Consider the following 72,089-nt stretch of genomic DNA (forward strand, 5'->3'; position numbering starts at 1 on the left):
GACTTCCTTGTCTGCCTGTAGGTCTCACGGCTACTGAAGGTGTTGCTCCAAAATCAAAGAGGGAAAGAGATGGAAATATCCTTACCCGTGCATTGCTTCCTTACTTACTTTGTTCTTGCCTCTTGCTTACCTCCTTAACATTCACACAAACCGGAGCTCTGATACCATAAAGAGAATATGGGGGAGAGGGAGATCTTGAGTTACAAGCAAACACACACACATAAGAGAGAGAAAGACACAAGAGTGAGATGGATGGCTGAATTTTCTTCAATCTTATTCTCTTCTTTAGAACTATAAAATAAAGAGATCAGAGTACATACTATAAGGGAAAGTACTCTCCTATGATAACATACAATGGTCAGTCCATAGTGTAAACTCAACTGTATGAGAGTGCACTATAACTATGGGAAAGTCCTCTCCTATTATAACATGCAATGATCAGTCCATAGTGTGAAATCGACTATATAAAGATAGCACTATAGCTATGTCATACGGTAATCCAAATCTCTTTCCTGATGTCTTTGTATTCTACTAGGGCCCTTCTAGCATCAAGTTCTTGTAACTTCCATTGTTTTTAGATCCGTATTTATTTTGGGCCTCCCTAAACTTCATTTCTACTTCTATCTCTTTACTTGTTCTTCCCATTGGGAACATTGTTATGTTGAAAATTGTATGTTTTTTGGAGCGTGACCTCCTAAAATCAACACCAGTAATATTGGGTGATCCCAATAGCTTGGAATAGATGGATGGACATAGCTATTAGGTGATCCCAATGGCTTGGAATAGATGGATAGACAGAGCTAAGCCCTAGGCTAGTCATCATTGACAACAGTGTTAAATATTTTCAAGGCAAGAGCTTACCTTAGCCTTGCTGGAAGCATATGTCATTGGGTCTTATCTTAAGGCCACAAATTACAATTTCCCAATGTAGGAGTGTTAGCTCATTCGTCATGCATCCTCACTTTGTTGTCATAGGGAATGCTCTCGATGAGGTGAAGGGATAGTTCTCTTCGCCTAGATATAGCAGAATAGAGATGGTCCTTCAAGATGGTTATCTCTCACAAAAGGCAAGGGAAGAAGAGGAATCAAGCAAAAAACCTACAAACAATCCTATCTAAAATGCATTTATCAAACAAGCAAGAAAGATTCAATAATATACGTGTAAGTAAGAAGAGGGAAGATAAGAGCTCACGAGTATTCGATTGCAAGAGAAGATTGTGTCTTACTTATTGTCAAAAATGACTTATATATAAATGATTAGTTTTCACACTAGGCCAACCAAACTTAAAAATGGTCTGATCGCTATTGCTAGTCGTAAGCAGCATGAAGTCCATAAACTTACATTAAGCACATGGTAAGGCCACTTTATATGTTTCAGCACCATCTTACAAAAGATAAGTTCTTGTTTGAGTAGATAAGATGTCAAAGTGCCCGTTCGAGTAAGTAAGATGGAAAAGTGCCTTCTTATTATAGTAGGTCGGGCGGGTGAGTAGAAAAACACGAGTTTTGGATGGAAGCTATTGCTTGTGCTTTTTTACAGATGTCCAACCAAGAGAGTGAAGACAATCATGCCTTATGACACTTAGTTTGAAAGAAAGCCCATCATATGAGGGTGGTATTTGGATTCTTGGCTTATGCTATTGTTCCTAAGCAACACTGTACTAAGATTGATGTGACAAGAATATGAAATGAATATTTGTGGGATACAAAAAGGAAAGCAAAGGCTATCATCCTGTTACACAAAAGATTTTTTTGTTTGTTGAAAATTTAGTTCAACCCATGCTTGAATGTAGAAAACACTCAAATGATGTAAGCTCACATGATGTGTTTAATGATTTTCTTCCCATCTATGTTGAGGATCTTATGCCTCGAGAAAGGGTTATAAATCATCCATTATAGCAGTTGGATTACTAATGTTAAAAATTACCCTATTGATCAGGAGGTTATTGATGTTGTCGTCAAAGATCAAAGGATGTAATCAAAGATGAAACAAAGGAATACAAGAGACAAGAACTTTGCATAGATAACTGTTGTAAACATTGCAAGATAGTCGCCTTTTAGTAGCTCCCATTTCTAGGGTTGGTTCAAAACTTTCTTCAGAGAGTTATGTATCAACGCATTATGTAATGATGAGGAGCCTGTATCTTTTGAAGATGCACAAGAAAGTCGGCATTTGATGATCTCCATGCAACGAGAATATGATTCCATACACCATAATGACACTGGGGATTCAATTGACTTGCCAATAGACAAGAAAGCTATTGGCACAAAATAGGTACACTAGAGATGAATATTCAAAGTAAAAAGGAAGTATAGTGGTACTATAACCAGAAATGAATATTCAAAGTAAAAAGGAAGTATGGTGGTACCCGAAAATGAATATTCAAAGTAAAAAGGAAGTATGATGGTGTTATTGAGATTCTACAAGGCCATACTTATAGAATCTCAATAGTGAAAAGGAAGTATGATGGTACTATTGATGAAGTATAATGGTACTATTGAGATTCTACAAGGCCAGACTTATAGCAAAGTGATATGCGCAATAGAAAGGCATTGACTATGATGAGACTTCCAAGGAGAAGTTTGAAGCTTTTGGAAAAGATTTACGCTTACTATCTTTCGGAGATTGATCTACTAGATCTCTATACGTGTTCACATCTGAAATCAGGACATGTGAACTAGGGACATCGAGGAACTTTTTACCTTCACACTGTCACTCACTTTTTTACTTACAATCTTATCTTATTATTCTGTTTATCATATTATTTCTCCTTTTACAAGTTGATTGTGCTTTGTGTGCTTCATTTTCTAACCCTAAACCTGACAGCTATCTTGCTAATACAAACTAATCAGAGCTATGCGAAGTACTAAGGGATCATGTTTTAGCCTAATATGGTCCCAGTCAGATGGTTGTGAGAGAGCTACGCAAAGAACTAAGGGATCATGTTGTAGCCTAATACGGTCCCAGTTAGATGATATGGTCGATTGGTCATTTTGGACCAAGTCATGGGTTGGCCAACGTGTGGTTGTTAGGTTGACCTATGTCTATGTCGATCTTGGTAATATGTATAGACTACTTTGGCATCCTTAGTTCATAATTGAGTTCATTATGTTTAAGCACTCCTGTAAGCAAGGTATCTTCTATACAAAGTCTGTCGAGATTGCCATCAAAACTCCTTACGAGCAGCAAACGGGTGGGCGGATGCCATCACTTTGTAATCAAGTTTGTAAGCAGTAATGTTGTTTACCATCCACTTCTTTCTACAATTAAGTGCTTTGTATTGTATTAATCATGCTTCCGCTATTGTATCAAAGTATAGGCTTTAGGCAAAGCTTGTTTTGGCATTTTTCTATTTAAAGTCTGATTTAGAGAGAAGTACCAACCTATAAATAATGCATTTGCTCATGCCCGCCCTCTCTAACTTTTGGTGATGGGAAGTTGGATGAGAAAAATTACACTCTCTAGAAGTTTAAGGTTAGGTCTATTCTTGATTCATGTGGGAAATGCAACAAGGGTTGATGCAAACCCGAGTCCTCCTCCAATTCTAGCAGATCCACTATAGACCATATGACCAAATCCCGCTCTTGATTTGCCATGGAGATGAAGAAAGTCAAGCCATGAAACCTATTCCAAAACCCTTCACGACGATGAGCCTTGCCTTGTACTTATCCCCAATGTACCATCAAACTTGTACTTGTTGTGCTAATAATCTTCCGCTTTGTATAGCGATCCACAAGATCCCAACTGTAGTTTCTCAAAATGGAGTCATGCTTTGACTCCATGGCTCCCCTCTAGTTTATATATGCTAATGCTTCCTCCAAGTTAGCTGGCTCCTATACTTTCATTATCTTAGCCATCAAATTCATATTGATAATGTGAGTAGAGGCCCTCTTCTTCTCCTCTATTTTCTTGGATCTACAAACATCTATGTTGGCTCTTCTGTTATTTATCATTAGAAGAACTTTCCCATCCAAAAGATTCTTCACCAATTTAGGATATGGCTCGTTTATGTGGCATTGCAGGCTTCACTTCTTAATCATTTGATGAGGTCTCTTTTCCTCCACCATCTTAATCATCTGATGATTTAGGATATGGCCCTCCTCCACCTGATGAGGCTACTCCTTAAACACCACATTGCAGGCTAACAATTTTTTTCTTTACCTTCGATTTGTATAGTTGATAATCATTTGACTCCATACTGTACCCTAAGAAGATACACTTTCTTCTCTTGGAATCCCACTTGGTTCTGGATAAGTCTAGAACACACACAAAACAGTCACAAACCAAATGTTTTGAAATATACAACTAATGGTTTCTTACCTAAATAAGCTTCTTGACGTGGCATGCCCTTCCCCACCTTTGTTTCACTCATGTTAAGGATATGCATTGCAATGTTAATTGCCTTGGTCAAAAAAGAATTATGTAATCCTTTTCCTTTGAGCATATTCCATGCCATGTCCACACAATTGCAAGTGTTAAATTCTTGTGCTGTGTAACATCTTTTTATTATGGAGTATAAGCAACTCTCTTGATCTCGTGCTCCTTGTAGTAGGCATTAAACTTACTCACTTAATGTGAATTCTCCTCCTTGATCTGTTTAAAACTTCTTTAGCCTATTTCCTACCTCATTCTCTACTGAGCAATGCCATATGTTGAACTCTCCAAAAGCTTCAGCCTTATCCCAAGAAATACACCCAGATCTTCCTACTAATGCCATAGTTTGAACTTTCCAAAACTTCAGCCTTATCCCAAAGAAAATACACCCACATCTTCCTACTAAAGTCACCAATCAGTAATAAGAAGTAGGAAGAACTACCCAATGCAATGGTTGGCATTTTACCACAAAGATCTACATGTATAAGCTCTAGAGGAGCCTTTGTACAATTCTTGCTCTAGAGGAGCCTTTGTACAATTCTTGCTTTCTTGTGGAAATGTATAAGATCTACATGTATAAGCTCTAGAGGAGCCTTTGTACAATTCTTGCTTTCTTGTGGAAATGTATTTCGATGCTGCTTGCCCATCATACAAGTTTCCCACACATCTAACATCTTTGAAAATGATGGTAGATGTGCCACAATCCTAGACATTTACATCTCTTTTAAGACTACATAGCTCAGGTGCCCAAATCTCTCATGCCATAGCTTGCTTGTCCTCTTGACATCACCTCGGTGTATAAAAGCCGACAACTTATACAAGGTGTTGTGCTTGATTTCTTTCCTGATGATGACATTGTCGGTTGGCATCTATGATGACTACATCAACCTTATCGAAGAGAACCTTCAAGTCACAATCATTTATGGTCACAATAGACAACATATTCCCCTTGATGCATGGAACACAAAGGGCATCGAATAATTTCTTAGTATCACCATTGTTAGAAACAAAAGAAATGGTACCTGAACCCATTTGGCATTATTACCGACCACTACTAGGATGGACTCCCCCACACGCTTGAGGTATACCATCCCTTTTGATTGGTCATATGTCAGGATGCTCCACTTTCAATGATCCATGAACCATTGGATGGTGAGAAATGTTCTGCTTTTGCACATATTTATTATATTTCCACAAATAGCTCCAATTTTGCTTTGGCACTGTTCTCAAACTCCTTCTTTTTTCCAAGGCTTCAAAGTGCCATTTTTCTCATCTATTTTCTTTAGTCTACATGATTTGACCACATGACCAGGCTTGTCACAATAGAAACATTGTGCCTTAGATTTCTTCTTCTTTTTAGAAGCATTAGGTTTACTGGAGCCCTTATCCTTGCCTTCTTTGCATTTGTGGAATGGATCTCTTGAGATTCTATTAGATCATTTAGATTCCTTTTCATAATGGAGGTATGTTCAAGGAAAAGATATTATTGATTATTTAGATTCCTTGACAATGGAGGTATGCTTAAGGAAAAGTCCATTTTATTGAGTGTTAAATGAAAGATCTAAAGGAATGTTCTAGGTGGGTACATCATCAACTAAACGCCATAGATTGTGGGTATTATGTTGTGGTGTACTTAAAGTATCTCATTAAAAGGGCACTTGTGGGAAAGACATATAAGAAATGGGTACTTTACTACGTAGTATTTGTAAGCCTTGTCAATTAGTTTACTAGTCTTCTTGGCATTTGCACTGCTTCATTATGCAAAAGTTTTGCATAAGTGTTCTTAACACTTTCCTTTTAACTTGATGCACTCAAATGTCACAAAACCAGTGATTTCAATGTGCATACAGTGTTCTTAACACTTTCCTTTTAACTTGATGCATCTAACAAAGAAGTGGTTTAGCCATGAAGACGTGCTTAAGTTATTCTTACTTTCCTTTTAACTTGATGCAGCTAACAAAGAAGTGGTTTAGCCATGAAGACATGCTCAAGTTGAATGAAGATCTACATGTGTGGTGCCTTGCTACATTGGAAAATGGATTGGTTTTCGCATAGTCACATTGCCAATGAACTCTCATGTTTAAGAATTAGATAAGGAGTAGGCCAAGATTTCTATAAAAAACATATATACTATTTATTTTAATGCTTAGTCCATTTGCGAACAATTTTGAGAAGCTTGCATTTTTGGTTTATCAAACACCATAGTCGTTGAGTTGTACATATCTTTACTTTTACTTTGTCATTTACTTGGTAGCTTGATTTGTTAGAAAAGCATTTGCTCAATGCTTTACCCTCCTATTGCGGGTGACAAATGTGCTATTTTACTTTGTCATTTACTTGGTAGCTTGATTTGTTAGAAAAGCATTTGCTCAATGCTTTACCCTCCTAGCCATTACGTGAGTACCCAACAACTCCCAATTTAGACACTAGATGGTTGGCCAAATGTGGCTAGAGCTTACGTAGACTTGGCACTCTGCCAAGTAGGATGCATGCTTGTGGCCAAATGGTTAGGAGACGACTAATAGACTTGGCATTTTAGCATGCTTGTGCGGGCTATGTAATCGCATAGCGTGCACTCTACCAACAAGTAAGATGCATGCTTGTGCGGGCTATGTGAAGGCATAACGCTCATCCTACTTGGCACTCTACCAAGAAAGATGCAGGTTTATGCGGGCTCTGTGAAGGCATTAGTGTTAGGCGGACAACAAACCGAGTACACACAGTTCTCGGGTTGCATGAATCCTACTTGGCACTCTGCCAAGTAGGATGCATGCTTGTGAAGGCATTAGCGCTGGTGGACACCAAACCGAAGTTTAATCGAAGTTGAGAAATATTAGTATTGTTTACTCCACTTTTTTTTAAAATTAAGTGCTTTGTATTGTGAAGATCCTCTTTCAGCTATTGTGTTTTCTTACATAGTATAGAGCTCAAACTCTAGGCAAACTTTTTTTTTGGGGGGCAATTTGCCATATTTCAAGGCGTATTTGGAGAGAGGAGATGGTAAGGGAAGGCCACAACTCCCATGAAACTCCCGTAGCTGTGATCCCAGCCGATACTCCTAGTGGCGAAGGCTATGCTTCTAGCTAGGATCACCAGATACCGTCTTAAGACCCGTGGGACTTAGCGCTAAGGCGTAGGATCACCCTATATCCGTCTGTCGTAAGACTTAGTGCTAAGGCTGTGCTTCCATTGCCGGCGGCCAGGACACGCCTCCGCGTTGTCTTCGACTCTGTTTCTTTCTCACACATTACAAACTCGACATCCGATTCAAACTGCATCCCTCCGTCTCCGTCTCCTCTCTCTCTCTCTCTCTCTCTCCACAGTTGGTCTATTGTGTGTAATGTCGACCATCAACGTTCCCGATGAGTTGCCCGACCCCAACGAGGATTGCATCGCCCTGCGCAAAGCCTTCGAGGGTAAGAGCTAAGCTCCATTTTCATTTTTCTTTTCTGCTTTTTGCTTTTTGCGTTTTCAGTAGGAACCTGCTCATGCGTGGAAAATAGGGGTAGGAGCTTTCAGAAGCTTTGGACCCACGCTTGAAAGTTCTAACTCTGGGCACCGGATCATGTGCAGACATTGGATGCGACAAGAAGGTGGTGTTGGATGTGGTGTGCCACCGAAACCAGCAGCAGCGATGCAAAATCCGTGACATGTATGGCGGTAAATATGAGGAAGACCTTCTTCAGAGATTCATATCAGAACTCCATGGCAAGCTTGAGGTTCGTGCTCTCCCCTTCAAGTGAATAATCAAATTTTAATTTTCTAGAAATCAGAGGCACCTATAAATAAATCAAAATGTTTTTCCCCCATATGCTTTGTACCATCAGTGGAGATGGGACACCCCATGCCAGTGTGTGCATCGATGGCTGGCTGTGATCATGCATAGCATGCATTTCAGGGGTGTGAGTGACCTCATTGGGTGGGCAGTAGCAGTTCTTTGTGCAGGTTGGATTTCCATCACATGTGCATACATTAGGTGTCGCCTCAGTTTGGGTTGTGCATCTGCATTGGATAGGGGGAGCCTTGGTGCAGCGCAAAGTCCTGTGTGCTTGTGTAGCTGTCAGGAAATGGTTGGATAGGTGGAGCCTTGGTGCGGCGCAAAGTCCTGTGTGCTTGTGTAGCTGTCAATGCATTTCCTGAAGGCAGGAGGGCGTTGCTTCTTGATGGGACGGTAAACTGCCATTTTGGCATTTGTCAACATGTGCATTTCAAACATGCACATAAGGGATTAGATTTCTGACCCATATCTATTGTCCTTTACAAGGATCTCTTAATCACCTGCCCTTGGGAGCACCGCTGAGCCTAAGGCTAGACCAAGACCATAGCTGCCAGATTGAGGCCTGATCCTGGTTTAAGGTCACTTAGCACGAGCTCAGTTTAAAAATACTTGATTAGTATTAAGTGCTCACATTTGAGCCACCAGTAAGCATTAGTCTAGCCTCATCAGTATTGCCAGTAAGCCTTTTGGGATCATCACAACATTATACCATGGGTGAGTGGCGGTTAGTGTGCGTATGAGGGCAGTTGTGGTCAGATTTGGTTATACTACTGTGAGTTGTCTCATGCGCATTGCATGCTTGCCAAGATCAAGCATGGGTAAGTACTGATCAAGTAAGAGTGAGTAGCTGTTTATAGTGCCCCATCATCTGGTCCTGATATTTTGATTTGTGTGTTTTTGTTTTGTGGCAAAGAAAGCAGTTGTACTCTGGATGTGTGATCCAGCTGGGAGAGACGCAGTGATCATCAATGATGCATTGAAAGGTTTGAATAAAGATCAAGTAGCTCTTACTGAGGTCTTATATTTTCGGGCATCATCACAACTAGTGGACATCAGACGGGCATACAGCTCTACCTTTGGCCGGTCTTTGGAAGAGGATATTGCCATCAAAACAAGCGGAGATGAGAAAAAGGTAAGGTGCCTACTTGGAAAGCTTGCCAGCTAACTAGATGGTTAGAGTCTGATGCTTCAATAAGGTGTCACATATATTCTTGTCGATGTGCAGCTTTTGTTGGCGTTTATCCGTCATGACAGACCAGAAGTTTTGGAACCTGATATGTCGATTGCAGAAGCCGATGCGAAAGACCTCCTTAGTGCTGTAGCAAATAGAAATGCTGTTGACAAAGCTGCAATCATCAGAGTTTTCAGCACAAGGAGTCCGCTGCAGCTGAAGGCTGCCATCGATTATTACAAGCTAACTTATGGGCATAGCATTGGGAAGGTGGGGATAATCTCGAACTGTTAGCGTTTTATGTGTTTTAACTTTGCACATTGTTTTTTCCTGTGGTATGATGGCTTGTTTGATTGCAGGTTATAAAGCAAGAAACACAGGGAGCTTTCCAGGGGTCGTTGAGAGTTTCTATGAAATGTGCGAAAAATCCTGTCAATTATTTTGCCAAGGTAATTAATCCTTTGACTGGTTTTAGTTCGATTAGAAAAGGAGGATAGAAAATGGAGTGTTTCACATGGTTTGGCAGCGTTAGATTTTCAATCCCCGCCCCCCCGCCCCCCGCCCCCCTTGATAGAATGTGCAGTGGAAGAAGGGAAAGTGGAAACACATGAGAGAGAGCGAGAGAGAGAGAGATGGAGAGGAAACAGAGGTGAGAACCTGCTCTCAATAACATCCCAAAAGGAATACATGTCCCGAGCAAGAGGGGAGAACCTCGTATGTGAGGGACTGCAGCTAGACAAGCTAGGCAAGCAATGAAATAGGAGGGAGGCATGCCGGCTATATATACACCTCCATGAAGGCAGCCGACTGGAGCAAAAGTACCTCCATGACTGGGAAAAATACCCAAGACCATAAATGGGGAATAAATATGGGAAAAATACATGTGAGGGGTGACCAGCCCCTCAGACTAACATGGTCAGTCCTAGAGGCTAAAATAGGACACCAAACAGGAAGCCAGTAAGTAGGGGATGATGTCTAACACCCCCTCTCAACACCGGATGCTGAGCAAACTCCAAGAAGCCAGAGATGCCATCCTCGATCAAAGATGAAAGATTGCAGAAACAGGTACCAAGAAAGCTCCACAAGCAATCTCCTCAGCAACTCAGCTACAAAAGCAACATAACAAGCTGCCAGGTACACCGCTCCTTTGGAAGAAAACAACCATATAGGCTGCGACGTGCTGCTTCAAATAATGGTTCCAAACCCAAGTGTAAGAACACTCCCTGAAGTCGAATGTCGTGTATCCAGCCTGGAGAAGGTATGAAAACCCTCAAAACCAACCAATATCAGATCTTGTATATAATCAAACCTGGGAGAAGCAAACTGCTCCTCATTGGAACCCTCAAAAGAAATAGTCAATCTGCTCCAACTCTGTACCAAGAGTAGCCAAATGCTGAATAAAAGCATCCTTTGAAAAGGTCGGCATCGCAAGATGTAAAGACTCTATAGAAAAGATGGGGTCCATTTGGGTTGACAAGAGCAAGTAGAGTGCAGAAAATAGATAGCGCAAGATTATATGCCCCATGGATGCAGTCGGCCTGCGCTAGAGGCTCTCCACGACTGCTTTATGCAGTCGGCCAGCAGTAAGCACCTCCACGACTGTAGAAAGCAGGTCGGCCAGCCACCAGCACCTCCACGACTGTGTAAAACAGGTCGGCCAGCCATGAGGTGCAGTCGGCCAGCACCATGGGCTCTTGCCAACCATCAGGCATCCATCCACACCATGGAAAAATGGGAAAAAATATGGGGAGTGAGGAAAAATGATAAAACACCTATACAGGGCGGGCACACCCACAACAGAGGCCCTGGTGTATAAAAATAGACTGGAGATGACTTCTAACACCCCCTCTTAGCTCCTGGCTGTGAAATCAACCCAAGGGAGCTGGAGTGCCGCCTGAGCATAGCCTAAGGTAGAGACTTCGTGAAGAGGTCCGTCGCATTGTCCTCCGTCGAACAATAAAGTAGCAAGATGTCACTAGCCAAGATCTTCTCACGCACAAAGTGATACTGTATCTCTATGTGCTTGGTCCGGGCATGGAAGACCGGGTTCCGAGCAATAGCTATACAACTCTGGTTATCGCACTGGATGACTGTGGGCTCCTTTTGTGGAAACCCAATCTCGCTTAGCAGTCTCCGCAGCCACACAACCTCACAAGCAGCACCACAAGCAGCCCGGTACTCTGCCTTTGTCGAAGAGAGGGCCATAGTTGGCTGCCTCATGCTGCTCCAAGAAATTGCTCCTGAGCCGAGGGTAAAACTGTATCCTGAAGTAGATCTCCTCGTGTCTGGATCTCCTCCCCAATCTGAGTCACTCCAACCTTGGAGTCTGACTCCATCCCCTCTTGTGTAAAAGAGTCCTTGATCCTTCATACTCTGTAGATACCGCAAGATCCGCTATCCTGTGTCCCAATGAGACTTCAATGGCGTCTGCATAAAAGAGCTCAACAGCTCACGGAGAAGCTCAAGTCCAATCTGGTGTTCAGCAACCAGATCAATGAACCAACCAACTTCCGGTACTGCGAAGCATCAACTGGCTCACAAGGATCAGTAACGGTTAACTTTGTGTTTGGGTCCATCGGCGAAGTAATAGGCTTGCAGTTCTCCATCCCAAAGGCCTCAAGCAACTCATGAACATACCGCTGTTGAGAGACGAAAAACCCCCTCTGGGTTTGCCAGATCTCCAAATCCCAAAAAGGAGTGGAGTAAGCCTAAGTCGATTATCTCAAACTCCTTTGACAAGGCAGCCTTCGTCACTCCAATGTGCTCCACATGACCGCCCGTGAGAATGAGATCATCCATATAAAGGATGATAATCGTGACCATGCCGCGTTCCCGAAAGAGATACAGGTTTGGATCTGCAACTGATCTCTGAAATCCAGTCCGAACAAAGAAGGAATCAATCTTCAGATTCCAAGCCTTGGGAGCCTGCTTAAGACCATACAAGGCCTTACGTAACCTGTAAACCATCCCTTCAGATCCTGGAATAATAAAGCCTGGAGGCTGCTCAACATACACCTCCTCCTACAGGTCACCATTAAGGAACACAGATTTTACATCCATTTGATACACGGGCCACCTCTGAGAAGAAGCAAGGGCAAGAACGGTCCGAATCGTGGACATCCGTGCTGTTGGTGCAAAGGTATCCTCGTAGTCGATGTGTGGCCGTTGAGCATAACCTTTAGCCACAAGTTTGGCTTTGTGTTTGTCCACCGATCCATCAGACGCATATTTGGTCTTAAAGACCCATTTGACACCAATGACTGACCGTTTCGACGGCCTCGATACCAACTCCCAAGTGTTGTTCTTCTCGATGGCATTAAGCTCCACCTGCATGGCTTTCCTCCAAGTATCTTGTGAAAGGGCTTCTTTGACAGAAGTGGGCTCTTTGTCCCGCATGATACGAGACATCAAAGCATAGTTCACCTGAAGAAGCTCCGCTGTATTGCTTTTATCTTGGACTCTGTGTGATCTTCGAGGGCCGTCCTCTGCGGTCCACTCGGAGGGTAACTCCGTGACACCTGACTCCCGAAGGGTGTCTAACAACCACCTAGGTACTCGAACAGATCGTGGAGCCTCCTGTGGTCGCGGGGGCTCCACTCCAGCTGCGGGCTCAACCTCCTGGACTGACTGAGGTTGATCAACTGGAATAATGGTCTGGGAATCATCATCAGACTCCTCTGGATCTCCAAGAAGGGGCGGCTCCTCGACAGTGGATACTGAAACATGCTCGTCAAAGACCACATCCCGGCTGACAACAATCTCGTTCTTGTCTGGATCATACAATCTGTATCCCTTGGAAAGAGAATTATACCCCACAAATACAAGCTTGCGGGACTTGGAGTCAAGCTTCCCCCTCTGCTTCTTCGGAATATGTATTTACGCGTCACTCCCAAAAACACGGAAGTGCGAGACATCAGGTTTCTTGCCAAAATATGCCTCAAATGGAGTCATATAGGGTACTGAAGTCCTCGGAGATCGGTTGAGGGTATGGACAGCCGTTGCCATAGTCTCTCCCCAAAGTGGACGAGGAAGATCACAATGCTCCAGCATGGTCCTCGCCATCTCCACCACAGTCCTGTTCTTGCGTTCGACAACTCCATTCTCCGAAGGCGATCCTGTATTGGCCAGTTCCCTTTTGATGCCATGATCTACACAAAATCTGAGAAATACAGTCGAGGAGAATTTACCTCCTTTATCAGCCCTGAGAGTCTTTACCTGAAATCCAGACTCTTTCTCCACCATCACGTGCCAATCCTTGAATCGTGCAAAAGCTTGGTCCTTCTGGGAAAGAAAGTAGAGAGATCCTCCCAAAGATGGTATCTGCTGAGGTCCACACAAGTCAGTGTGAATCAACTCCAATGGTTTTGAAGCCCGCATGGAAGCCTGCTTCGGAAAGGATTCCCTGTGCTACTTACCACGTATGCAAGAACTGCAACGCCCTTGCCTACTGCCAACATCTGGCAAGCCAACCACCATCTGGTCTCGGAAAGCTCGCCTCAATGCATCCACATTTAAGTGGCCAAAACGAAAGTGCCACAAATCTCCGACCTGAGAACCTGTCAACGAGAAGAGTGCAGAGAACTTGTAGATACCATTCTCCACACCACCTTCCCAAACAACTTGGCCAGTCTCACGGTCCCGTAGAGCAACTGAATGCTCCTCAAATTCCACCCGAAAGCCAGTCTTGCATACTTCATGCACTGACAGAAGATGAAAACCCAGAGCAGGGACATAAAGAACACGGGAAGCATGCTTGTCCCCCTTGCTGTCGGGAATAATCTCCATCCGGCCCTCACTATGTATCGGAATAGTGGAGTTGTCGCCAATAAAGATGCGACTTGACTGCCGTTTCAGATCCAAAAAGAAGTCACGGGATGGAGTCATGTGCCTGGAAGCACCACTTTCAAGAATCCATTCCCGAGTATCCTTCGCGGTGAGGCCAACTGCCTCTTCGCTCGAAGACGATGAAGCGTCGGAGTCCATCATCTCTAAGTGCAGAAATGCAGGAGTCTTCGCAGCTGAGGCTGAGGAAGCTTCCCTGTCCGCTTAGGACACTTCCTCCAATAGTGGCCTTTCTCGCCACAATCATTGCAGGATCTTTCGGCCTTCAGCTTCTCTCGTTCTGAGTCAGGCTTCTTCTCAGAAGACTTCTCCGGTGAAGCCTTCCCTTTGCCCTTGTTGTTATTCCGGCCTTTCGACCGTTGGCCAGTTAAGGCCTCCGAACCGCCGTTGTGAGGAGGGTTCGTGAAACATTCCTCTTGGTCCAAGACCATTGGCACAAGCTCCTCCCAGGTAATGGTGCTGAGCCTGCCACTCGTAATCAACGAGGAGTAGAAAGCAGAATAGTGAGTAGGCAAGTGGGACAGCAAAGTGATGGCCATGTCTCCAGATGATATCTCTTTCCCAGCTTGGAGAACTTCTTGCTGAAGGGCCTGCAGCTTGTTAATGTGTTCCTGCATCGTCGAGGACTTTGCAGGGTTCATAACCCGCATCTGCACTTCCAAGGAGATCCTTTTCATGGTTGATACCCTGTTATAAAGAGAAGCCAAGTGCTCCCATATGCCTCTCGCCATCGTCATGTGCTTTACATGATTGATCACTGGTGGTGTGCAGTTGAGGAAAATAAATGACCGGACCCTGGCATCGACACGATCCCACATGTGTGCCTGTGCCTCTCGGTCCTTCTTCATCGACAGTAACTCCCCTTCCTCTGCTTCCGGCCGTGGAACCCCGATGATGATGAAATCAGCAAGGTCATATGACTCCAGCACAGACTCCATTATAACCTTCCAGGTGCCGTAATTGTTCCCGTCCAACTGATGGTCCACTGGGAACGTGGGGAGAGTCGGGATCTTCACGTGCTTCTCAGCCATCTCCAGTAAATCTGCCATCGCGGGGATTAAACTGAAAAAGGGTGCGTGGGTGGGGAAAAAAACTCTAAAACCTGCAAGTGGCTGTCTAGCACCTTAGCCCGCCTTCCTCTTGCACCTTCTCTTCCTGAACAGTCCACCAATCAGCAACCTAACTATCCCCCCCTTGCTCAGAAAACTCCCAAGATCTATCACGAGCCTAGGGCTCTGATACCATGTCAGAGTATGCAGCGGAAATGATAACCAAACTTGGGTTGACAAGAGCAAGTAGAGTGCAGAAAATAGACAGCACAAGACACAGAGAGAAATAGGCGTGTAAACTCTTCTCTATACACAAGACCCCGCAGAAAACTGAATGATACAATGGTGAGGAGCATGGGGCATATTTATATGCCCCATGGATGCAGTCGGCCTGCGCTAGAGGCTCTCCACGACTGCACAAAGCAGTCGGCCAGCAGTAAGTATCTCCACGACTGTAGGAAGCAGGTTGGCCAGCCACCAGCACCTCCACGACTGTGTAAAACAGGTCGGCCAGCCATGAGGTGCAATCGGCCAGCACCATGGGCTCTTGCCAACCATCTGGCATCCATCCACACCATGGAAAAATGGGAAAAAATAGGAAAAAAATACGGGGAGTGAGGAAAAATGACAAAACACCTATACAGGGTGGGCACACACCCACAACAGAGGCCCCGGTGTATAAAAATAGACAGGAGATGACTTCTAACATCCACATCCCCCTCTGAAAAAAAGTATCGTCGGATTGATATAAGCCCAACTTGATTTTGATCCAAATCCAAAAAACTCTGGAAGTACCACTGTGCCCTAGGCACGGTTAGCAACCACAGATCCAAAGCATCCCACTAGGTCCAAAAAAGCATCCTCCAAAACAAGAAGCCTGCAGAACTAGCAAGGGGAGGGGCATCCTCATAAGCATCACAAAGAGATGCAGAGATAGACTCCTCACAATGAGGAAGGGAAGCAGGAATATAAATTGCAGTGGTAACAAAGTCCTCAAAAGCATCATAGATAGCAAAAGACTGTTCTAGAAGTAGAACCAGATCACAAGAATCATCAACAAATAAAGGATCCATGTGAAAGGATCACACCGCAAGGACAAAAACACCCTCCTTGTTTTGCAAATACTGCAAAGAACACACGCTCGGACAAAATAAACTCTGCTCAATATCTCTGAAAAGATCACTGCTCTCCTCCAGAAAACTGTAAACTCTTGTCACAGAAGAAAGTCTCCACAGATACAAAACAGCTCCCGAAACTGATCCTCAAGTGAAGTAGTTGGAGATAGGCCCCCTTTGAGTATAGAAAACTCCTATGGGAAGCAAAATGCAGCCAAAACGCTGTTATCCAGCAAAAAATAGCACTCCACTGCCAACAAAAGGCAAGGAACATGTAGAAACCGGGAAACCGTGTAGGCCAGGAACAAAACACAGGTATAGATGCTCCAAAATCAGCAAAATGCTGACTGAAATCTGAAATTCAGAATCCTCCTCAAGTACCAAACTGTCTCCAAAGCCACAATCCAAACAAGAAACCCCCTCTGCAAGTGATCTGTGTCCACTGGAGAAGAAAACGCAGCCAAACAAGGGCTACAAACCTGAAAATTTAGGCCAACTAGTGTCCACACCTCCTATGAGGAAAAACACTGAAGAGAAGGTACCTTCGGGTCCAACAGATGAAGCCCAAGTGAAGGTAGAGCTACTAGCAAGATCGATTCAGAAAAACGCAGCAACCATGGTTGCAAATCTGAAAATGCAGAGGTATAAGGGGCTGTAGAATAGGCTGAATATGGAAACGCTGAAGCCTCATATCAAGAACTGCTGCAGAGAACAATCCGGGGGGCGGGGGGGGGGGGGTATAACCAGAAGGGATAGGCAAAAGGGAGCCCAGAGAGCTCCAAGAACAGGGCTAGGGAAAGCAGGCCCAAACAGGCCAAAAACGCAGCCTGTTTGGGACAACTATGTTGCTATCTAGACTTGAAAAAAAACGCCTGAGAACCTTGGAAGGTGCCGCCAAGAAAGGGCAGGTATGCTGTCCAGAAACACACGCCCGTCAGGCTGCCTAGAGGCTGCCATTTGATGCCCTGATGAGGAGGAATTGCAGCCCACTGAAAGAGGGATGAATCAGCCCTTGAAAAGCTTCAATGCAAGCTTCAAAGCAAAAAACGCAGATCTGTCCATAGGTAGAAAAACGCAGATCTGAAGAGGTATATGAGGGAGCATCCAATGCTGGCAATCACCGGCGCTCTGACACCATGATAGAATCTGCAGCGGAAGAAGGGAAAGTGGAAACAAAGGAGAGAGAGTGAGAGAGAGAGAAGGAGAGGAAACACAAGTGAGAACCTGCTCTGGATAACATCACCAAAAGGAATACATGTCCCCAGCAAGAGGGGAGAACCTCGTATGTGAGGGACTGCAGCTAGACAAGCTAGGCAAGCAATGAAATAGGAGGGAGGCATGCCGGCTATATATACACCTCCATGAAGGCAGCCGACTGGAGCAAAAGTACCTCCATGACTGGGAAAATACCCAGGACCATAAATGGGGAATAAATATGGGAAAAATACATGTGAGGGGTGACCAGCCCCTCAGACTAACATGGTCAGCCCTAGAGGCTAAAATAGGAAGCCAACAAGTAGGGGATGATGTCTAACAACACCCCCCCCCCCCCCCCCCCCTCTCGCGGCGGGTTTTCCCTTGGGTCCTTGCAGAGAATTGACTTTATGCATGAGAGAAGCATAAGAATGGCTGAAACGATAGTGCAAGTTGCGGCATTCTTTTCCTCTACAGGATACGGTAAGATGAGTAATGCATGTTTGAAGATGAGTAAGGTCTGCAGTACCATCCGTTCACATCACCTTAGAGGACTCACCTATGCAAACAGTTTTAAGTATCTGCTGAAAGCCACCTTCGTAGGCAAAAATGGTCAGTGCCATCACTAATCCTCAAAATGTCACTAGAACTTTGCACTTGACTGTATAAAGATGTCCATGTGGCACCGAAGTGGGGGGTGCATGTGATAGGTGTTTTAAATAGGCTGCCAATCTCAGCTCAGTTGGTGGTTGGCCAGTGTCTTGGGGGCATGCCCATTCACTCTGAGAATGGTATAGTATCCAACTTTAACACAGATAGAGGTGCTTACCCATGAGCGTGTCTTTGTTCTTTAGTGCATGCATGCTCCCCCCCCCCCCTCCTCTCTCTCTCTCTCTCTCTCTCTCTCTCTCTCTTTCTCTCTCTCGCGTGCGCGCAAGTTGTCGTTAGGCGTCTGTGTTCTCTGTTGGCTTTTCATTTAATCCTAAGCGTTCTCTCTCTTGCTGTTGCTTTGTCACAAAAGTTTGGTTTGGATGGACAGGCTTTATACACATCAATGAAGCGCCTTGGAACAGATGACTCAACACTGATTCGAATAGTAGTGACACGTGCTGAAATCGACATGAAAGATATCAAAGCACATTTTGCTCGTAAATACGGAAAGTCTTTGCAGCAAATGATCACTTCTGATACTAGTGGACACTACAGGACTTTTCTTCTCCTACTCATTGGTGCACAACGTCATGAAATCCAGTCAGGAAGCCTTACTCATCTATTCAGCTCACGAAGATGACAATATCCTTCAGCCAAGGAAGCTTCACATAGTTGCAAGGAAAGTATGGTGAAAACTCATAAATTGAGGCACAAAGCAACACTGTAGTTAGTTTGTGTGTAACTATGTATTTTTTCATGTAGTTTTGATCGTATATTTCGCTTGTGTATGTTCAAAAAATTGCTGTGTCATTCTATGGGGCCTCACACATGGGAGGGATCATGGCTGTTGTCATGTACATGGACGGAGTATCTCCCTCGTTCAAGCCCTGTCCATCCGATGGTGTGTGAAGTCCCTACGTAGAATACACTTGTTCAATGTATATACACTTGACAGACTGGTAATCTATAAATCTCATTTAGGCTTCAGCCTTGCAATCGAGTAAAACGCCCACCTATTTAAACCATGGCCTAGTGAGGATATAACATTGAATGTTTATTCTAATATATATATATATATATATATATTTGTTGTGCCCTACTTAATGTGATACAAGGTACTTAAACATAGGATTGCATCAATGTGTTTCTTAAGTTGAGGAGGTGATGACTATTCCAAATACTTGGTCGTCTCGACACATCTTCATGGATGAGTTTATAACTAGACTTTGATCATTACCTTGGAGTTTAAAGGTAAATTTAGTCAAACAAGGAACATGGGCAATTTGAGCAAGGTGTATCAATTTAAGTATCACCAGTCAATTGGAAGAGTTAAAACATGCTACAGCCATTGTAGAGATGCGAAGTAATGCTGGGTGATTACGGGCAAGCTATGGGGTACAGAACAGGTTCTAAACAGTACGCTCTAAAGACATGGACAAATAATATGACTAAGGTAGTTTCTTTAAGCAGCAGTATCAACTTAGAGGGGGAAATTTCCAGTGGGCTTTTAGATTGAGTGGTTTTGACTTTGATCATCAATGTACAAGTCTTGAGCTAGACCCTTGGCACCAATGATACATTAAAGTTCTGATTAAAAAAGGAATTAGAAGTGAAAACAGCATCCACCTTTGGACGAGTGGTTGTGTCTGGTGTTGCAAAGAGGGATTTGAGATTGCCAAGGTGATGATGCAAAAGTAGAAGTGATCATGATGCCAACGTGGAGCACCTGAGCACTTATGCAATCACATGAAATTAACAAGTATGATTTACTGGACCATGTGATTGCTAATCAAAGAGCAAGAAGTAAGATACATATATTAGCCACAAGACTTATAACATAAAGTAAATCAAATTAAAGTTCAAGCATGCTAGCATAGATAGAGGCAGCGTGGTCCTCGCTTTGCATATGTTGTTTTGTTTCACCAAATTGATTTCGCAGCTTTGTAAAGTGCAGATTCGATTAATTTTAAAGCTCGGTGAAGAGCAGATTACATTAATGGGTATCAAAAATGTATACAACTCGCTTTATAATTTAACTCAAAGCCATCTTATTGGGCACTTTGTACAATCTTTTGCAAATGGATTTCCTGAAAACATATGAGTAATATATTTAAGTATATTTATATGTAAATTAATATATAGGTATTAAAACCACCATTTGATGTGGGTTCATAGTCGGCACACCTCTCTCGAAAAATTACTTGACTCGAAGAATATATGATTTTAGAAATGAAAAATTGATTTGAACACTTTGAAATTGAGCACATAAGATTTGCTTTTGGAACTTTGAATTGAGCACTTTACTACTTAGCATATGAGATTAATTTTTGAAACTTTGATATATGTTTTCGGGACTTTGATGCATGAAAATTTTTGCAACGATGCAACGTTATCATCATCTTTTGAATATGTATGAAGAGACATACAACAAAATGGTAGCATAGAAATATCACAAACTTTTTGTCAAAATGGTAGCATAGAAATATTCAAAAAATTTGTGTACTTCTCCAAACCTTGAAATAGACGTCAATGAAATCATGGCATCCATAAGTGTAGCTTGGAAGAAGTGCAAATTGCTTGCTAGCTAGAAGCATTCTCAAATTTCCCCAAAGGCCATTGTGTTCGTGATTGTATCTTCCTCCTAAAAGAAACTCCATGCAATGGTCTTCTTGTGTTATTGCATCTCCTTCTGCACAGCTCGACCGCCACTTGTAGTAATCATCCAAGAAAAAAACATTTCCGTAGAGAATCAAAGACATGCAAGCAATATGTTAATGCATAATGTATTTATTTATCTATAATTGATATCTTCTTGTTGTCCATATGTTAACTACATTGGTTAGCATTACTTTTGATGCATGGATTGTCACTTTTATATTATTGTTTATAACCGCGCCATGTGCTTCATGATAATTAATTATGGGATCTAGCTGAGCTTATGATATGTATATTTTTGACTAAGATAGAATTAATACATACATGGCCTAAATATTAGATTTACTAGATTTTGGCCCTCTTGGATATGTTGGAGTGGAGAAAAAGGCAGCAACACACACACAAATGCAACAAGTAAGGAGAGATAAAGAGGAGCACAATACTCAAAGTAGATTAGATTGATGAGAATGGGTGAAGTACAAGTGAAGTGACATGATAAGGTCACTTACACACACTCATAAGAGTATGTACATACTCTGGAGGAAAAGGAGGGAAAAAGTGGCCTAGTCCATTATTAGCTTACGTCCACACATCACTACTACATAAATAGCTACAAATCCCTCCTATAGTGGAAATGTGAACGTGTACATAGATCATGTGGTTGATCAATCCCCAAATGGAAATAAGCCGACAGCTTTGTGAAAAGCTTCGAACTTCTCTTGTGAGAGAGCCTTCGTAAATATATATGCCTTATTGTCATGTGTAGAGACATAAGCCAGGCTAATGTCTCCTACATTGAGCCTCTTCCTGACATAATGATAATGTGCCTCAATGTGCTTTGTGTCGAGCATGAAACACTGGGTTTCTCTTAAACGACTAATTGTTAGTGAAGATGGAGGTAGGGTGGTTGTCCAACACCAAGATGTGCCAATAGGCATTTGAGCCATATACACTCCACAATCTCTATAAAAGTTGACATGCACTTAGCTTCACAGCTTGAAGTGGCCACACTGGTTGGCTGCTTCTTGTTGAGCCATGATATACATGATTCACCAAGATGAAAGCAAAAGCCACTAGTGGCATGTCATAAAATTTAGTCGAATCAGAATCGCTGAAAGCATGCAATTGAATACCACCCCCCTTAGCATCGAATAGGCCAAGGGACTGAGTATCAAAATACTGTGCCAATACTTACTTTCATGACTATGCATAAAGATACTCAACTAGGAGACCCCAAACTTAATATCTGGCCTACTATTACATAGATAGATTTGGCACCCAACAACCTACTGATAAAGTGATGCGTCAAATGGTTCACCTACATCCTGGAGACTTAGCCTAGCAATTATCCCTACTAGTGTAGCAGCAGACTTATAGTCTTCAAGAACAAACCGTCTAAGTAGTCTCTATATGTACTTTGATTGCAACATCATAATACCATCGTCAAGTTGATAGTCTTCAAGAACAAACCGTATAAGTAGTCTCTGTATGTACTTTGACTGTAACATCACAATACCATCATCAAGTTGATAGTCTTCAAGAACAAACCGTATAAGTAGTCTCTGTATGTACTTTGACTGTAACATCACAATACCATCATCACGTTGCATAAACTGTATGTTCAAATAATAATGCAATGAGCCCAAATATGTCATCTCAAATGACATGTAATTCATCCTTGAAGGTTGAGATCTTCTTCTCATTAGGGCTTGTGCCCAGCATGTCATCGCTATATAAAACGATAGCCAAAAAAAAAAATACTCCTCTTTACATAGAGGGTACTCTTAGCTAGATTGTAGCAAGAATTTGCAACCAAGTATGCATTTATCTTCTCAGACCATGCTCTAGGAGCCTACTTAAGGCCATACAAAGCTTTTGTTAACCTACATACTTTAGACTCCTATCCCTTCTCAACAAAACTACAAGGCTGAGATACATAAACCTCCTCATGGAAATAACCATTCAAGAAGGCAATCTTGATATCCAACTGATGTACATTCCAATAATGATGCACTGCCAATGCAATTATAGTCATAAGAGACGTGGGTGCAAAGGTCTCATCATAATCTATGCCCTTCTCCTCAGTATAACTCTTCAACAAGCCTTGCTATATGTTGCAATCAATGCTACCATCAACTTTACGAGTAAGCTTATAAACCCACTTTATACCAATGGCCTTTTTACCATAAGGTAAATCTGCTAAATACCAAGTGTTATTTTTGAGGATTGAGTCATACTCATCCTGTATGGCTTGCATCCAATGATCTTTTTCTTATGGTTCCTCAAAGGAAACATGTTCCTCTTCATTTTATATACTGGCAATGAGAGCATGATCCACAAAAGAATAAGATGCATGATGAGAACTTACACGTGACCTGCTAGGCAAAGAAGTAGCTAATTTTATGTCCCAAATGTTTGCACCAACCATTTTGGCATACTCTTGGATGCATGTATGGTTGCTCTTTCCTCACTCACAATTTCCTTACCAATAAGCCGATATGTGGGTTAAAATTTGAGCCAATTTTCAGCCGATATGGGCTGATTTGTAGCACCTTGTTGAGCATTCATTTTCTCCACATATGGCCCTATACATTGTGCAAAGGTAGGAGTGTATCAAAGATATCCTGTGAGCATACATTTTAATGTTTTTTGCATAAAAGGATGGACTGAATTGAGTTCTCAACAAAGGCAACATCTCTATTCACCAGAATCTGCCTTGTGGCCGGATGGTAGAGTCTATATTCTTTTCTTTTTGAGCTATATCTCATTTTACTACTTTATCATCTAGCTTACTATGTTGTTGCTTCTGTTGAGGCACATGAACATAAAGCAAGATAACCAAAAATACGCAAATGAACCATAGAGGGCTTCTTACCATTCCAAGCTTCATAAGGGGTAATTGTCTGCAAGGCCTTGGTGGGGCATCTATTTAGCACATAAGTGGCACACATAACTTCCTCCAACCAAAAAACATGGGACAAATCTTGGCCTTTAGCCATGCAACATGCCATCTCCATTGGAGATATGTTTTTTCTCTCAGCTAACTGTACCATTTTGTTGAGGTGTGTAAGGCCATGTGCATTGATGTTTTATGCCTCTTTCATCCATATATACATGAAACTCCTTTGACATATACTCCCCCCCGATCTATATGAAGGGTTCCAACTTTACATGTAGACACATTTTCAGCCACAGAAACAAAGTGTTTGAATCATGTAGAAACCTCTGACTTTCTTTGAACAAATACACCCAAGCGTGCATGGAGTAGTCATCAATAAAAGTCATAAACTAGAGATATCCCCCCGATCGATGATGTCCTCATAGGACCACATACATCACTATGTATAAGTTGTAATTTCATCCGTTACTAATCCATCTTTCAAGAATGATGCCCATTGCATCTTGCCCAAAGTGCACCCCTCACATATATTTTTAACTGGAGCCTCAAGCTTGGCAACTCTGACACCATCTCTTGCCTTTTAAGGTGCAAAAAAAACTACCAAAATTAAAGTGACCAAAGTGGGCATGCCATAGCACTCATAGCACGTGTGGTAGTAAACTGAACAACATTATATGCCAATCTCTCATACATGTCCAACCCGTAAAGCCCATGCCTAAAGAGTACCGGATACCACTGTGATGTCTCCATGACTCTAGTCATGGAGACATCACAAGAAATATGTGCCAATCTCTCTCATACCTATCCAACCTGTAAAGCCCATTCTTTAGGAGTACTGGATACCACTGTGATGTCTACCACTCCCATGCCTCTAGTCATGGAGACATCACAAGCATTATGTGTGCCAGTCTCTCATACAAGTCCAACTTGTAAAGCCCATGCCTTAGAGTACTAAATACCACACTGTGATGTCTCCATGAATCTGGTCATGAATTGTGCACTTATCATCAACAAATCAAACCACTAGACCTCCCCTAACCAATGACTAGAGTGACCCTAGTCATGAACTCTATAGACACTTGTCAATCACCAAATCTGGCCACTGGGCCTACCCTAGTAATGACTGGAGTGACCGCAGTCATGAACTCTACACTTGTTATTCAACAAATCTAACCACTAGGCCTACCCTAGTAATGACTAGAGTGACCCTAGTCATGAACTCTACACTTGTCATTCAAACAAATCTAACCACTAGGCCTACCTAACTATGCACTTATCATCAACAAATCTAACCACTAGGCCTACCCTAGGAATGGTAGAGATTGACAACAAATTATTTTTAATGCTTGGCACAAACAAAACTTATGAGAGAATGATTATTGTACCATTTGTAGCAATGAGAACAACCTTACCAACTCCTTTCACTAAATATGAGGAGTTGTTTGCACATGTGACTATGCCTCCTTTTAGAGCAGACTCAAGGGAGGAAAATAAATCACATTCAGAAGTAATGTGCTTGTTTGCTGGCACCAATATCAAAATACCAGACATGTTGATCTGTCACACTAACATGCATACATCATGGTCATACTGTAGTGCACAATGAATGCCTAATCATCCTATGCATATAGTTTGTTGACTTAGGAATTGGTGCTAATGCATTATCGCCATGCCTGATTCCTATTTCTTCTCCTTCTCTACCCTTTTTCTACATTCATTGATGTAATGGCATGTCTTCCAATAATAGCTATATTTTTCTGTCTTCTTAGGCTTATCACTCCCTTCTCGGCATCCATGCCTAACTCCTATTTCTTGTCCTTCTCTAGCCTTTTTCTACATTCACTGATGTAATGGCTTGTATTCCAATAATAGTTATATTTTCCTTTCTTCTTAGGCTTATCACCCCCTTTTCGGCATCCTTGCCCAGAAGACTGTGCTGATTTTGACTTTGGCTTATAACTGCCTTGAGAAAAGGTTTATCTTTACCTTTTTGATTGGCAACGAATGCCTGATCTCCCACATGCATAGTAGTTTTATTTCGATGAGATTGTTCTTCTTGTAAGAGCACTATAACTAACTCATTAACATAAGGGCATTAGGATTACCCTTCATTTTGAGCTAAAGTGTGGATACGAAACCCTTATATATCTTTGATAAAGTTGTGAGAACAATAGACACCAATGAACTATCCTGATAAGCAACATTAATATATGCAAACTGTTCCCTAAGATCTTTGATCCTTGTGAAGAACTCATCAATGAAATCTCCCTCATCCATATGCTTGGCACAAGTAAGCCACTTCTCGTGCCTTTTTATGCATCTAGTAAAGTGACACACGTGCATCCCAAGCCTGCTTGGGAGTTTACATGAGAAAATATGAGAAATAATGTTTCTTTTCATGGAAAGTGCCACCCAATGCATGTGCCTATGCATACCTGCCATCCCGCTTGGCTTGTTTCGTTCTGTGAGGTGTGGAGGTAGATGCCTTGGTTGAATCTGAACTAGTGTCACCATTCAAAGTACTTGTATTATCTTGAGACAGGGCATGCCTCAATGCCAATAACAACATTCCAAAGCTGTTTGGGACAACCAATACATGATGCATTATATAGGACCCCAATGGGTAATTGGTCTCGTTTTCTCAGAGCGAAAAGCATCCCAAATACATTGCCGCTTACCATTTCAGAGCTTGCAAATAACAAATCTTTGACACAAAATGCAAATATCCCAAATACCTATAGGTAGAGTGTAGAAATGTTACTAGCAAGAATGTGGAAATTGATAAAAAAAATGCCAGTGTATTGTTACGTTGTTGATGATGAGCTGCAAGATGTGATGTCGAAGATGATGATGGCCTTGTTTACACACTAAATACCGATGCAATGTAGAAAACCCAAAATTATACTAAGACAGTTCAAACTGACACTCCCCTAGATGTCTGTGAAAACCTTATAGCATGCGAATAAGCTCTGAAACACACTCGAAAAGCTTTGGAAAGATCAAAAACTCTATTAATGTAGTTAAAGGATAACTCAATCTGAGATAATCAAAAGAGTAACTGGAGGAGAAGATGATAGGGGGGTGAGAGCCAAGAGAACATGCTCTGATACCAATTGTTGGGGAGAGGAGACAAAGGTAGAAAGCAACACACACACATATGTAACAAGAAAGGAAAGATAGAGAGAATCACAATACTCAAAATTGATATTGATTACATATTCTTTCAAGAATTCCAAGTGCATTGAGTGGACATAACTTCTTTCTGAAATATGCATGGGTTTGTGAGGATTCCAAGCACATTGAGAGGACATAACTTCTTTCTGTGAAATATGCACAATACTCAAAATTGAGAATGATTACAATGTGCTTGGAATTCTTTCAAGAATTCCAGTGCATTGAGAGGACATTACTTCTTTATGAAATATGCATGGGTTTGTGAGAACCATTTTGAAAACTTGAAATTCTGGCACCGCTCTTTAAATAAGCTTTCAATGAAGCTACACAACTTTTGAAAGATCCCTATCCCCACTGCGCAACGAATTCAGGGTTGCTAGCAGCGGAAGTAGCACTTCTTGCGAGGGGCAGGGTCCCTCACTCGAGGCCTCGCCCACGGATATCCGGACAAGAGACTAATCCATCGGTTCTTCCAAAATCGAACCCGGAAAAACTTCCCTCACCCGGAAAACACGGGCGATTCCTCCATGATATTTTTACTCTAACGTAGTCAGAAGCCTTAACTAACTGAATTGATCTGACCGAACCCATAAGTCCCATAGTCAGATCAAGGAAAAGATTGCACTTGGATCATAGAGACCAACACTTTTTTCCTCATTGAGAGGCACAGCCGTTGATTCTTTTTCATAGAACAATTTTTATCCGGGATTTACTTCATCTATCGTACCATAACAGAATTGAGTCTCATTTTAGGAATCCATCAGTCTAGCCTAACCCCATCCAGTCCCGTGGGTTAGCCAACTCCCCAACCACTGTAGTGATGGGATCCAATTAAGAATTTGGTTAGGTTTTGTCTCGGGTACTAGGGAAAAGAGTTCCCAGGCCCCCTAGCCGGATATTCATGCAAACTTAGAACTAGTCACACCATGAAATTGCCTTTTTCACAGATTCAACTGTCTTTAAAACAATCTTTTAATGAAACTATAGTATCACTGATCATAAACCTCGAAAATATACCGGTTGAATCCTAATTTCCAATTTTTCCTTCATCGGTGTACCTATGGCAGCATTGGCAACCAGAACGCTCACCACCTGTCTACTCAGGGACCTTTTTGATAGTTCCTAGCTCATAGGTAACCGGCAATAGTTTCACTAATAAAAAACAAAATGGAATCTCCGTTGAAGATCAGCAAGATCAACTAACAGATCCATATAAAAGAACCATGGACTCATCCGTTGAGGTCCAGCAAGGTTAATCAACCATATCCATGCCCGAATTTAGAAAACAACTCTTACTCCTTGTTCCAATATCTTTCCCAATGCATGTGTGGGTATCTTCGGCGCCGAGCACCGTATGGTCAGCACCCTCTAGGATCCTTCACAGGTCACCTAACGCTTCACTCATAGGCCGCTTTCTTGATCCCTCATCACCGTACTAGAAGCTCACCATTTAAATCGATCCGAGGTTGGTCAAGACCTCGGCCGCCTTGCTACGCGAGACGTCCTCCATTGACTCTCTGTCAGCTGTTGCAACTTTATTAGATTAGGTCTCCACGACCTCATTCACAAGACGATCAAAATGCTTTCCCAACATTCTTGACATAAAACAATCATTTAAAAACAGGTCATAAATATAGTTTCTATAACGAACTCTCATCTTTCCACCTTGTTCCACATCAATCCACATTATTTAAATCACATCCATTTTATATGTATTCCCATTCTCATCCAATCACATCATTTTCATCTCATCACATCTTTCCTCATTTATCCTCATCAGATCTCATCCACTCGCATCTACCCATCTCCACATCTCATCACATCACATTCATTCACATCTCATCCATTCATAACTACCCCGATCCACATCACATCACATCACATCCATTTCACCTCACATCTCATTCATTCACATCACATCCATTTCACTTCACATCTCATTCATTCACATCTATCCCGATTCACATCACATCCATTTCACTTCACATCTCATCCATTCACATCCCATCTCATTCATTCACATCCCAATTCACATGACATCACATCTCATTCATTCACATCCCGATTCACATCACATTCATTCATATCCATTACATTCATTCTCATCACCATCCCATCACATACATTCTATCCACATAACATCACATCACATCTATCCACATCATATCTCATTCATACACATCTCATCTCGTTCATCCACATCCATCCAATCGTTCACATATCTCATTCATCCATCCACATGTACGACTACCCACATCTATTCATACATTCATATCTATCACTTCACATCCACATATATTCATGTCACATCACATCCACATATATTCATATATTCATATCTATCACTTCACATCCACATATATTCATGTCACATCACATCTCTTTACATCACATCACATTCTTTCACATACACATCCACATCACATTCTTTCACATACACATCTTCATCCACATCCATTCTTTCACATTCTTTCACATACACATCCACATCCATTCTTTCACATACATATCCACATCCATTCTTTCACATACATCCACATCCATTCTTTCACATACACATTCGCATCCATTCTTCACTTATACATTCACATCCATTATCATCACATATCATCCACTCATATCCCATATCATTCATTTACATCCTGATTCACATGACATCACATCTCATCCATTCATTTACATCTATCTGATTCACATCTATTCACCTCACATCTCATCACCTCTATTCACATCACATCCATCCATCCATTCATTCACATCTATCTGATTCACATCACATCTCATCACATCTATTCACCTCACATCTCATCATCTCTATTCACATCACATCCATCCATCCATTCATTCACATCTATCTGATTCACAACACATCTCATATCTATTCACCTCACATCTCATCATCTCTATTCACATCACATCCATCCATCCATTCATGCACATCTATTTGATTCACATCACATCTCATCACATCTATTCATAGAATTTAAGAGAATCCTAATTTTGATATAAAGATTCTTTATGCATCTATTTATGCATAAAAATCAACTTCAGTGGGAATAACACTTTTATAAAAATTCTTTTATGCATAAAAATCAACTTTAATGAGAATAACACTTGAAATAAAAATAATTCCTTTATGCATCTTTCTATGCATAAAAATTAAATTTAATGAGGATAACACTTTTGAAATAAAAATAAATCCTTTATGCATCTTTCTATGCATAAAAATCAAATTTTAATGAGGATAACATTTTTGAAATAAAAATAAATCCTTTATGCATCTTTCTATGCATAAAATCAATTTTAATGAGGATAACACTTTTGAAATAAAAATAAATCCTTTATGCATCTTTCTATGCATAAAATCAATTTTAATGAGGATAACACTTTTGAAATAAAAATAAATCCTTTATGCATCTTTCTATGCATAAAATTAACTTTAATGAGAATAACACTTTTGAAATAAAAATAGTTCCTTTATGCATCTTTCTATGCATAAAATCAATTTTAATGAGAATAACACTTTTGAAATAAAATAATTCCTTTATGCATCTTTCTATGCATAAAAATTAATTTTAATGAGAATAACACTTTTGAAATAAAAATAATTCCTTTATGCATCTTTCTATGCATAAAATCAATTTAATGAGAATAACACTTTTGAAATAAAAATAATTTCTTTATGCATCTTTCTATGCATAAAATCAATTTTAATGAGAATAACACTTTTGAAATAAAAATAAATCCTTTAGGCATCTTTCTATGCATAAAAATCAAATTTAATGAGAATAACACTTTTGAAATAAAAATAAATCCTTTATGCATTTTCTATGCAAAAAAATCAATTTTAATGAGAATAACACTTTTGAAATAAAAATAAATCCTTTATGCATCTTTCTATGCATAAAATCAATTTTAATGAGAATAACACTTTTGAAATAAAAATAATTTCTTTATACATCTTTCTATGCATAAAAATCAATTTTAATGAGAATAACACTTTTGAAATAAAAATAAATCCTTTATGCATCTTTCTATGCATAAAATCAATTTTAATGAGAATAACACTTTTGAAATAAAAATAAATCCTTTATGCATCTTTCTATGCATAAAATCAATTTTAATGAGAATAACACTTTTGAAATAAAAAAAAATTCTATTATGCATCTTTCTATGCATAGAAATTAAATTTAATGAAAATAATACTTTTATAATAAAACAATTTCTATTATGCATCTTTCTATGCATAGAAATCAATTTTAATAATTAATATCAGTGATATCCATGCATATTCATAGGTGAATATGTACATGGAGTAATTAGAATATTTCTTTTAGAATGCACAAACGGTGGAAATTACTCTTTTGGAATAACATAAAAATAAACTTTCTTTTCCACAAAATTTTGGGAAATTTTGCCATAACCTCCTTTGTGTGGCTAACCATTTCTCATTTTTATCATTCTAATTTAAACTTAAATTAACCCAATCTAGATGTATAGGACTCTAATCTACTCAATTTTCAGAATTCAAGAGAGTAAACAATAAGAAAACTTTAATTAATCCTTTAACTAATCTTTCTAGGATTAAGAAAGGCTAAATTGTAAAGAAGAGAAGGGGGTGGCCTTTTCCTCACAAAGGCATAGCATTTGAATTTAATTCAAGCAACTATAAAACAAGAAAAGCAAGAAAACCATAGATTTAAAATTAAAAAAGTAAGAAAATTTAGCTTACATGATAGAGTTGTAAGCTTTCCTTTGGCTTGAGGGATTGAGGGTTCTACTCTTGTTTGAAGCAAGAGTGGCCACCAATTTCTTTGGAGAGGATTAGGCCAAAAATAATTGAATTATTAAAAAATTCAATGTAAATGGCTCAGGACAGGAGTAGAGTAACAGTGCATAAACACCATTAAGCTTTTACAAAGGGGAGGCTTCTATTTATAGGAAAAAGTGAGCCTCTAACCAAGCAAACTGATTCTAGAATTTTCCAGTTTTCTTTTCTTTCAAAAGCGTTTATGCATTACACTTTCTTATAGATCTTTTATTCTTGAAGAGATGCATCGTCCCCCATATGTTAGTCATTGTGGCACTCTTCGCACCATAGAAGAATATTTTTTATGAGCCACAATTAAAACATGATGTTGCTTCTTTTGTATCGGAATGTGTGACATGTCAACGAGTTAAAAGACGCCAAGGAAAATAGTATGGGCTACTCATGCCTTTACCTATTCCCAACCACGGGATGTGTGTGGATCCATTAGGCTTGCTTCGACGGAAAATTATTGACGCATGGCGTGTGGCAATTATTTATGATTGGCAATGGCAGTGATATTTTATGTGCACATTAGTGTGCAACATTTTGATATACATTAGTTCTATTTCATACACCATGAAGAGGACATGAGCTACTCTCATGGTGGGGGAGATTTAACCCATTCTTGTGTCGTATGCATAGCTTTTTTCATCTATTTTGAGCTTGAGTATTTTCTTTCAGGTTTATTTTTATCGAGGGCCAACTATGAGCTTCCAATATGACAAGTGGAGATCCATATTTTTGGTGCTACATGTATTTTTGGCTCTTACTTTTTGTACAAGGAAATATATTTAAATACACCATGAAGAGGACATGAGCCACTCTCATGGTGGGGGAGATTTAACCCATTCTTATGTCGCGTGCATCTATTTTGAGATAAGCCAACCGTGAGCTTATCGATTTTCTTTCAAGTTTATTTTTATAGAGAGTCAACCATGAGCTTCCAATAACAACTATTGAGATAGTACTTATAAGCATGATTGAATATACATTTATAGCAAGCATGTACTGTCATAAGGAATGTCATTGGGGTTTGGCACACAAGACTTGGGGAGCTTGGAGCATTGTGGGGGGACATTGTGTAGAGACACTCCATAATATGGTGTGGGCCTTTGCATCAGAAGTGTCTTTCACTCTTCATTGCACCATGGCTTGAGACAAGGAGGCATAGTCTGTAGGTTGAAGCTTAGTTTAGATACATTATAGGAATCATACTGCTCATATGGATCTTGTTGCTTATAGGACTTATAAAACTTTTAATCCTGGTTTTTCATCTTGTTGCTTATAAGACTCGTAGCTCTTGTTTCTGGGTTTTTGACTTTGTAAGTAGAGTCATCGAGTACTGTTGTACCGATGTGATTTTCAGAGTAACTAATAAGAATCAAGCTCACTAAACAATGTTATGAATTGCTAACTAGCATTGCCGATGCAAGACCTACACAAAGGGATTAACACCACACAACTAAACTCACACATAATGATGCACCTTGAGCTAGACTAATGAAACATTAAGCAACACTAATCAAAAGGTTAAACTCACTTGAGAATACTTGTTGAGAGCATAATAGAACTTGACACAAGGTATCCACAAAGTAATCACATAGCTCTATTACCACAAAGATGCATAATACAAAGGTGGAGAGTGAGCACTTAAATAGACCTCCAAAAGTACATGCCCACTCTCCATGATTCACTCCGCCTCTCTTCATTATCTTCACCTCCCTACATCAAGGGATGTGTGGCTTGATTCTAGGAGATGCCACCTACACTTTCACCTAGGCTAAGGTTCAAATAGGGTGATGTACTTGCGTGTAACAAAACATGAAAAAAGAACAAGTGACAAATTACTCAATGGAACAAAAAAAAATACTCATTTGTTAAAGACAAAGTTGTAGCCATAACTTCTACAAATAATGCATTCATCATCACACTTGAATGAATGATGCGATTTGTAACTGAAAGCCTCAAGATCCCCTCAAGGGCTAATAACCGTCGAACTTGATATGGATCCAAGAAAGTGGAGGCTCGTGTTTCATGAGCTGCAGAGAAGGTCCGTGGGAAGGCCTGCAGGCTGCGAGGTGAGGTGTGCCAGCCAGCTACATTATCAATTATGGATGAGCGATGGGTGTGGGGTGGTTGGGGTGTGCGCGTTGAAGCCCACACCTGACCAATACACGAGATCACGCATGCATACAGAGATCTCGTGTTTGGCACGTCAGCCTCGCACGTACACGGTCGTAAGCGCCATGAGCTGGCACCATATTGTACTTTGCCGTACAAGCCCACACCACGTCAAAAACCACGTGTCATCGCGTTGATGGAGCGTGAATCCTGCGTTCACTGACGTGTCAGATAGCACCTGGCCATTTAAACCGTTTTGTGGGCGTTACAATTAGGGCACAGTTTCCTTCTAAGTTCTGAGCTTTCTCAAGTTTTTGCAAAAACTTTGCTTAACCTAATAATTTATTGCTGTCTTAAGAGAACGTCAAGTTGATCGCTAATCACATCAATGGTGGTGCTACGTCCGAAGGTATAATTGATCGGCGCGATTAAACGAAGCTTAGCTTAATCGATAGAGATTAATAGTATTTGCCAGCTGATTATTCATTTTTTCTTCGCTGCAGGTGTATGCTGCAGCAGTACCCATCCTCCTGGTGAGCATTGTTGCTCTCGGCGGAGCTGAGGTTTCCGAAGGGGCGTACTGCAGTGATGAGAATGAGGCCCTGAGTTTGGTTTTGCCTTGCGTGGCTTCGGGCAACGTTCAAGTCCACCCCTCCAAGCCATGCTGCTCCGGCATGAAGCGCCTGGTCTCCGAGCTCACGTTGAACTGCATGTGTGAAGTCCTTATCTCCGTGGGAGGCACCACCACACCAGCCCTCGTCCAAAACTACATCAAAGGATGCGCATTAGCCGTTCCTCCCAGATTTCAATGCAAATGATCCATCACGCTTGAGCTTTATTAGCCCTGCATATGAACACGGCCTTGCACGTCGATTATTATATTGTAAGTAGTTTTCCACGAATAAAATAACCCATCGTGTTATTTTCTTTGTAAGTAAGGACGCCTACACATAAAATTTCATGGAAATGATGACTATTTTTAGCATTGGAAGAGCCAGTGAGAGAGAAAAATACTTTTCTTTTGAACTTTGTCATTTACTTTCTCTGTTTTTCAATGTGGTTAATTAGGTGAAAGTCATTAAACCTTTCTTGGTCTTTCATTGCTTTTCTTCCAAAGTTTCTTTCGTTTGAAAACCTATAATTTATGATTAAGGCTAGAATTTAGCCTTTCAAAATTCTATCATGCAAGTTAAAGAGGGGTCATTATGAATGGCATATGCCTTGAGAAAGAAGAGATTGCATTCCAAAGAGAGAAGATAAGCTTCCACTCTGGAGACACACTTGGAGGGATAGTGTGCCTTGGGGAAGGAGAATAATATATGAGAGACCATCACAAGACCCAAAGAGAGACAATAGGTATACAAATGCGAGGGTGATACAAAGGGTGGTACAATGAGTGATCCATCAGACAAATAAGCTACCAAATAGGTGTGTATCAAACAGATTAAATGAGTGACCCATCAGACAGATAAGCTACCAAATAGGTGTGTATCAACAGATTATAAATGAGTGAACTGTTAGGCTATATAGTCAAATTTGGATGAGAGATCTGACAAATAGGTGAGTTAACTAACAAATATCTAAATTTGGATGAGAGATCTGACAAATAGGTGAGTTAACTAACAAATATCTAACCAATTAGCTTGAATACAAAAGGTATATTGACTCAAGCCTAATGGATCTCTTGACTACATTCACTATGGCCAAATCTACCTCTTGCTTCACATATTTTACACAAAATTGTAATTAGACGCATTCCATTCAATATCTTTTCTGGTTTTGAGTAAATCAAAACTTTAAATTCTATACCTTTTATGCCATAATTATATAGTAGAAAATTGCTCATTCTAACAAGACCCTTAATTCCACAAGCACTCCATGCAAAAATGTATGTAGCCTCTGTAGCTTCATGCAAAACCTAAATCTAGGTCATGCATGAATTTCTCTCCAAGATAGCAAGACTCCTTCAAAAATAGAAAAAACCTTCTAGATTAAGGCATAAGAATGGATAACCTCCTAGCCATTATGTGGGTGCCCTAGTTGGTGAACTAGTCCACGCCATAACCTCTCGCACCTTAATTAAATTCCAATTAACCTCGTGGGTGCCCAACTAGTTGTGAATAGACTAGAAGTCCACATAATAATCTCTCACACCTTAATTAGTCCCTTGTGCATTGTCTCATAAGCAAAAAATTCCATGTATATATATGACAATAAGGAGCATGTGACCAATGTCTAGCTAAGAGGTTGCTTTTGGTGGTGCATGCTATTAGATTAACCATAATAACATCTTTGACTATTAGAGTGGAATTTGAAAAGAATCTCATTTTAATATTGTGGAGTGTCTTCTTGTAATAATAAAGAGGTGTGGAGTGGCTATTGACTTGGGTATTGTCCCATTCATGCTCTACCCCATGTGTACCCACATGGACTCATGATGCCTCCATTTTCCATATAAGGAGGTCCATTTCTTTGTATTGGATCATCAAATCCTCTCTTAATGAAGCTCTTATTCTAGTAGCCCTCATCTTTAGCCATGGTTTTTAAGTTCTCTTCTCTAGACACGAGTTGAGGAGAGCCCTTGTATAGTTCTTTTTACCCTAAATGATCAAGTGTGTTGGAGCATAATCATCTCTCTTGAAAGTTAACTCTTAGCTACATACTTTAGAATAATATCATCATGAGTGTGATAGTTATAATTGGGGTTGTTTTTATGGGTTGAAAGAACATTTCTTGCAAGATAGGGCTATTATGAGGTGTTGAGAGATTTGGAGTGATTTCTAATTCCATCCCTAGAAAGATTTTGGATCCACTCCCTTAATTGGTGAACTTGATGTGAACATAACCTAAGGTGTCAAATGGCAAAGTTAAGAGCATGATCAGCACTATCACAACAACGGAAGCATCTCCATGAAGGAAAGGCAAGGAGGTTAGTGCATCAGCAAATCAAGCATCTTCATGATGGAAGGGCAAGGAGGTTAGTGCATCAGTAATATCAAGCATCTCCATGAAGGAAAGACAAGCAGGTTACTACATCGACAATCAAGCTATTAACATCATTAAATTTTCGTGCTCCATACTTATGGCTACCATTTGTTGAGATATCGAGCTCAGCTAGTGCTACAACAACGGACATTGATGACCCACCTAGATGATAGCTTCCGCACTTATGTCACTGGCACGGTTGGTGCAATTATGGTTGATATGCCGCTAGTGGATGACAGGCTGTGTGACAACCACTTTGGAGTACTAGAGTTATGGCATAGTTAGTGCTAGCTCATATAGTTGGGTTCACACTATAGATCGAACACTTTGTATCTTGTTGTAAGAGAGTACTTTCCCTTTATGTATGTACTCTTATCTTTTAGTTATATGGTTGTAAAGAGAAGAGAAAAAGATAGAAGAAAATTCAGCCATCCATCTCTCTCTTGTGTCTTGCACTCTTGTGTGTGTGTGTGTGTGTGTGTTTCCTTGCAAGGAACTCAAGCTCTCTCTCTCCCCCACATTCTCTTTATGGTATCAGAGCTCCGATTTGTGTGAGAGTTAAGGAGGCAAGAACAAGCAAGGTGCATCATTACATGTGTGAGTTTAGTTGTGTGGTGTTAATCCCTTTGTGTAGGTCTTGCATCGACAATGCTAGTAACAATTCATAACATGGTTTAGTGAGCTTGGTTCTTATTAGTTACTCCGAAAATCACATCAGTGCAACAATACTCGATGACTCTACTTATAAAGTCAAAAACCTAGAAACAAGAGCTACGAGTCTTATAAGCAACAAGATCAAAAACCCAGGATTAAAAGTTTTATGAGTCCTATAAGCAACGAGATCCATATGAGTAGTATGATTCTTATAATGTATCTAAACCAAGCTTCAATCTACAGACTATGCCTCCTTGTCTGAAGCTATGGTGCAATGAAGAGTGAAATACACTTCTGATGCAAAGGCCCACACCATATCACAGAGTGTCCCTACAAAATGTCCCCCCATAGTGCTCCAAGCTCCCCAAGTCCTATGCCAAACACCAATGACATTCCTTATAGCAGTACATGCTTGCTATAAGTGTATATTCAATCATACTTATAAGTACTATCTCACTAGCTGTCAACCCATTCCTAGGGTTAACAAGAGCTATCGCCATTATCTTATATCAAGGAGTCAAGGTAGATACACCAAAAGGTCATACATTCAAGATATGAAGCAATGGTGTCCAAATCTACAACTTGGACAGGCGCCCGTAATGGTTTGACGGAGTACTTATGGCAATTCCTTTTTCAAGAGTGTGTGGTACCTAGTAAGTTAGGATGAAGTCCTAAGTGATGTACTTCATGGATATATTATGAGAGTAGTCGTTGTAATAGCATTAGGCATGTTATGAGCCTAAAGGGCTTGGCCAGCCACAATTTAAGTGAGTGTGAACACTTATGGCCATGTATATAAGTGAATTTCTCTCATAATACAATAGACTCTCCCATTGTGCAATAGAGTCTTACTCTTGCTAATCCTCTTGCTAAGCTCTCTCCCTAATGCATGCTAGTGAGTGTGTGTGAGTGAAGTGAGGTGAGAGGAGGGACGAGTACCCGTAGTGCAATGTGGCAGTGTCACAACGCTCGTGGGAGACGCATTGGAATTGCTTCCCAAGGAGTTGTATTGCTTGGAGACATCAAGGGTTACAAGCTCGGCCATTGGAAAGATTCTCACGACAATTGCGGCTCACTAGGTAATCTCTTCTTGGACGTGTTTTAAGGGGGATTAGGGTGAGCCATAACATTTTTGGCGCCGCTGCCGCCGCGAGGAGCCATCCCTTGGCTTTTTCTATCATTTTTCTCTAATCTACGGATTACCCATTGCCCATTATCTTTATTAATGGTTTTCCATGAAAAAGATATGGATTTGATAGAGATTTGTGTGTGATTTTATGAGAAATAACTCTCTTTTTTACTTTGTAAAGAATGCTTTTTGCTTAATTTTTAGCTTAATTTATTGTTTTTGTTGTTGATAATGTGGTTTTTAATGTTTGTAGGGCTTGCACATAGAGTGTATTAGGCTTAATTTGCATTCATTGCATCAAACAATGCAATAGAATGCAATTTTTAGTGGTTTTTGAATTAGAATCATTCATTTTTGCTTAAATTGTGTGTTTTCTGTTTGATTTTTATGCATTAGAGTGTTAGCAAGCATTATGAGTAGCTTAATCATTTAAAAAATTTCTCAAAACCATCAAAAAATCCTTGAAATCGACTAATTTCTCTTTATTGACTTGTTTTTATCATCATTAGTCACATTAATCTAATTCAAGAGGCAAAACATTTAGAAAATGTATTTTTTGGGGTCCAATTTGATCATGTAAGAAGTTTAAATTAATGTTTTTGAGTGTTTTGAGAATATTTAGATGCATCAAAACATCAAATTACATCAATTGGATGAATTTTCCTCTCTTTTGCTTACTTTTGCATAAAGAGAAGAGACATTAATTAATCTCCAATTATACATTAATTTACACATTAGTTGATGCACATGGCTTAGCAATTCCATGCTCTATCCACTGGTGTGGATTAATTAGTGATTTGTGATTAATTAGAGTCCTTGATTAATCTAAAAGAGAAAAAGATTAGTGTAAGGATTAATATTTGATTAATTTCTAATCACTTTTTTACATAACTCATTAAGGCTAATGAGCATTGAATGAGAAGATGCCAATGAGTTGTCAAATTATCCATTTTGGGAGTCATTTATGAGGGGTGTAAGAGGGTGTCATAAAAGGGTTGACTTTTTTGATTCCCACTTACCTTTTTGGAAAAATGTCCATATCTCCCCAATTTAAAATTAAAAAAATATTCCCCCCAAACAAGGGAATTCAAATTTTTCTCTAGACTCCACAGAATAATAAGAATAATAAAATAGATAAAAATAAAAAAAATCTACGTGAGCCACGTGTCTCATGCCGCGTGAACCATTTCTGTACTTTCATGCCTTAAGGTCTCATGCCCTAGGGATCCGCGTCCAAAAAAAAAATAAATAAATATCCGCGTGAGACACGTGTCTCACGTCGTAAACCATTTCTACACTTTTATGTCTTAAGGTCTCACATCCTAGGGGTCCGCGAAAAAAAATCGTGTGAGCCACGTGTTTCACGGTTCATGCCTTAAAGGTCTCACGAATTAAGCGTCTCACGAATTAAGGCCTTACGCGATAAAAAAATATAAATATAAATATAATCAAATTTGATAAACTCTATGAAGTCTGTTTCACGTCATGAATGACACCTTGTTAGTTCACGCCATGAAAGGGAGATCGTCAGCCAAAAAAAAAATAGTCCTGTTTGGAGGCTCATATCTCCTAAATCGTGGATCTGTTTAAGGTGCTCTAGTACTCATCGAAAAGCCAACATCGAGCTCTTTGAAATTGGTCTTGCAGGTCCGAGGGAAAAATCCATCGTTTTGGCCTTTGACCAACAGCCTTAAAATTTGATGCAAAAAATGACCCTTAAAGTACTACAAATTACCCAAAACAACGCGAAAACCGTGAACCATATTCGGACTACTTTTTGAGGGTCTAAATAACAAAATCATGAATGACTCAGACATACAAAGTTGTAGTACTTCAAAAATACTACAACTCTCTCATACAAAGTTTTTTCAAATTCCTTTTTGAACACCTTCAAAAACAAGCTGCAAAATATGAAAAAATTTCCCAAAACTTTTTTTTTTTGTTGAGACGATGGAAAATAGGTTTTAGAACCTCCTCTTCTATATGGGAAGCTACTAGCATGCACCTTTTTCGGAAAAATATCTCTAAGAGGTCGTTCACATGCGTGTAGCGTCGCCTAAGCTAATTAGGGCAAACTGACACATGTTTGACCCAACAAAGAGTGCGCCAAGCTTCCCAAGGCTGTAACGGGCTGTGAGAAAATATAAAAAGTTATTTAAAAAAAACATGTATACTTGCTTATTAAGGAGCAATTGGCAACATCAGACATAGCAACCATAGAGGGACTATGTGAGTCGACACCTCACTACTGAACCCAATGGCTGACATCTTCGAGCCATTGAGATCCATGCCGTAAATGCACCTCCCAATACCAGTCGCCATGCCAATAACAAGCGTATTATTGGGTTTTACACCCCCTATCACTTCAATCCCACCAGACTTTAGTCCTTTACATAACATTCCCACAACTACTATAGGTACCAACCCTTTTCAATCCCTAAATGTCTACACCTTGGATATACTGACTAATCTAGGAAGGGGGGTCACCCAAGGACTACATGAGGTCCTACCCACATTACCACCCACACACAACCTCAATGACTCATATAAAAACACGGCCTCAGTGACTCATACAAAAACACGGCTGTATAGATTTTCAAAATCATGGGTAAATATGATGGAGGAACTAATCCTATTTAATTCATTCAAATGTTTGAACAGAGATGTGAAGCCTTTGGAGATCCAAACTACCTCACCAAGGTACATGCATTGAACCTATGCCTACTAGGAAAAGCTAGTCGATGGTTCATCACATTCATGCTGGTGATGATCAAGACAAACTTCAGGACCTTAAAGTCAGCCTTTATCCATGACTTTTCAAGACAAGGTGATCGGTGGAGTAGTGCAGAGCGACATAACTCTATTCAATTGAGCGAAAATAGAATGAAACCATTCAGGATTTATCCTTCCGATAAAACTCTTGGACTCACGAGGTGAGCCATGGGAGAATCTAAATGATGCTCAATTGAAGAGATGTTTCATGATGGGCTTAAAGAATAACATCTTACATAACTTGATCATTGTATCCAATCCGAAAACATTCAATCGTCGATGTTGTAAAGAAGCAATACGGTTAGATGACAACATGATGAAAGATGATCATGATACGAGATGTTCCTCGTCTAAAAACCGAGTGAAGCAATGGCTAACGAAAAATTAATCTCAGAGTTGTCATTCCCTGAATTCTATGCAGCCTTGCTTAAAAGCTTACAAAACTGACATCTCTAAGAGAGAATGAGATCCTTCACCTCTCCTCTAAGATAGGATGAGATCCTTCACCTCTCCAAGTGATGAGTGAAATGCGTTGTGTTCAGTGCAATCACCTACAACTATCCCAATCCCCATTGTGCGTACAAGGCACCTGTTTTTCTGTACTGCATATATCGTAAAACCTTTGGTCATGATACTACCCAGTGTCCGAATGCATTAACAATTGACTTAAAATCTCCATCTCTCATGCACCAAATAGAAACAATCAAAAGGGTAGAAACTGCTCAAGAGGCGAGTTGCTTTAATGCAACTTATCTCACAAAATACAACTCTTAACATCTTAAGTGTACAAAATGGGCAATTCTCCATGGTACCCTTGAATGTGCTTACACGCTTACAAGCCAAGGCATGAGAGGCAGTCAAAAAGAAAGCAGAAACCAAAAGAGCAAGAAAAACCTTCTAAACCCAAGAAAAACAAGGGGCAACAAACTATCGAAAACCAAAGCTAAAATAAAGAGCATGGAAAAAGAGCTTGTGGAGGAAATAAATCCAAAAGAGATAAAAACTACACATGATGTGGAAGCATCCACCTCAAAGGCCACCACACAAACCATGACGCCCACATGTGCGACACAAAAAGCCCAAAAGAAAATCTGTTCTCATTGCATGGGTAAACATAATGAAAACCTGACAATCCAAAGAAAGTCAGAAGATGAAACAAGTTCTAGTGCATCACTAAGTGAGAATGAATCAAGTTCCAATTCGGCACTAGGTGCACCTCACAGACCAATCCAAAAACTAGAACCCGCCCAACAACCCCGAATTGAAAATCATGATCACATGACATATGAGAAACGTAAAAACCAAGCTCAAGAGAATATGCATAGCATTGTCAAGTGTCATGCAGGATCATCGGTTATGCTTGAACCAGAGGAGTATCACTGCCCCCTTCAAGAAGAAGACGTACTCTCTAAAAACAAGTCATTAGAGGCAGATTGCACGAATTATGTGATTGAAAAAGCACGTGAGGAATTCGATGAGTCCCTTAAGAAATTAAAGCAGTCTCTCAAATCCTCATTTGGAGGAGTTCTCTTCTCTCACGGCGGTGAAGCCAGCATGGCATCAGCACTTGCACCTTTAAAGGCTAAACATGAGTTATACTACCAAGACATAAAGAGCTCCATAGAAGAAGACTGTGAGAATTCACAAGTCTAAGTTCCAGGTTACTCAGTGGGAGATGTGGAATTTAGATTCCATGTTACCACAGATCCCCTTGAGTATGATGTTGTCCTTGGTGGAACTTGGATACGTGACTCGTTGTATTTAATTGATGATCCAAGTCACCTTAAACACTCCTGCAGGCATTGTGCAATTGCTATTAACGGGAGGAAGAGACCTTGGAGGAGCTGGAACTTCCAACATACCTTATTGAGAATATTTCAAGAATTATGGTTGGAATGGAAATTTCTAATAAAATCACCACAATCAAAGCACAGATTTATCCAACATGAGAATACGATCCGATGACCCTCAAGTTATGGGATTTATTAGGTCAACCAACACTCAATGCTCATCCCCTAAAAGAATTCTATTCACACAAGACTTGAACATGCCATGTTTGGGGTACTTTGAACATACAATGTATATTGAAACTAGCCCCCTTTGCGGTCGAGTATGTGTTGGAAGCAAATTTGATCTTAGGGCATAGATGGACTATTTCTACTCAAGCACCACTTTGCTTTGCCAGAGCGATAGGGTCATCCCTCATGATGGTCAACGATATAGAGTTGACAATACCATACTGCCAGGAAGAGGATCCAACCCTAATGGATTTCTACGATGCTGAGCGCAAAAAGTTACAAGCCTCTTTCCTCAAAAGCCCCTCTACACAAAGACTTACCTTCTGTATCAACGACCGACTCCGATAAAGCATCTACCCCTTCCACTCCATCCTCACCCAACAAAGTTCAATGCTAAAACCTTGCAATCAATAGCTATTCCTAAAAAAGTTTCCCATGTGCAACCATCTATCTCTAACAAGAAACTCAAAGGAAAAACCCCCAAGCCAGCGCCTGTTCATTGACAAATCTCACCACAGTGGAGATGGCCGCATACTTAAAAACCTCATCATCGCCCGAATAGCCACTCCACAAGAGACTCTAGCCTCATCGACAACAATGCCCATGAGTCTCAAACCTGCAATCTCAGCGCCAACCAATGTGACGGAGGGCCCACAACCTTCCCTCAACCTTCCACTGTAACCAAAAAGAAAACTCCACCAAGACAACCAAGATCAAGGTATCTTAATGGTATCAAAATGTGGGTGGAGAAGCAGCTACTTGTAGCTCAAGGCTACTATAAAGGTGCCAATCAAATTTGGGTGGTCAAAGCCTCTTCCTCAATGCAGTACTCAGAGGCAAAGGAAAAAGAAAAGTACTCCACTACACTATCCACAAAAGCCCATGCGAGTACCTCAAAGAACTCCAAAATATCAACAAGTGTGTGTACCAAAAAGATTACTACAAGCACAAGGGTACTACAAAGGAAATAACAAAGCTTGGGTTCCCAAGCAAACTAAAAGGTCCCCTAAGCTTGCACAAAGAAAGAAGCCTCAGAACCAAAAGCATCAGCCACCAATTTATAATGTTCATCAAAGATGGGTGCATGTGCACGTGCTTCAACAACAAGGATACTATGATGGTAATCCCATCATATAGTTGCCAAAATCGAACAAAGTGAAGATAGCCTCGTTCCTAACTTTAACCCCAATAGCTTCACCTAAAGTTGAACAAGAATGGAAACCCAAGCAACACCAAGTGAGTCACTCAACCCCTCTTGTGCATACAGCACCTACGTAGGAGCTTGTGTGTTCAGTCAACCCCATTGGCAACAACCACCCAGCAGCCTTACCTACCGCCTCAACAATATTTAGCCACAAATTCAAGAAACAATACCTACATCTGAAATGGAGACTTATGAGCGCATCAAAGATAAACTCACAATGCTCTTTTCACCCCTCTGGATGTGAAGCATAAGTGCATAAGAACCTGTTGCTCGCAGGTCATACCCTAGCTAAGCCATAGAATCATTTAAAATAAAAAACCATCAAGCTAAAACCCTGTAATCTCATGGCTAAAACCCTACAATTTTTGGATATGATAATTCAGCTATGAAGATTGATCAAAACATACTCAAGGTGGATCAAAGATTGTACAAAACATCATGAATATGAGGGACAAAAACTGGTATATGCAGAAAATTGCTATGAGGTTAACACAACAAGACTCTAATTATAATTAGACATGAACCAAACTTACATAATCACTTGATCACAACTTGTACCTTATTTAGAGACTCCTCTACCCTATTTTTAGTTGCATGAGTTGCATGAACAACATGCACCAACCATTTGTAGGCTTTACACACACCAACCACTGACCACTAGCCTAACAACCACATATTAAATTAGACTAAGGAGTTGGGATTACATTTATCCAACAATCCCCCCTTAAGACCAACTTCTTACAAAACCATGAACCAAGTCTAACATACCTTCTCGACACAATGAGTAAGAGTCCCCCCTTAACAACAACATAGGGTGGTGTACTCTCCTCTACAACTCGTCAAGTTGAAACAACATAAGTCTTGACTCAACCACATACATGACATAATCTAAAAAGCATACTCATCATCTACATCTTTTATACTAAGATTAGAACAAAGATTTGTTTCTTCTTGTTGGTTGACTTCTTTAACCACATGTGCCTTTGCTAGCTTTTGATCTTTTTGGTAGCACTTTGAGGATGGATGATTCTTCTTTCCACAATACTCACAAGGATGTTTGGAGAAACAATCCTTGGTAAGATGATTTGTACGACCACAAATAGTACACTTCTTCTTTGCCAATGTCGTAGTAACAGTATATGTATAAGGATCTATCACATCCTTTGTAATCTTCTTGTCTTCTTCCTGCAAAGAATTTATGATACTTTCCAAGGAAGGGACTGGCTCCTTCTCTTTAAGTACCGTCACAATTTGTCTAAAGCTTGAAGGTAAGCTTTTAAGCAATATAGCAATAGCATCTTCTTCAGGAACAGGAGACTTAACATAAGCCAATTGTGTCATTAAGCTCTTCAACCTGTTAATCAAAGTTGTCAAATTTTTATTACTCTCCATGGTTAGATCAAAGAGTTGCATCTTCAAACTAATCTTGGAATGCTTTGCCTTTGCACCAAAAGTACATTCTAGTAATTCCCAAGCTTCCGTAGCTGACTCAACATCATCAATATAATGAATAAAATCATCTTCTAAAGAAGTAATGATAATATCAAGTGCTTGCTCATCTTTTGCTTGAAGTGCAGCCGTTGTAGCTCTTGTAACTGCAGCAAAAATACCTGCTTCATCATCAGAAAGTGGCTTGACTGTACTCCACAGATTTTTCTTCATGAGGTAGCCCTTCACCTTGATTTGCCATGTATGAAACCCAGTTCCATTGAATTTGTCGGGAAATTTGAAGCTCATGATGATGAAATATGATGCTTGATGTTGATAACTTGCTCATATAGATGATTTAAGACCAAATAATAAAAATATCATCAATATAAATCAAAATAAGTATCACCATGTTGTTGGAGCAAGAAAAGCAAAAAATAAGCGACTGGAAAAACGTGTCGTATAGTAGCTATAGTGGACCATATGCTCCAAGATTTCATCTGCTGAATCCTCACTTGATGACCTTGAATCAACTCAGAGGAATTTGGCTAATTTGAAGAGACGATGGCGAATTGATGCGATGAACAGAAAACGGGCAGTTGTGATGGCGATGGCGAATTCATCGAGCTGCGATAAAATTGGCATGTGAGATTCGATTTAGAGCATGCGTGGGAGCAAAGCAACAAGGCTATAACAAAATTTTGGGGTATAATCAACTCAGGTGCAAGCACGGAAGCAATCTACAGCATGTGGTTCAAACAGAGAAAAACTGGCTATGGTGATTAAGAGATTGATTAAGATTTTTGCTAATCAACTAAACCTAATTGGGTCAAGCTTTGATACCAAATGTTGGATATGATAATTCAGCTATGAAGATTGATCAAAACATACTCAAGGTGGATCAAAGATGTACAAAACATCATGAATATGAGGGACAAAAACTGGTATATGCAGAAAATTGCTATGAGGTTAACACAACAAGACTCTAATTATAATTAGACATGAACCAAACTTACATAATCACTTGATGACAACTTGTACCTTATTTAGAAACTCCTCTACCCTATTTTTAGTTGCATGAGTTGCATGAACAACATGCACCAACCATTTGTAGGCTTTACACACACCAACCACTAGCCTAACAACCACATATTAAATTGGACTAAGGAGTTAGGATTACATTTATCCAACAACAATCTCATGGGTTAAGCCTTCTCACGACTTAAGCATCTCACGATTAAGTCATCTCACGAGTTAGACTGAAGCATCTCATGAGTTAAGCCCTCTCACCAATTAATCTTCTCACGGGTTTAGACCTCTCAGGAATGAAGCCTTTTACGGCTTAAGCTCCTTCACATGTTAAGCCTTTCACGGCTTAAGCCCTTTCACGTGCTAACCCTTTCATGAAGTAACACTTCACGGCTTAAGCAACTCCCAACGATCTTCAATAGCCATTATATTTTTGTTAAGCTTATAGCTTACTATTCTTTTAGCTAAGTTACTGTAGTAGCAGCTGCTCCACGAGTAAATATCCATACTCATGCACCGGAGGACATTTGCACCAAAGCCTCACCATCAACAACTTTCCAGGTCCATCTCTGGATGGGGCGGCCATGGAGGGTGAAAGAGCACCCGATCTCCCACTCAAGCCAACCCTTGGTAAGGATAAGAAGCCCATTGACTATGTAAACCTCCCTAAGAAACTCAAATAGTACCTTAACCCCAAGTTGGAGAAGGAGCAAATGAAACAAGCCTTGAGGAAAGTGAAGGCTGTGAACTATAGCCTAATCCTTGAGAAAGTGGTTGACTACGACCTCGCATGATCAAATTCCATACCCAATTCCAAAGCTAATCATAGAACAAATGAAGGAATCTCAAAGCTAATCATAGAATGAATGAGGGGATCTCAAAGCTCACCATAGGCCTTGGTGGACCCATAACCATGCTTAAGAGAGGCCTTAAAAAAAGACAATTTGGAAGTTGTGCATTATAACCAATCCAACTAGACTCTATGTTGGTAGATGCAATGAAAGAGGACCCTAAGAGGAAAAAGTTAGCTTTCAATAGGTCATCACAATATTTTCTCCAAGATGATTGTGGCTACGACTTCTTCATATCATCCCCTTTAGAGGCTACATTAGTGCATATTCCCTATACAATTATAGGTCCAAGCCCACCTCCAAGTGAGTGCAAAAATTACTCTTGGGACATTCCAATCCCACCTCCATGTGAGTGCAAATATTGCTTGTGGGATATTGCGGCTAGCCTCATAGCCTTCTTGTCCTCCTTAAAAATTTCGATTCTTGATAATTTCTTTTTAGAAGGAAATTCTCAACTTTGGAGAGATTTATCTAATTGGATAAATAGGAATTCAAGAGTCCACATAGGGGAGCTTAAAGAGGATAAGGATGGCACATGCCCCATTGAGTGTGTCTCTGCTTCTCATGTGCTCTCCTCGTCCTATACCCAAGACCAAAGGATAGTTGAAAGTTCCCATGAGCAAGATGGGATACTATTTTGAAAAAACAATGAAATGAAGGTCATGTTGCATGTCATTCATAAGGGAAGGGAAAAACAATCTTTCTAATCTTGGATGGTGGTATTGGAGCTAGCACAATCACCAGACATAACTAAACCATTGGGTGTCTCTTAGGGTGCTAAAATCAAGACCTTTAGGCTAAGCTTCCACCACTCGTTCATGGTGAATGTTAGAACAAGTTGATGGATAATGAAGATGAGAACCTAAACTATGAGCCACTTCTAGAAGATCCATAGAGTAAGGATTAGATTCATGTCTTGGTACACTCTTCCATAAAAGCTTAGAACAAGATTTGCAAGACTATATGGAACAGAGATTCATGCTTAGTGCAACATTTCTTTTGGGATCTAATAGTGACTTTGGACCAAGGTGACTAGTGAGAAGCCACTTTTACATTACCCATAGTTGCTCGTTATAGACATGAAAGAGAAAATTGCCTAGGAACCCTAAGAAGTATGTTCTCCCAATGGAGATGGACCTTCATGGAAGAAGCCACTTTTACATTACCCATAGTTGCCCGTTATAGACATGAAAGAGAAAATTACCTAAGAAGCCTAAGAAGTATGTTCTCCCGATGGAGACGGACCTTCATTGGGCATTGCTATGTTGAGGCCGCGAATTCACGAGGACTACACCAAATAGTGGGAAGTTGACCTAAACCTCGGGGGGATTCACCTTAAAATATGTAAGTCTACTACGTGTGTTCAATAGGAGGAGTTTTTTTAAACCAAGATTTTGAGAAAATTTTGCATGAATCAATTTACATAAGGGGGTTTTTAATGGAATTTTTTTTTAAAAAACTATACGTTTAGAAAGAAAAAGGGGCCATTTAAGTCAAAACTCACATAAAATGGTATTTTTTAATACCCTTTGAATGCACTTTATTTGTAGGTCTTTTTAAGAGTGCACCCCTAAATATCTAAACAAGATCACCCTTTGAATGCACTTTATATGTAGGTCTTTTTAAGAGTGCACCCCTCGATATCTAAACAAGATCACCCTTCAAACCAAGATAATGGGAATTTTATTTAAACAAATTTTACCTAAAACAAGATCACCCTTGAGGCCCAAATAATGGGAAGTTTACCTAAACAAAATCACTCTTTATGCTAAAATAGTGGGAAGGTGACCTACATACGATCACCCTTCAAGACAAAATAGTGGGAAGTTGGCCTAAACAAGATCACCCTTTAGGCCAAGATCACCCTTTAGGCCAAGATAGTGGCCAACAATGGTGAAGAAGGCCACGAGTTCCAGATAAGCCAAGCTCTCTACCAAGCTACCCAATGTAAAATTAACAAGGCTAAGGCGGAGATAGAGAAGGAAGCTAAAGTTGAAGAGCTGGCCAATCCTCAAGAGGAATATATAAGGCAAGTGCTCGAGTACTTTAAGTCCTACAACATTAGGAATACAATGGTACATGGTGAGAAGGCTTAAAGAAGCCTAGATATAGAGCCTTATGCCTCTTATGGTGGCACCACTACTAAGGGAAGTAAAAATTGATACCCTCGATGAAGAACCAAAAGGCAATAAGGAGTGTTGGTAGCCTTGCTCATAAAGTTCTAATATCTTTTCACTTAGAAGTAAATTGACATCAAGGGAATTCCTTTGGAAGTTGTGAAACACACCATCTCTCTTAGTGAAGGTGCAAAAAACATCAAAATAGAGATCCCACCACACATGAATCCCAAGTACAACAAATGGTAAAAGAAGAGCTAGATAAGCTCATCAATATAGGATTTATGTATGAGATTAAGCACCACTCCAGTGTGGTTGGTGGTTGGATATTTCTCGGCAGATACCATTGTAAAAAAAGTTTAGATATTGGCAAGCACGGAGGCCTACTTTAGTCTAGTCAGAGATACAGTTGAATTTGTAAAAAAAGTTCTATTAGCAGGCATAGTGGCTTGCTTTGTTCGAAGATGCAACTGAATTTGTAAAAGGCTACAATGAATTTGTAAAAAAAGTTTTATTAGTAAGCGTGGTGGCCTACTTTTTTCAGAGATGCAAATAAATTTGTAAATGGTTACGATAAATGTCAACTATTTTTTGGGGTTCACAACTATGACAAAATGCCCCTACACCCTAATAGTATCTCTACAACCATTTCAGAAATGGGGCATTGACGTTGTTGGACCGATTGGTCCAACAGCTTGAGACACTCAAGCACATTTTATCACATCACTGTGGACTACTATACCAAATAGGTTGAGGTTTGTACTACCACAAAGGTTGATGCTAGGGTAATAGCTAAATTCCTTTACAAAAATATAATTACTAGATTTGGGTGTCCACTCAAGCTAGCAAGCGACTGTTAACCAAAACATACTTCCTTGTACAAGAGAGGGAGAGAAGAAGAGAATGATGCCATGCAAAGGTTGATTCGGAGACTAGCACTTAGCCAATCCTAATGAGGGTTAACTCCCCGCTAGGGGCTCACGACCTCCACCTGTGTCACTCAAATGGAGATTCACAAGCTAGGTAATGAGCAAGGAAGACGGGAGCTACAAGATGGATCTTGAGAAGGAGACAAGAGGAGGGAGAAGAGAAGATTAGACTAGCACCATCCACTCCATGCATACACCGCAATCAGGCAAGCATTCACAAATACAAGCTTACAACCATCACCACAAGAGAGAGAGAGAGAGAGTGAGAGAGAGAGAGAGAGAGAGAGAGAGAGAGAGAGAGAGAGAGAGAGAGAGAGAGAGAGAGAGAGAGAGAAAGCGAGAGAGAGAGAAGGCAAGACTCAATTGTGACAATGGGATTGTGCCTTTTCATATTTCATAAATCACTTATATACATGAGCTCACTTTTTACAATGGCCGGCCACCCATTTACAATTGGGGGTCCAAAACTTTCCTTCTAGCTCTACGTACATATAAGGACTAGAATTACACAAGTTGTAAGCTCGATCATCCTATATATCTTTTTTCATTAAGCGCTTAGTGCGGTTACATACTAATGGATTACAAACAAGAAGCATAACCACGCTTGAAAAATGATGTTAACCAGTGTGGTTAACATATCCCCTTCCCTAATTCGGATCCCATCCTCGGAGCTGGCAGGAGGACTTAGAGGTAGTAGATGGAGTAAGTTCAGATGAAGTCTCACCGCGACATGGGGTGTGGGGTGGCTTGATGGAAGAATTTGTAGGTTGTCGAAAAGGTAGTCTCCATCATGTCTTCAAGTGTTTGTAGGCACCAGGTGGGCATCCACCATTGGATGCGCTTGTAGTAGCCAAAGAGCTACTTTAGAGTGGGGCCTTTGTTGAGGTTGAAGGCAAGGCCTTGGTTGCCCTCATGGTAGTGGCACCAGTCTAGGAATGCTTCCAAGAGGGTGATGATGAGATGGAAAAAGTGGATGGTGGCCCCATGATTGCGGGATCGCGCACTTGCTCATATCTATCAATGAAGGCATAGTGGAAAGACGCCTCTTTTTAAGTGGCATGGATCTGTAATTAGTCGGAGGGCGGAGTAATAGTGATGAGGGGAGTAGGGGTTTTAAGTGGCATGGATCTATATTAGTCGGAGGGCGAAGTAATAGTGATGAGGGGAGGAGGGGGATTATCAGCTTGGGATGAGTGATCGGGGGGCAAGGGCTCTTCTTTCATCATTAAGACTATAACTTGGCTGGGGGCCAATTGGTGGAGGGTGGCATTCCTTGCGTCCCAATTGATGTTGCGGGCAGTTGTGTCCCATCCATCCTTGTCCAAGAAGAATTTCCTCACACATAGTTCCTACAAGCATCACATAAAACTTCTTCCAAGGTATTATTTCCAATGTGGAATAAGGTTGTGATAGTGCCTAAACATTGAACCGACTGTGAGGCCACTGTTGTAAACCATGGTGGCTAGGATAACTTTTAATGGGGCCTCTTAAGGGATAGCCATATGTTAACTTCTTGTGATTAGCCCTGTATTGACAAGAGCCGATTTTTGGGTGAAGCTTGTCGGGGTGGTCATTCCTAACCACAACCGAGCAGGTTTCACTTCCCAGTCTTCTTCTTTGAGGTCTAATACTTGGGCCATATTGACCACGATGTTTTTCCCCCGAAGTTTTACTTAGCACTCCTTGGCCTCTCTTTGGGCTATTTCTTTACGCTCTTCATGCTATTTTTTTTGTTGTTTTTTGTCTCATGAATGGCCCTGAGTGTGGTTTCAGTGAGTGGTCCATATTAGCATTTTAGTTTGCTACCATTGAAATAACATGCCATCTCGACGTCGTCGAGATGGCATCTCGACGTCGTCGAGCGTTTCTATGTGTACTATGCCTTGCAGAGTAATCTTAGTGACTAGGAAAGGTCCTAAGCCTCTGCGTTTGAGTTTATTTTTGTGGTTTTTTGTGCTAAAGAGAAGGACCATGTCATCCTCATTCATTTGTTTGTCCTTAAGTTGGTCATCAAACCACTATTTATGCCTCAGATTTTCAACAATCACACTATATAGAGTGAGGAAACATATTTCATCTAGCTTGAACAAGCCAAGGACATTGCCTATGAGTTTTTCCTTCACTGCAATGCACAAACTAAGCACCAAGAACTCCATACACATGACCACTTCAATTTTTGTTCCCAATCATTACGGCTGGCCTCAAACTGTTTTAGTAAAAATGGCACAAAGGACTTTATTTGTGCTATGTGCTTGACTATTGGCTTGGGGGTAGTAAGGGGAAGATTTCCTATGAGTGACTAGGAATTCCTGTGAAGTGTGTGCCGTTGTCGCTCACAATCTCAAGAGGCCATCCAAAGCGAGTGATCATTGATTCATACAGGAATTTAGCAATGGATCTCACGTCAGCCTTGCGGGTAGCCCTGGCTTCGTCTACCCATTTTGGAAATATTCCGTGCTACGATGATGTATCGAGCCACTAGACTAATGGTTCCTATGAAATCAATGCCCCATTTTGTAAACAGTTGAAAAGACACAATGGGGTTCAGGGGCATGCTGCCTTAAAGCATGGAATTGTCACTTGTTAACATTTGTCACACCATTTGACATATTCAGCTGCGTCGTCTGCCATCAAGGTGGGCCACCATAGCCCTATTATGGCGGGGACTTTGACTTACTATGTATCTTCGTCTTATCCCCCCGGCACCTTTGAAATATCCCTATTTACCTTATCTCTTGAGGATATGGCAGAAACAAGATTGTCCACATACACATATTGAACATTGTTTAGGATGAATGCATCATTCGAAACCGTCCCCTGGTATTGTTGCTCTTTCTCTTAGAGATATGCACGTCCAGACAAGATCATACTGTCGATGATGGAAACATTGCAAGAAAACATACGTGAAATCTGAGGTTGGAGATGGTGTTGGCCGATATTGTGAAGGAAATCTGAGATTAGAGATGATGTTGGGGCTAACTTTCTCATTAGGAGTTTCTTCAAACCCACTATCAGATTCAACCTCGATCTCAAAAGGATGCATCTACAAGAAGCAGAAAAAGATGTCAAAATGATTGTCAACTACATAGTAATGAAAGAATAATGGAGATCTGCAGTTACAGTGTAAACTTCAGTACAATGCGATTCACAGTGGATGTTGGAGAGTGAAGCTTGATATCGCGTTATGCTGAACCGAAATATACACAGCCTACGTTGCATAACTATTAATCAAAAGCTAGCAATACTATAACTTTTTCATTACAACATAACTATGGGCTAGACAATGATCTCCCGTAAGGTTATATATTCAAGATATACTAAGTTTGTGTTGTTAAAATTTCAGCAAACACGACTATAAGATAGAGATATGAAATCAAGTTCTCTATTTGAACTAAAAGAACCTTCTATATTACAATGTGATTTACGTCAAATGTTATCGAGGGGAAGCCTTATATCGCACTACTGTACTGACTTGCACTATATACAAGGTATATATTACACTAATATACAACAAACGGCCTCTAAAGCTCGTGATACTATAGCTGTTCTCATTACAACGATCATATGGTTTTATGTTGCACAAGTATGCAATGTAGCCGATCAGATGCAGGGTTCCATATTCGCGCTATACTGACCACATGTACTGTAAGTACAATGCATTGTACTGAATTATAATATACTAGGTTTATATTGCACAAATGTGTAGAAAATACTAAAAAGTAACTTCTAAAACTTGTGAATCTAGCCTATTTCTATTAAAAACACGAGTATGAGCCGGAGATCTCCCATAGGATTGCAAATTGGCGCTCTACTGCATTGTATAATGCAAGTCAATACAATGAGATTTAGGGTGGATGTTCTCGAGTGGAGCCCTACATCTCGCGTTATGTACTGAAGCTCAAAATCAATTTTCAATTATACATGATTTGCATAGGAAAAGAAGGAATGATGCTCACAATCATTCAATTATGAAAACGAACATTTTAAGACTGATAAGACTTGAGAAATCACCTTAAAATTACCTTAGGGTTGGAGACTATCACAGATCACTGTCAGGAAGATTAGGAGAATTGCCAAGGAGAAAGTAAGAGCGAGAAAATAGTTGCACGAAAAACAATCCAAGAGTGTTTGAAATATGCATGTGGGAGTACTGCGTTATCCCATGGTCTTTACATGTGGTAAGATTACATTGGCAGTTGCCCATGTTCTTTCATACGAGTGATAGACACGTGTCACTCATGCATTTAATCATCATCATTGCATGCCACGTGCACTTAACGCCATTACTTATGAGGTCATCCTATGGCGTCACTTCTACTTAAGGTGGGACCCCTTTTGTTAAACCCTTAATCATTGAATTAAGTAGCAAGCTCTCCGTAAACAGCAGCTTCTTTTCATTGATTTTTGTTGGCGTGATCTGCTCTCTGTCATCTATGCCATCTCATCCCTTCATGGACGACATCCTATTGGCAACAAGTAAGTATCCATTTCTCAGTCCATTGTTTATTAACTTGCACCATGTCTTTTTCTTCCTTTTCTATGTGGACTCTCGAGGGATTCCTAACAAAAAACACAGCACTCCAACACTTCTCTCCTGATAGTATGATCACTACAACACGAGGACAACACACTTACGAGCTCTCCTCTTACATTTTCTATTGATTGGTACCAGTACTTGTAAAATAAGTGTTTAACATGTGTAGAGTTTCTTTCATTATGAAGTCAATACAATGCGATATGGGGGTTTCAATGTGTTGGAAGTCTTCCCATCGCGTTGTAGTGCATTTAGTCCAAAATTATTTCCTTGTTGTTTGCATTTCTTTGATTGTGAATGTAATACAATGCGATTTACGAGTTTAAATATGTTGTTTGTTTGCATATTGCGTTCTTTTTGGGTCGATTTTTTGTGTTGGATTTTCCTTCAATACAATGTGATATGGAAGATTCAATGTGTTAGATATCCTCTTATCGTGTTGTAGCAAATTTTATCCAAAAATGTTTTCTTTGTTTGTCACTTGAGCCTATTCTGTGTGTTGGAGTTCCTTTGATTGTGAATGCAACAAAGCGCGATATGGGGGATTCAATGTGTTGGTCCTTTGAGCCGATTTATGTGCTGGAGTTTCCTATGGGGGGTTCAACGTGCTGGAAGCATTCCCATCCCGTTGTAATGAATTTAATCCAAAACTTTTCCCTTGTTTTTCGTTTGAGCCTTTTTTGTGTGTTGGAACTTCTTTAATTTTGTGAATGCAATACAATGCGATGTTTGGGTTTAAGTGTGTTTGTTGCCTGCATACTATTTTGTAGTGATATTTATCTAAAAATTTTCCTGGTTAGTCATTTAAGCCATCCATCTAATTTTGTTATAGATGGCGTGGACAAAGACGACTATGAGGGCCTCCCTCAAAGGATCCAAAAATAGGTCAAAATGATGGACCAGGAAATAATATTTCTAGCCTTCAATCAATGAGGACTCAAAGGTACGAGCAGCATAGGTCCATTTTACGTGAACTACAAAAGGTGTAGAACCACATGCAGTGCACGATTACAAAGCTCCCATTCTAGTGCCTTGTCAAATCCATTTGTGAAAGGAACCACTTTGGTATGCATTAGCAGGGCTAGGCACTAGTTTTCTTGCATGAGGTTGCCACCAAGGATTGGCTCATTGAGTATTTTAAGGACAACCACATTCTAGCTGTCTATGCACACACATAGTAACAATAATGTCAAAGGATATGTACTCGCCACAGCTTCTTAGGTTCAGATATGACAAGACCCTAGATCCAGTGAGCCTCCCTGTTGACACAAAGATGAAAAATATCTTGGAGATCCTCCCTGAGGCAAAGAGGTACTATCATTGAGGAGAAAAAGGTCAATTAGCGGGACACATAGCACAACATACAAAATACCAAAAAAGAAGCCAGAAATAGGGAGCCTGATATGGAGGATATTGAAAGGGTGAGGAGAGAAGTTGGCTATCAAGCAATGCATAGTTCTAATGTCCACACTTTGAGATATTTGGCCCCCTCCTTCATTGTGGAGGTTGCCGGTAGAAACCCTCCTCAAAGATTGATGTGTTATCCAGAATGCACAAGGAGTTCAATGACAGAGTTTTGCACGCTATTTTAAGGTTTGCTATGTGCATGCCCTAAACTTTAATTTAAAGTGTTATTCTTTCTCAAAGTAATATGATGTTAATTATTTGTGCAGCCTGGTTTTATCAAATTTCTCATGGAAAGCTTAGTGAAAGGTATGTATTTTGGATTCTCTTTTATCAAATCTGCCATGGGAAGCTCAGTGTAGGGTATATAGTTTGGATTCTCTTATATCCTCGCTTTTGGTTTTAGAGGAGGTTTCCTACATAGACATATGTCCATGGTTTAGGCATGTAGATTTGGACCAAGACCAGATCTTTGTGATGGCCTACCATGAAGCGTAAGTGTCATGTGACCTAAATTATAATTTTGGTATTCTAACATAAATACTAGATTTACCATCTTATACTATTTATTGACTTTTGTAGTGGACAGTAGAGTTTGATTATTATAGATACTGAGTCGAAGCGATGTTATCTTGCCAATTCAACTATAGGATTTCATGGAAATATAAGGTAGTAAGTCCATGTGATCATTTTTTATATTACTCTCTGTGTGTGTGTGTATGTGTGTGAGAGAGAGAGAGAGAGTGGGGGAGGGAGAGTATTAACAATTGAAAAATGGTGTGCAAATCTATTAGAGTTAATAATTAGTATTGAGGCCATCACGCAAGAGGAGATTTTAGAGGCAACGAAGATCATTAGTAGATGTAGATTCCCAGAGCAACATGATGGATTTAGCTATGGTTGGAGAGTGTGCCACAATGCCATGTTGCTACTACACTCAATGTTGGGATTGCCCTTAGAAAATGCATGCACTTATTCTTCTAATGACCCCCTCCACAATAGCCAAGGCTAATGCCACTACTCACGTCGTGACAGTATCCACAAACGCCAACCGACTAGGAGTGGATCCACCTTGGATATTTTCCATCCCCTCGATAGGAGCAAGCACAGCAACACTAGAGCAAGCTATTGACTCTCCCCAACAAGAAGAGCATTCTATTGACTCTCCCCAACAAGAAGAGCATTTCCCCCCACAGCAAGAGCAAGCTTCCCCTGCCCAACAATAATATTATACATCAGCCGATTCACCTTAAAATGCAATGTGTAAATTCAATATAATTGAAAAGGTAAGAAGGAATTAATCTTTGTATTAACTACTCTCGACATGTACAAAATTTTGTCATGCCGAATGTTATTGTTCTCCATGGTACCTATATGTAGAATTCAAAGTAATGTATGTAAATAATAGCCTATTATGGCTTAATGTTGAAATCTAGACATTTTCAAGGTAGAGGATCAGGGATTCCCAAGACGTGTGCTTTCGATTTTCCTACCATCTAACTTAAAATAAAAATCCCTCGGTGTATCACTACACATCAATTGGATCTCTTATCGTCTAAGAAAAGCTAATGACCAACGGCTTTCTAGATTGACCACTAAGGTGGTCTCATATTTTTAAACTGAATCCAGAATCTCAAGTTATGAGCATTTTAGTATTTATAAAAAAAATAGTCAAATACTTTGATTAGTGATTAATTAATAACTAATGAAGGATCAACTAGCAAATGTAATAATACATTAATAAAAACCTAATTAATCTAGGAATATAACTCTCATATTTAATTTTTAACTAATTGAACGACTAACATCTAATTAATCTAAACTATCCTACTGTGCAAGTTTTTAATGGAGAGCTAAAATGAACTAAAATGCATTCTAAAGAGATTAATGTTAACCAAATGCTTAATCCAAATCCTAATCAATCCACACAATCTTAATATATCACACAAAAGCAACACAGTGGCTCAAAATCAATTAAAAAAACAAACAAAATCCCAATCAAATCCATGACTTCTGTAAGCCCCTTTCCTTTCATCTTATCCACACCTTCTCTACATAAAAATCCGAGTCAAATCCATGACTGTAAACCCCTTTTCTTTCACCTTAGCCATATATTCTCTATTCCTTCTCTATAAAAAAAGTACAGAGAGCAAGAAATGGTAGAAACAAGGACATAGAAAGCACAATAAGCTACAACCTAGATCCCGAGCAATGTCTTGACGTTAAGAAAAACTCATACGACTAAGGTATGAAATAAACCATTGTACCCACAGAGAAGCCTTTCAACCAAAAACAATGAGAATACTTACTTGTTTATCATAGAGAGCTTCCCAATGGAGGCTCTCCAACCATTGTTGATGTAGCTAGCTACTAGTGTTGTAGCTTCCATTGTTGTCACCCATGGTGTTTGTTGTAGCTCTATAAGGACAAACCCCTTATAGCAAGAAGTTATGGTGGAATGAGACAAGGCAAGTAATTGGTGAGACAACATCTCCCCAGCCAATAGTGCATCCAATTAGCAAGGATCTTCTCATCAATTTAGCTTCTGGTCTATCCGATCATCTATGAGCACTCATTTGAGTGTGTATAGTTTAATGAGATAAGAGTCCATTAAGACATCAAATAGAAGGATTCCATGTATGGCCTCTGCAAACAAGGAGCCATTTGGAGGAAGAGATACCTCATCTCCAACTAGATCCAAAAACCTCGTTTTGAAGTAACAAGAGAAATTTTATTATTTCCAACTAAAATGTTAGTATAGCTAACGTGGGTTAAGTAATGGTGGGCAATGACATAGAAGCACAGGTAGCAGAGGCAAACACTATATTCGTGAGTTTGGGAATTTCCCAACTCCCATTTTTTGAATACTAAAAAGGTGGGACCTGGATAACGTGCCTATAAGTTTCTCAAAACCATGTCATGTGACCTATTGTTGGAAACCGCTTGGAAAATGGAATCTAGTGAGCTATAGAGCGCTCAATTTGGAGTAACGGTGTTCAAGTTATGATTAATCCAAAGATTTGACCATGTGTCCCAAACTACTGGGAAATTCCCATATTCCCCAATATGGTGTTGGCATGTCTAATTAGTACCTTGTGCCACTGTAACATTCTAAGAGGCTGGTTGGATTAACATCCACCCTCCAACATACACCTAGGATCAAGAGAGACAACATAACTATGGGGAAGATGTTCTTCCCCACATTGAAGAAATGGACCTAGACAATAGAGTGCAAGAGGACTAATTACAAATATAGGTCCTAGAGCAAGAAATACTACTCTTGGAAATCATAAGAGAATTGGATGAGAGACAAGCAAGCTCGATTTAGCAAGATAATATAGAAAGGGTGCCACCCACTTTGGATAGGGATCAAATAGCTTGGCTCAATGTATAAGAATTTTCTCAAGCCATTGTTAGGAAATGATTCTCCCCTTAGAACCCATCCTTGAAGAATCTATCTAAGAAAAATTGACCTCGTGTAACTACCTAAGAATGTGTGTAAGATCATAAGCTAACTTCTCCCAAAGCATAACATTGATCTCTTTCAACATGCCCACTTCTAATAAAGACACTCTACCCTAGACATCTTTATGGTTTGAATATCCTTCCAAATAGTGCCAATATATTCTAACAAGCGAGAACAAGTTAAAAAAATCCCCAGGTTCTGGGCAAAGGATTTGCAGAAAGCCATCGTGGTGGAAAGTGTGCCTGCTGCAATGGTCTTTTGACAATGTGTAACATACTCAACAATGGGGTCATGGAAATACAAAAGAAGATAATAAGCTTGTTGGCAATAGTAATGCATGAGAGGATTGAGTGTTTTCGAAATGCCCAAAAGTTGGTGGATAACTAATTGTGAATCCCCTTTAACATGAACCAAAAATGCCTCGAATTTTCTTAATGCCCTCGACCCAATTAGCAAAGCTTGATGTTCGGCCATATTGTTACTAAACAAATCCCCCAAACTAACCTCTAGAAGACTAATGCACCCACGATGATGCATAGCAAGGCCACATGACCATACTTTTTAGACCCTCTGCTAGCTCCATCAAACCACATAGTCCACCTATCTACTACCTCCTCATTTGCCTGCAACAAAAAGGAAATAAGGCATTCAAATTCATAGTGAGAAGATGAATTAAATCCATTAATATGGCTTGATTTTATCAATTTGTTGGTTTTAGTGGGAAACCATGTCCCATCCATTTCTATTAATTATACCTTATTATTTGGTTTCACCTCAATTATACGATAAGGACTTGACCGTACATGACTAAGCTTTCCTGGGAACAACTCATGGTGGGCATCATAAAGCAACACTAATTGATTCTTCTCAAACTCATAAGATTTGACATTTCTAGCTCGTTGTTTTGTTTGTCTCTTTCTAGAAACCTCTTGATGTAAGTAAGCTCTCAACCTCTACTCATCTAAATTATTCAAGGTGTTTAATCTCTCTTGTAAAGACTCTTCTAAAGGAAGGTTATGCTCATGAAGAAACCTTATGCTCAACAATTCATTTTCAATGGGAAGTACATATTCTTGTCCACCATAAACCAATGAAAAAGGGGTAAAGCCAGTAGCACCCTCATATGTAGTGTTATAAGCCCAAAAAACAACACATACTTACCATCCCAATCTTGCTTGTGTGATGCAATTGTTTTTCTTAAGATAATGATTAGTGTCTTATTAGTGCTTTCAACTTGCCCATTGGTATAATTTTTGTTTGGTGTGGTCTTATCACATAAAGACGAATATTTAAGTAATCAGTGAGACCTTCAATAACATCATTGAGGAAATGTGTCCCCCTATCAGATACAAGTTTGGCTGGAGCTTTAAAAAATGACAAATGATTTGCACAATCAATAAATTAGCAGTGGTTTGTGTAATCATCTTTTCTAATAGCTCGTGCCCTCGTATCATTTGGTGAAGTGATAAGTGACTACTATAATTTAGTTCTTTTGCCTCCTAGATGTAGGTGTTATGGGTCCCACATAATCAATCCCCATTTTTCAAAAGTTAAAGTAGCCATAATAGAGATATTAGGTCTAAGATGATTTTCTAGATGTGTGGCCCATTGAGAGATGTCACACCTCTTACACCACTCATAAGCATCCTTTAGGCCACCAATAACCTGCCCTTATAATCTTCATTGTAGTGAGTTTCTTAGCAAAATGTCCCTCACAAGCTGAATCATGACATTCCCTTAATACGTGTGAGATCTCCTCTTGTGCAATACATCGTCTAAATACTCCTCCCATACCCTTTCTATAAAGTTTCCCATCAATGATAGAAAAATTTTGTGCATGTGTAGCTAACCTTTTCCTTTCTAATTTATTCAATTCATCGAGAAACTCCAAGGTAGATAGATAAGAGGCTATTTTTTCATACCGCTCTTGAGATTTCTCAGTATGAAATAAGTCAACCACTGGGTCACTAGGTGCTTCTTTTTCAACATATGGGAGGTCAGCTAAGCAATCCACGAGTTTTTGAAGAGCCGGCCGGGGGGTTTAGTTTTCAACTCATAATCAATAGCTTCTAACTCCACTACCCACCTTATGATTCTCGCATGGGGATCTAACTTATTCAATAAAAGCTTAAGGGAATCTTTTAGAACATAGATGATAGTGTGTTGCATAGTAAGATAAGGTCGAAATTTTCTAGCTGGTTTTGTAAATTTGGCTAAACATTCTCTTTCCACCCAAGTATATCTAGTTTCTCCATGGCCATAGTAAGCTATGAGGTGATCCCTCTTATCACTTTTTTAAGCTAAACAAGCTGAGATGACATGTTGTGAACAAGAAGAGTAAAGGTGAAATGGTTTTATAGCATCAAAAGAGGTTTCATAATTGGAGATTTGGTGAAGGCATCTTTAAGGATATCAAAAGACTTTTGGTGCCCCTCTACCCACACAAACTTTATTTCAACCCTCAAGAGAGTATTCAATGGAAGGAGAACATGAGCCATATCTTTAATGAATTGACTACAGTGCTTAGCTGCCCCAAGGAAACCCCTCAACTATCTCATTGTTTTTGGTGCTAGTGTTTTTGGAAACCTTGAAACTTCCATTGCTATGCCATGCTTGCTAATAAAATGTCCCAACAAGATACCATACTCTACCTCAAAGACACATTTGTGTGGGTTTAAGGTAATATATTTCTCTCTACACTGCTCAAATGCATACTCCAAGGATCTCAAGTGTTTTTGTCTCTCCATTCTCAACCCAAGGTCATCCATGAAAATCTTAAGAAACTCAACCAAATCATCCCAAAAAGATCCATGCATGAAGCACTGGTATGTGGCTGGTGCATTACATAACTCAAAGGGCATGATACGATATGCATAGGTCCCAAAGGTGGTTTTTAGTTTATCCTCATTGGCTATGGCTATTATACCCAAAAAAAATAATCCATGAATGAATAGATCTCACTTCCAGCTAAAGAATCAAGAATTTGATCTATGAAAGGAAGTGGATAGTAGTCTTTCATAGTACCCTTATTCAATTGTTTATAGTCTACACAAATGTGAAATTGCTTATTTTTCTTAGGCACAACTACTATAGGGAGGAACCATTCAGTGTTATCTACTAGAAAGATGAACCTACTAATAATTTTTTAAAAATAGCTCATTGTACACCCAAGTGGGTAATGCTCAGGCAAGCATCTTTGCCTTTGTCTCACACATTTTTAAAGGTATGTGGTGGACAACTAACTCAGGTGGAATCCCCCTTAACTCAGAATAGTCCTAAGAGAAGATGTCTTGATACCTCTTACAAAGCTCAATTATACCCTCTTGTAGGCTTGGGTCTATGGATGCACTCACAATAATTGCTTTGACAGGACTTTTAATGAGAACCTTAATGGTGTCAGCTTCTCTAGATAAGGGTGGTTTAACCTTAATGGTGTCAGCTTCTCTAGATAAGGGTGGTTTTTCCTCCTCCTCACTAAAGCTTATCTCCATGTGATCAAGGTAAATCGTGTAAACATCAAGAGAATTGGATAAATCCTCACTCCCACCATCACTAGCTAAATCATATGAATCTTCTCCCCTCTCAGACTGTGAAGCTCTAGGATATGCATCAACCTTAATTCTTCTTTCCCTCTCCCAAATATAAGATGCCCTCTATGGGGTATCTACCACACAATCACTCTATCTGAGCCAAGGACGCCCTAATAGCACTCGATATTGGCCAGAATCTAGGTGTAATCTAATGATATAGAAGTCTACTACTATTGTTCTACCCGCACGGGGATTGGTAACCCTTGGATAAACCCATCTGGCTGGATTGTTCTATAATCTTCCATCCTAATACCACTCTTAGATACACCATTAAATGTGAGCCCCAATTAGATAAAAATAGAATAACTCAAAACATTGGCCTCAGACCTAGCATCCACTATAGCTTTACCAATGACTAGCTCATGAATCATGTATCACGTGCATTCAAGGAGTATTTAAAAAACCCCTTGTGAATTTTTCATGAATAAAATGACCCCATTTTTCTTTATAAACTTATGGGTTTTTTTCAAAGTCGATTAAAAAACACCTTTTGTAAATGTATTTTTTTATAAATTTTTCCTAAATTTTTGAATTAAGAAACCCCTTCATTTGAACTCACGTGCTATACTTACATAATTTTAGGTGAACCCCCCGATAGAAAATTAAAGCGAGAAACGGAAGATGACAACTTACTTGGAAGAATATCCTTTACCCTCTTTTTCTTTTTTCTTTTTTCATACTTTACCAAAGCATGAGACTCTTTCTCAATGTGGATGGGTGGGAAGGTGCTAAGAATGCTTGGTTGTTCTTGGGGCTCTACCTTAGATGTGTTAGCTTGCTCCTTGGGTTTTGTTTCCTCCCTCCCCTATAGTGATGACATATATATGAGAGATAGTTTGTATAACATCAATCATGTTGATAGGAGTTTTGCTGTCATATTGCATCTCTTGGATCCTAGGCCCAGAACTTGGGTCTGGTGAACTTGTTTTCTCCTTTTGAAGAATAGTTTTGCAACATCACTACGATGGTTCAAAGGTCCAGGTGGTGGAAAAGCTCCTTGCCTAATGTTTTAAGCCCTAAATTTCATAAAACAATCAGCCTCTACATGCCCATTTCCAAGATAATATGTGCACTAAACATTAGGGCATTCCCATGTGCGATGAGGTCCCCTACAAGCTTGACAAACTAACCTTGTGGGGGGCTAGGGTGCAATTTTTGGTGCTACAAGGAGATTTCAAGTTCACATCTAAAGTGAGATTTGATGTTTTAATTCAATTGGTTTATGTAGTTTGTGAACATATCTTTTAAATCACTAGTGTTAGAGGCGTTAGATTCATACCCAACTAGTGTTAGAGGCGTTAGATTCATACCCAACTTGAGAGGAAACTTGCACTATTTGTGTTAGAGGTGCTAGATTCATACCCAACTTCAGAGGAAACTTGCACTATTTGTGGGGTTTGTGGTGATGGTGTTATGTATTATGAGGCTAATGGTGGGACTCAAACAAACTGAGAAGTACTTGGTGAAGCTTGTGAAGTAGTGGGCTGAGAGGAAGGTTTGAGAGGTGGGGGTGACAAGGCTAAAGGTTGGGATGGTAAGGTTAAAGTTTGAGAGACAGGTGCAGATTATAAAGTCGATCATGGTAGTGGGAAAGAATTAAGTGGTGCTACCCATGGTGTATATATGGAGGTATAAGAAATTACTGGTTGATGAATATCTCCCATCATTGGTATAAGAAATTACTAGTTGATGAATATCTCCCATCATTGGTTCAACAAAATCAAAAGTGTACTTAAAAGGATTTCCAACTTGTGTCTCTGTGGTGATGGTGGCTTCTAAATCTGTAGGTTATTGGGATCTAACTAAGATTTGGATATTAGGCTGTAACCCCCTCATGAAAGTTTCAAGCACAATTCTAGGATGTAAGTTGGCAACATTGGTATATTATCGAATAAGATCTTTCAATCACCAACCATATTGCTTAACATTTTCACATGGTTGTTGCCTAGAGTTAGATAACTCATACACCATCTAAGTGCTAGTCCATTGGTGGTCTAAACTGAGCCAAGAACTTTTGTTCAAAATCAGCAAAATCAACAATTGAGTTTGGTGGTTGGTGATAGTACCGGGCCTTCAAGGGTTGTAGCAAAATAAACAATCTAATGAGCATCATCATTAATCTAAGACACATGGCAAGCTCTCTTGAAGTTATTTAAATGCCTTTGGGGATCCTTCACTAGGCTAGAATGAAATCCAGGCAAAGATACAATTGGTTTTTCTAGGCAAGCTATGTTTGCAAGTATCACAATTGCTTGGGGTGCTAGGGCTGGCGCAGCCATGATGACAACTTGGGGTAATGGTGGTTGTGTAGGAACGTAAGTAGCTTGAAGAGTTCTAGGAGATGTTTTGGAAGGTGAAGTGAGAGGTTTTTTAATGATAGGTATACTAACACTCAATTGTGGAGAAGGGAGTGAACTAACCCTAGTGATAGGTGGACGTGATCATGCTTTTGGCCTAACTTAAAGGTTATTTTAAAGTTCTTTCGGATGCTTATATCTCTTAGCCCTCTCCGACTTTCTTAATTGCCTTTCCCAACCATTATTGGTCATGTAGTGCAAGACCCCATCTACCCAAGACTGTGAGTTTCGTGTCACAAGACCGTAGAGATAGGGTCCCACCGGGCATGCCAATGTTAGGAAATATTCCATAGCCAGCAGCAAGGGAAATGCTACCAATATACTCACTATTCCAAAGTCCAAGACAAAGCCATGAAGAAAATGTGAACCCAGTAATGGTTGGAGTGTTACTAAATCTAATTCTATCAAGTATATACACTATGAAATCACCAAGAAACATCCCACTCTTTCAACCAAAAAATGATGTTATGGATGTGTGCTATACAAGTGTATGGATAAAACATATTAAGGTAGTGTGTTCATGGGGGTGACAACTTAGCATAGCACAAGAAAAAACTTGACAAGTTACTGCATATATGAGTTTGTATTGGAAAATTGTCTATATATTCATTGTTTAGTAAATCAAAATGTGTGAGAGAGAAGAAGCACGTATCTCCTTGTCGTTTGCTTTCAAAACTTGTTTGTCCTCTTCTTGTCGGTGTTGTTGTGCTATTCTTGTGTGTGTGTGTGAATCTTCTCCACTCTCAAGATACAAATCTTTTTTGTCCTCTTCTTGTCGGTGTTGTTGTGCTATTCTTGTGTGTGTGTGTGTGTGAATCTTCTCCACTCTCAAGATACAAATCAATGTATTTATATAATTAAGGCGTGTGTGTGTGTGTGTGTGTGTGTGTGTGTATCACTATGTGTGAGTATTTGAGTGTGTGTTTTTAAACCAAAACAAGCTTATCTTGTACTTTTGCTAACGCTAGGCCTTCTCACAAATTGTCACACTATAGGGAAATATCCCACATAGCGTCCCGTGTAAGTGCTTCAGCTTTTAAGATTTAAATAAAACCTCTCAACATCGTTCACTTCCAAGAGCAATGAGAGAGAGAGAGAGAGATAGAGCTCTTATTGTGCTACTCCTCCTCTCGTTTGTGCATGAATTTGAAGGGCTATTGGTGGTCGTGTCAGGCTATATACGGTTGTTGTGTGGTGGTGGTGCTCTGGAGCCGTCCCCCTTTATTGTTGTCGTGCTCTGTACACGTGTGTCCCCCCTCCTCAAGGGTATCACGCTTCCTCAAATGCTTATTGGCACCTCTTTAAAAAAACTGGTGTGTCCATTCATTCATAAGGGCACCCACCCCTTCTTTTCCATTTTGACCAAGGCTCCCCCGGTGTTTTAAATTTTAAGGCGTGTTTGTAAATTTTATCCTTCACGAATGAGACGATATTTTCTTTGAGCTCGTGTGGAAGGAAAAGTGTGTCGAGGTTCTCCATGTGATTGTGCTTTTGCTTCGAAACTTCCTATAAAAATGAGAGCCTTTGACCATGACCATGACCAAGAGAGAGCCTTTGACCATGACCAAGAGAGAGCATCATCACATTTTTTCTGTGGCATGTGTGTGAGCTAGTATTTAAAATAGTATGCGTGTATGGCATATAGATAGTAGTACATAAAAACATGCACATGCAATGCACTAAAAAAAATGCATATAGATAGTAGTACATAAAAACATGCACATGTAATGCACTAAAAAAATGCCTGGGGGTCAAAAAAAGCTCCAATAGCCATGGAGGAAGAGGTGCTGCCCTTGGAACCCATTCTTCAAGAATCTCAAGAGGGTAAACAACAAACCTAGGGGGTGATGTCTCAAGCAAACCCTAAGAAAACGAGTCTACACAAGGGTTGAAGTTGATGGCATACTTAGAAACCCTCATTTGTGAACTACGTAAGAAATGCAATTATACTTGACCACGATATGACAACACAGCCTAATCTGGAGGACTATAGGGGGAATGTTGTGCCATACCCCCATTGTCGTGAACCTTGCATTACTTCATGAAGCAACCCATGGTGGACTTAGAAGAGGAAGAGGGGAAATACCTTTAAAAAGGGTGGTGCCAAGAATCTTATTTTATGAGGAATTGTAAGACCAACCCGTACATTTAGCAGTTCACAGCCCCCAATGATCTATTATAAGAATGGCTATAACATGTGGCAAAGCTCTCAGCTTTGTTGAAAAAAAGACTATTACTCTCACTTAGTGACACAAATTGCTCAATATTAATGAGTTGCTACAAGAGGTAGACTCTCCTAGTATTACATTTGTAAACCTCTTAACTTCAAAATTTTATTGCTTGAAAAGATACTTAGCCCCATTTGTATTAAATCTTCATTATACTCATTAGGTAGTGCTCTCTCTCTCTCTCTCTCTCTCTCTCTCTCTCTCTCTCTCAAAACCATACATAGAAAACCACATCTAGATGAAATTATTTCGGATACTTGATGTCATATATCTACTAGTTGATTGGTAAGATATTTTTCATTTGCTAGACAGCTCAAGATGGACATATTCTTTATAAAACATATTGCATTTCAAAGTTATTTTGGCCTTCAATCAATGTTAATATAATTTTCTTTCTTTCCTTCATCATTTCTCACTCCTTTTACCACCCTTGGGAAAAAGCCATGTCCCGCTACACAAGGGATATCCACTAGATATGGGTGTGGTACTTTGTACATAAAATCACACACTAAGGTGGTACACTACGTCTAAGAAACTCTATGTATCACGTGCATTCAAGGGATATTAAAAAAACCCTTACCTGTAAATTTTTTTGAATAAAATGAGCCCTTTTTTCTTTATGGACTTATAGGTTCTTTTTTAAAATCGGTTTAAAAAATCTCTTCTGTGAATGTATGTTTATAAATTTACCTTACAATTTTGAATTAAAAAACTCCTATTATATATGTTTAGGTGAAACCCAGAGCTAATCCATTGTTGTCTTTGCTCATAGTTATCAACATATCACTTCATTTTTTGTCACACCAATGTGAAAACGTCAATAAGAGCCTTAGTGGGTGAGGGCTAAGGGAATTTGACTCACTAGATTGTATCTCCATCTCTCTCTCTCTCTCTCTCTCTCTCACACACACACACACACACGTAAAATGCATGGGGCGGGTCCGTCAGCAGCCATTCTTGGTCGAAGCGAAAATGCATGTAATGCCAGAAGCAAATTAGAGCGGCTTCTTGGTCTGCTGTGGAGCTTTTGTCGCGCAGGTCCTCATCATCAGGAGAGCAAACCGGGCCGATCTTCCTGCACAGGACACGACTCACGAGTGCAGGCACTGCAGGGATGGTGCCAGGCGGCAATGCCATTTAGCCGTCGTGACCACGTGTCTCAACACGTCACCACTGTCTCCGATTCCACGTCCGATCGTGGTTGATTCCTTTCAACGTGTACGCACACCATTCGCTCCCCAAAAGTGCTTGCACGATCCTTCCCCACACGAAGTAAGCGCTCTTTCATTCGCTGACGTTGGGTGAGATCCTAAGGGGCTTTACACATCTAGCAACTTTAGGCCCCCAAGGGACTCTACACGTCTACGCATGATGCCCGAATGCTATTTTAGGTGTAAAACAGCCCCAGTTCCAGCCTTGTACAAAGTTATAATAATTTGAAGGTATTTATAACTAGAACCACTCAAAATCTTATAATTTTCAAACTTTCCATTTCAAATTTTAGTGGTGTGGATGTCCATTAGAGCTGGCAAGTGATTTGAAGGTATTTATAACTAGAACCACTCAAAATCTTATAATTTTGAAACTTTCCATTTCAAATTTTAGTGGTGTGGATGTCCATTAGAGCTGGCAAGTGATTAAGGATCAAGAAGGAAGGACGGACGCTGCTAACCCTAGGCCCACCCTATACGGCAAACGTTGCTAACCCTAAGGCCACCGGTTGTCGCAAGCCTCAACCATCGTGCCGCCCGCCCCGCTCAAAGCTACAGTAGCAGTAACAGTTGGCGCATGTCAGCTGATCAAATTCGATACTCTCCTTATGGCAAGCACGCCCACGTCACCTCGGGACAGCACACACATATGGACATCTGGCTAGCCAACATGCCGCGGACTTGATTCCATCGGACCTGATTCCGTCGGATCTTGCGACAGCGATTATACCGATGCCGTCATCTTTTAACATGGACTGTCAGAATCCAATGGCCCACCTTCGCTCATATGCTGACACATTGTTGTTCGGAGTAGTGGACACATAGTTGTTCAGAGTAGTGGACACCACCGTCATGCAGAGTCTTCAGCTATGCATGAGAAAATTTAAATGATAAAAGAGGAATTCCCATGACATTTGAAATTCAATCATTTAAATGGTAAAAGTGAAATTCTTGGCATATTTGAATTAATGGATATTTTTATTTAATCTAAAAAGAAATTTTAAAATAAATTTATTTTATGATAAAAGAGGAATTCCGAGACAATTGGAATCCAATCATTAAATGAGAAAAAGAGAATTTTAAGCTTATTCAAAAAAATGGATATTGGTATTTAGTTAAAAGAAGAATTTTGATGGTATTTAAGTAGAGAAAGGTTGGAATTAAATTTTGGTGACAAAAGAGGAATTTTCACCATAATTCCACCTAGAGAATTAGAGTTGATGAATTAAAGTGGTAGAAAGAATATCTTTAGATATTTTATGTGGTTAAATCACCAAATTGATATTTACCCAAAATTTAGAAGAGCAAAAGATGAAGTTCAAGAGATTGCGGAGGAGATAAACTTGGCTGTGGAGAGGGACTTAAGTGAGCAGTTGGATATTGATGTGCTCAGAAGAGAAGACACCTTAGTGGGGAGTTATAGGTGACGAGCAACCCTCTATGATAGAGGAAGCAGGGGACATTCCAACCCCACTACTCCCCACATTTCCTATTGGTGAGAAAGAATATTTGTTAATTATAGATATTCAAGCTATCTTTGACATAAGGGAAGACTACTGTCTGGCCATCATTGCACACAGAATCTTGAGGAAGATGAAGATTTTGTGGATCCAGATTTGAATAAGTATCTCTTATTGGATTCAAATGTCAAGGACACTGAGTTCCATTCTGCTGTGCCAACACATTATCTATGATGTACAAGGATGCAAAAAGCTATGAATTCAACCTTCCCATTGAAGAGGAATTTCAGGCTATTCAGCAAAGACTTAATATTTTACACATGGGAAGGGAAGGGGCGTCCTCATCGGCGGTCCAGGACACTAACTCAACAATCAATATATGGATAGATGATTTACCTGTTAATGTGATGAAAATCAAAAGGTGTGTTTACTTGTTAATTACTTTTTATCATGTTGAGTAGCTTATTCTATTTGTTGTGTTGGCTCATCGACAATATTGTTTTGCAGCTGGTTGTGTTTGAGGATGAGTTTCTCGGGCACGAAGCAAGCAAACGCGTGGGAGGACTCGGAATGGACTCAGCACTGGGAGAGTACATAAACCGATTAAAGTTTCCACAATTCATTATATTCCACAAGAAATTCTCAAAAGACAATGTAGAATTTCCTTTGTTTGCAGTCAAGACATTTCCAGATACCTTGGGACATATCCCATCAGGTGGAATGTAGACAAAGTCATGCTTTTGGAGAAGCAGTTAGCATAGCGAATCTTTGGGTAGGGCCCTGGAGCCTATGCACTGAGGAGTAAATATTTACTTAGCCTATACTACTTATAGATTGGCATGTGGGATTAAGGATCCCAATATGCTAAGTGATTATGGCAAAAGGGAGC

General features: G+C 40.0%; 2 protein-coding genes across 2 annotated transcripts; both read left to right on the forward strand.

Moving 5' to 3' along the window:
- Positions 1–7,520: 7,520 nt before the first annotated feature.
- LOC147608718 (annexin D5-like) lies at positions 7,521–19,167 on the forward strand. The gene is made up of 6 exons (XM_086788524.1): positions 7,521–7,791; positions 7,949–8,094; positions 9,067–9,285; positions 9,379–9,594; positions 9,684–9,773; positions 18,564–19,167. The coding sequence occupies exons 1-6, from the start codon at positions 7,716–7,718 to the stop codon at positions 18,813–18,815; spliced, it is 999 nt and encodes a 332-aa protein (XP_086644650.1). The 5' UTR covers positions 7,521–7,715; the 3' UTR covers positions 18,816–19,167.
- A 14,948-nt stretch (positions 19,168–34,115) lies between these two features.
- Positions 34,116–34,798, forward strand: LOC147608719 (uncharacterized). Its single transcript, XM_086788784.1, has 2 exons — positions 34,116–34,243; positions 34,338–34,798. Exons 1-2 carry the CDS (start codon positions 34,223–34,225, stop codon positions 34,650–34,652), a joined length of 336 nt encoding a protein of 111 aa, XP_086644910.1. The 5' UTR covers positions 34,116–34,222; the 3' UTR covers positions 34,653–34,798.
- The last annotated feature ends 37,291 nt before the right edge of the window (positions 34,799–72,089 follow it).

Source organism: Cibotium barometz, chromosome 52 (assembly GCF_041138505.1).
Source record: "Cibotium barometz isolate CiBa-2024 chromosome 52, ASM4113850v1, whole genome shotgun sequence".
Lineage (NCBI taxonomy): Eukaryota > Viridiplantae > Streptophyta > Polypodiopsida > Cyatheales > Cibotiaceae > Cibotium > Cibotium barometz.

Coding starts and splice junctions, on each gene's coding strand:
- LOC147608718 (XM_086788524.1), top strand. CDS start 7,716: ATGTCGACCATCAACGTTCCCGATGAGTTGCCCGACCCCAACGAGGAT. Junction 9,286..9,378: donor CAAGCGGAGATGAGAAAAAG/GTAAGGTGCCTA, acceptor GTCGATGTGCAG/CTTTTGTTGGCGTTTATCCG. Junction 9,774..18,563: donor CTGTCAATTATTTTGCCAAG/GTAATTAATCCT, acceptor TTGGATGGACAG/GCTTTATACACATCAATGAA.
- LOC147608719 (XM_086788784.1), top strand. CDS start 34,223: ATGGTGGTGCTACGTCCGAAG. Junction 34,244..34,337: donor TGGTGGTGCTACGTCCGAAG/GTATAATTGATC, acceptor TCTTCGCTGCAG/GTGTATGCTGCAGCAGTACC.